A 70,510-nucleotide genomic window follows, 5' to 3' on the forward strand; every position below is an offset into this window, starting at 1 on the left:
AATAATAGAGGGTTTCTTGGGTTAGATCGCACTAATATATAAATGTGTCGTTAAACCCGCCGCCACCCGACACAGCCAACTAGTAAGGGTTGTCACGTAAACAGAACGCGCCAATTCGTCACTCGTACAGCACACCGGTGTGTTGGAGAGCCAAGCCACAACATTTACCACCTGAGTACGACATTTCGCCAGTAATTACAACTAGCGTCATCAGGCGACAGCCAGATGTCAGGTGGTGGCGGGTTTAACGACACATTTCTATATTTACGCGATATAACCCCAAAAAAACCTGTATTATGGATGATATTGGTCGCGACAGCCTGCGACGTGTTAAACCAATGCTAGAGTGTTCTGTTTTCTTGTTGTTGTGAGCGGCAGTCCTCCGCGGCGGTGTACGACGAGTTGCGGTGTTGCAGGTTGTGCTGGTGGGGGGGGGGGGTGCCCCCATAGACCAGGAGTGCAGTGTCTACGGGGCCAGGCACCACCGCTGCTTCATCTCAGACGGCCCCGTGTGGTGCGGCCACGTGAGGCCAACCGCTTTGAAGCGGATTGCGGTCGATACGTTTCCCTCACCGCGAGCATCTTGGCTGCAACTAATCGGTGACTAGAGGGGCATGTTTTCCGCCAGACAACAGCGACGCCGTTTCTAATTTTGGCACGGCTCAGTCACTCCTGGTACTGCAAGGGCCTCTTCAGTGACAGAAGTGACCCGAAGTGCGTGTCGATGTTGTGTGACCCTGCCAATGGCAAAGGAGCATTACACTCACCCCTGGCTCAGACAGATGGCTTCTGCCTCCTAACATCTGGACACGTGACAGCGGTCGTCATGCACTGCATCATTGCGTGGCTCCGTCAAGTTAGTTTCAACTCCCGGAAAAGGTGATTCCTTGTCCGCGAAGTGCAAGCACGCGTTTCGTGACTAACGTCTTTTGCTCTCGTGATGAAAGTGTTCAAGCGTGAATGTTTATGATGGCGACTGTCAGACCTGGGACTCGGGTCCTTGTTTCTCAACGCAGATTGTGGACTCGGTGTGAGGGACCGAGTGGGCGACTGGGTGTGTGTGTGAGTGGGTGGGTGAGTGGGTGGATATGTGGGTGGGTGAGTGAATGGATGAGTGGGTTGGTGGATGAGTGAGTTGGTGGGTGGGCGGGCGAGCAAGTGGGCGGTGCTTTGATAATTATCATTGAGGACGTTATCCGGAAACAATTCCACAGGGCCATACACAGGACGAATGGGTTGAGTTCGTGTGATAGTACTGGGCATGCGTGTGACCGGGAGGGCATGCGTGTCCGCGTTACCGGGAGGTGCGTGGCGACGCTGCGATTGCGCGTGGCTTCCCAGGGGAGCAATGTCCATCCGAGGAGGGCACCGCCCCTGCCCCGCAGAAGGCGCAACGGCACCTGCTGCCACGGCTGTCGATGCGATCGCCATAAACCGCACACGGCGCCCAGTATAACGCGGCGGCCACCCCCGCACCTCGTCGCGAAGAGGTGGAGGGGTCACAGGGCACACCGTTGCCAGCAGGTGTACGGCTCACACGTGGCTGCAGGTTGCAGTCAGGCGACTTTTGAATACCGCCCCCCCCCCAGCAAGGGTTATTGGAGTTCATATCATCGACGGCTCAAATCCAGTGGTCCGTGTAAATGATGGCAATGCGTGCGGGCCGGAAGCAAGCGCTGGCGATCTGGACAAGGCTGAGAGCGTGGTGCATGCAACGTGGTGGTCACATGACGTGCGTGCGAGGCATGGTGGGATTCTTCCGGCTGTTTGTGAACAGCACGGCTTCGTTCGCGTGATGGTGCCGTACAGCTGAGGGACGATCAGCTACGTTGGTGCTCCATGGTGGCTAGGAGATGTTAACTGCCTCGCCTGGTATACAGCAGGTCGTGCGTTCGATCCCAACCCTGACGCCTGTGTATTTGGACTCCCTGTGGTCGCCTGAATTTTTCTCTAGGTTTTCTGGTTTTTCCCTCCACATTTAGAATTTGGCCGTTATCATTTTGCACTTCATAAGCCCCTTCGTTGAGCTTTCATCTGTGGCCAGGTCGCTTCTGAAAAAGAACCCTATAGCTCAGTGGGTCTTACCTTGTAAAATAAAAGTCGTTTTTAAAGAGTTAGTTTGATGCGTTTACGTCGAGGTCGGCGGCTGAGCCATTGGCGGGCTTCAGGAGTGGCCTCGTGGTGATTATCTTAAGCGGGCTGTGGGGTTACGAGGTGGCCAACCTCTCCTCTCCCATGTCTGTGCATAGCCACGTGGGAGCATAGAAGTACGGCACAATGTACGTTGCCGCACTGGCGTCTGTTACCCACCACGGCGACGAGAAACATCCCAATCGGCAGAGGCCACCAGTTCCCTGAAACACCCGAAGCGGAATTCCCCTCTTGTATTCGTTTATTTTAAAGCAGAGCAAGGCGGAAAAAAACGAGAGATTTTCGGAACCAAGGATCGATTGCCTGCGGCTCAGAGAGCCAAATAAAAGCACCCATTGATAACAAGAAAAACATCTAAATATGGTGGTGTGGTGCGGATTGCAAATGTCATGGCCCAGCCACGTTAATTATTCATATTATCTTAGACATGCAGTGCTGTGTAGGAACCGGCTAGGATAAAAGTAATGTTAACAGGCAACTGACAGCCTGTTAAAGTGCTTTTGGAAAAAACGGACTTAACGATGAAAATCAACGGAGCATCGTGCCCAGATGATAAGAACCGGTTGAATCAATGGAGGCTATCGGCTATGACGAACACGGATATCAACGATGGGAACAGAAGATGAAAAGTGCGCAAAGAAGCATGGAGAGATGGGTGCTGAGAGACAGACACAGGATCACGTGGACTCGAGAACACACGCAACTTGGATATCATTTTTTGTTGTAAATGTATTGGGCTTGTGCAGGACACCTTGCACTCGAGGGGATTTCCTGGCTCGTGGTCAAGACTAACAAAGGAGTGGCAGCCGAAGGAGTGAACATACCCGACGGCATATCCATTACGGAGATGGAGCGATTAAGTATTCGGTCCTGGATGGATTATTGCATTGCGCGCCTGTTAAAGATGGCGACGGCTTGGGGGCAGGCATTCATCCAGCAGTGGACTGATCATGGCTGATCATGGTGATGGACCATTTACTGCAAGCAGTTACCGCACAGATCTACGGCTGCCTTCACAAACTCCTCTCGTCCACGTTCACGGAGCTGCCATGGCCCAGCTAAGCGAAGGTCGCTGCTCCCGATCCACCCCTCACCCCCGCGTCTCTCCCCGTGCCTCCGTGGTGACCTCACTAAAGCGGCACAACCCAGAGGCTCGTGGCCGCCTGGGATGGACGCTCGCGGCCACGGCCGCCGTCTTGAGAATTGGCATCCACGACGGGGGGAGGGAGGGTGAGGGGGGCGCTCGTGGGACAGCCTCCCGCGTAGAAATATTCAAAATTGCCGACGCCAAAGTGCGGTCAGCGGGTAATTGCGGAGCGCGCGATCCTCGTGGGGCACGCCCGGCTTGCGGCCAGGGGGTGGGGGGGGTGAAACCCGTCCGGGGATGGCACCGCGTGCTGTCGGGGAGCTTCGAGTCCCTAGGGGCTGCCAACGACCCCCTCCGAGGCTCAACAACAACAAGGCACGGGTAGAACATTTTCGTATCGAAATCCCAGAAGACTTGCAAGGCCATTTCCTTAAACGTTGCCCATTTTACATATCAGTGTGTATTTCCTTTTTAGGGCCACAGGGCTCCTGACGTTTTGTGGAGTTTTTTTGTTCTTCCTGCTTGTGCACCACTCACTGCCAACGCAGACTCGCAAAAACAGGTCTAACAATGACAAATGACGAGTTTATTAAAAAACAACAACGGGGGTGGTGGGTGGGGGTTTCTTTTAAAAGACTGAACTTTTTACCAAAACAAGGCTGGTCGGCCAAAACCTCAAGATTTTCAGAACTGCTGTTTGTGTTTAGTGTTCTTCCCCTCCGCACCTCCGATTAGCACGGGTTGGCTACGTACGGTGCGAAAGAAGTTCAACGCACGTACGTCGGTGCGTCTTTCTTTCCTCTCGATATTTTCGTGTGCAATAAAAAAAAAGCGCACGCAAAAAAAAGGTCCCCAGTGATTATTTTTAATGAACCCTCTGATGTTCTTTGAGTGGGAGACGGTTTGACGCTGCTGTTGTGACTTGCCGGGGCTCAAGGAGACGCGCTGCGGTTTCGCCGGACCCCGAGTTTTTTGCGAGCGCCCGTTTTGGTTTCCCCGCTCTGTGCTCGCTGCTCGCGAGAGACAGGAGAAGGGGCTCAAGGATGAGCGCCGCTCATCCTTGAGCCCCGCAGCGGTTCCGTGATGACTCGATCGACCCTCGGCGGAAGTTCAAGAAAGTGCCGTACATCCCGAGTTTGATTCCCAGCCATGGATAACACCAATACCAAGTGGTATTTAATCCTGTACTGTGCATCCCCTATATCGACTCAGCCTTAAATGGGTAGCTGGTGCGGCGTTCGGACATCGGCATTTGGGGAGGCAAAGGTCGTGGTGCTGACCACACCACTGCCTCGAACGCGACGCCATGCCTGCTTTAATAGGTGCTCGCTAACAGCACTTGCCCCTTGCAGCTTATGTAGCCCATATGGGGGATCTTTGCCTTTGTGTCGATGTACGTGAGCGAAGAATGCGTGTAGATATTGTATCTTACGGCGTGCCGAGTTCTTAACGAGCAAGGTTATTATTTAAGTCGCGAGGCTAAATGCCACTGGGCTATGAGTGTAATGACTAATTAGTGTACTTTTTGCTCAATCGTGAACATCATGAACGTGCGAGGAAATGTTAGCAGCGTTATCACCGATTATTATCTGCAGAATGGAAAATGCGAACGGTAGGTGAAAGTGTTCGCCTGCCGGGGCCCACAGGCCCACACGCTCCGGTGACTCCCACACTCCATTAAACTATCACCAGAAAGAAATTAGCTGAAATGTTCTGAAGACTGTGTTCCTAACGATACCGTCAGATCGTCCGCTGACTGCGTGGGAGTACCCCCATGCCGGGTTCGGGTCGTACCCCGCGTTGCGCAACACGGAGCGAAACGACGGACGTCGTGATGTACAACACGACGCGGTGGCACGACGAGAAAACTCCAGCGGAGAGCTTTTTAAACGATAGTCAGATCACCAGCATTGGTGTAAAGTGAGCCTCACTCACACTGCCGATGATTATTTAGATTATTTTGCTGCTATACATTTCCACATTGTAAGCCACTTTGTTGAGCTATCATTTGTGGCCAGGTCGCTTCTGAAGAATACGTTAATGGCTCAGTGGGCTTTACCTGGTAAGATAACAAAACATAGTTTTGTTTTATTTGTATATTTCTTTTAAGTCATCTGTTTACCTTTCATAAACTTTGCACTTCTATCGTGCGTTGCTACTCTTTGTTGTCGTGACGCTCTGACCCGCCCCTACTGGGCATCTGTAAAATAGAGCTTTATCGCTCATCGGATTCCTCCAGGATGGATATTTATTCATGTTCCGGGACGCCGAATGTCAAAAGCCGGCTGGCTCTCCAGGGGTTTGCCGAGTGCCACTGAGAGGATGAGCTCTCAGGAGGCCGTGCTCAGCCCATGGGAAGTGTAACAACAACAACAACACAAGACCCCACACTTTTTTGTTTAGTATCTTCCGAGACGCCTGTTGACGGGAGCTGTTATGTCTGCTCATTTAGCGTCGTTGCTCGCAGTCTCCACCCCGACTCTCGACGACGCCGACCACGTGCTCGTGCTTTGTTTCGCGTGGGGCGTCGGCCGGCCGAACCGCCCGTCGTGGTTGCCGCTTTGCGTTCGTTCCTGGCAGCTTCTGCATCGTAAACCGTGAGCACGGGCAGGCTCTAGATACAGTATAATATATAATGTTTAAAGAGCCCTTCCCGTTCTTCTTCTTGTAAATTGAACTTCCTTTTACGGCGCGAGGCTTTCTGTGAGAACGGATTCCAGAATAAACAAACACGGCAACAGCAATGATAATAATAATGACGGTGGTTTATTTGATTATTTTCTCGGGAAATCCAAGTTGGGTCGCAGCACTCCCTATTTAGGTGCGCGTGGCTGCGGTGCGAAGCTTCGGCGAATTCTACTCAAGGAATTTGCAGCTTTACAAACAACGACGACAACGACAACAACACGAGCAGCTGTTACCTACAAGCCACGGGCCACATGTTCGTCATGGGGGGCAAACCCCGGGGGGGAGGTCGCTCTTGCACAAGAGATCACGTCCTGGACTCTACAGTAGTCGGATGGCTACGCAAGTCAAAACCTGAACTTCGGTGATGCCAGAAAATAGTTCAGCATCGTTGCCCTCCATCATCATATCGCTGCAGCGGCGTTGTTGCTTCCTCTGCATTAACCTCAGATTATGTTATTTGGCTGCTGTAAAATGTCCACGTGACAAGCCGCTTCGTTGCGTAATCATTTGTGGCCAGGTCGCCTCTGTACAAGAGCTGTGTAATAGGTCAGTGGCCATACGAGATGGCTATGCTGGAGCAACTCGCAGTTACTTCAAAGTCATTTTACTAATACTCTCAGGTTTTTTCGGTAAAGTCACGTAGGTAAAAATAAAATAAATAAAATTAAAAGTTAATAAAAGTAATAGTAATGCCCATGCCAGCAGCACTACAGCCTCAGTGTTTATATTTACAATAGAAGGAGATCTTCATTGCGTGGGCTGCATCGTCCTTGACTGAATGTTTCTCACGGAGTGCCCGAAAACTCACCACGCACGAGCGGATATAACGCTCGAAGGATGTCCGTGAACCCACTTGCACTATTGCCTACTCCTTGCCACTCGGCAGCCCCTGGGGTATTGGGAGCTCATGTGATCCACCTACCCTTGCCTGGGAAGCGCCGGATCACAGGTGTAGGATGAAACTTGATTTGAAGCTTTCGTGACTGCAGGAATTAGAGAGAGAGACACACAACATAGACACACAGAGACCTGTGTCTCTCTCTGTGTGTCTCCGTGTGTCTCTGCTTGTGTATCTGTCTGTGTGTCTCCGTGTCTGTGTTTTGTCTCTCTCTCTCTCTCAATTTTAGTTCTACCTGATGATGGTTGCTTGTGTTGCAATCGAAACGTCGTACTCTATTACTTAATTTATTTTCTTTCTACGTGACTTTACCGAAAGAACCAAAGAGTAGGCGTAGGATGCTTCACCGCCACGGCCGGCGTTACGATCTGCTTCCGGCCACGTTTCGAGTTGACGGCAGATTTAATTGAACGAGGTGAGAGCTCAAGAGGCCGGGATAGAGTCTCATTTCCACCCTGGGTCACCTGACCAACGAGCAACAGGGATGGGAGGATGCCAGGCTGGACAGTCTGCGACAGCGAGCGAGGCGGCGTGCGAGAGCGGTGTCGGAAACGGACGCCGCGCCTCGTCCCCACAAGACCGCACTCTGGGGTGCCGGCCGAACGTAGTTTGTTGTTGGTGGGGGGATGGGGGGGAAATAGCGGTAGGTTTTGGGGGTTGGGGGGCGGGCACGGTATTGGTTCCCACACGGACTCCGTGGCAGCCTGGCTTGCTGAGATAAGCCACGGCAAGCCCAGGAGAGTCGCGAAAAAAATACTTTGTATTTCTTAAATGAAACTGTAACTGCGGTGGTGGTGGTGGTGGCGGGCGTGCCTGCCGTACAGCGCCGCTGAGATGGCAGCCGCGCCGCCGGGAGCTGCGCTCGATAAGTTGCCTCGTTTTGTGTCAATCAACTGCTGGATGTGTGACGCAAGCTCGCGTGACGGAAGGGACGGCGACATATGTTAACAGGAGAGGGCTGCAGTGCGGGAAGTAGCAATGGAAGATGCTTGAATTCAGTATTCAAAGCTCAGACGAGCATTGAGGAATTGGTGGCGCGTTTTCCTTTTTACAGCCCTCGGCCAGCGGTGGGATTCCACGTTCCTATGGCAGGGGTGAGTCTGTCCATGCGACAACCACTCTTCACTTCTCCACAAAGTGATGAGCTGAGTCAACCGCCACCCAGGCTTTTGATCTCGCAACCTTTCCAACTGCGAGCCGCTTGCTCGAGAGCATGGGTGGCCAACTTGTAACAAAGCAAAAGTCACAAAGTAGCCGTGTATATACAAGTGTGTGTGCTTCACACGTCACCTTGCTCTGACAGGTGGATTGCTTCACTATTCTGGCTGGTTTATGTAATTACCAGCGAAACGTCGTACTACTCAAATTGTAAATGCTGTGGATTTGCTCTCCAACACACCGCTGGGCTGAAGTAGTAACTGATTGGCGTTTTGTTTACGTGACAAACATGATTGGCTGTGTCGGGTGGTGGAGGGTTACGACACATTTATACTTACGCGATCTAACCCAAAAACCTATATTATGAACAAGTGTCTATATATTGACAGTTTTTGGCACAGCACAGGAGGCATTCGTTATTCTCCGCTACTGTGATAGCACGTTCTACGTTTCGCTCTTTGATAGAGCCGCGTGTGATGGATTGAAGAGTCGCATGCGGCTCGCGAGATGCCAGTCAGCCACCGCTGCTCTGTAGTGAGCCCCCCCCCAATCCTAGGCTGAGTAGAATGAAGGAGTTGAGCCGTAGCTAAACAAGGTGGCCGAGTCGGCAGTGGACGCGAGGGAGCTGCAGACAGAGGGGGCGGCTGGAAGGAACAATGAACCCAGCGCGTGCCTCGGTGCGGCCCTTGGCCAAACCACTGCTAGGCGAGCGCCTCCCCAAGCCCCCGACCCGCATGGCTCGTTTAGACCGTACGCCACCACGCTCGAGCGTGGACGTTGGTGCATCGTGCAGCCCGACCACTGATTTGTCCGCGCGGCCCTCCGCAATGCCACCGCGCACGCAGCAGCCTTCAACGCCTGTCATGCACCCGTCAAAGCGCCGTGCGGGCTCAGACCCGCTTAGCTTACGAGATCTGATGAGATCCGACGAGATTGGGCACGGATGGCTGGGCTAGTGGCCACACACGCACGGAGAAGTGCGCGACGATGCGAATAACTCCAACGCTGCGTGTGTCGCGTTAAAGGTCGGATCGCTGGCCGCACAGCTGTTGTTGTAGTCGCTATGTTGAGAATCTTTCCGATCGTTATCGGGGACTTTGTCTAAAAACCCCGAATCCGATTGTGGGAGACTGTACGGGCGGAAGTTGCCGGTCACGGGGGGTCCTAGTGTCCATTCCACAACAATTCACTCGCCCTGGCGAGAAGAGAGGAAGTGATGGTGTTGGGCCGAATTTTTCACATTGCTGCAGATGAGCACGTGTCACTCGACATAGACACGTGTTCATGCAAACCCTGCTCGACACTGCTACTGCCGTGTTTGTGTGTGTAAGTGAGGCTTGGGCAGAACACGTCGCGGCTAGGAGGAACGACGGCCGCTTGGCCGAGATTGGCAGCCCAAACGGGGCAACCGCCATGGAGAAGGAGCAACGAAACATGTCTCGTGTTGCAGCAGCGACAGGGATCGTTGCGTCGCGTGACCGCGACGGATGGTCGACGGCTTGAATCCGTTTTCATCCAGCGGCGGAGATGGGTCACGGCCGTCGGCGTGAGCGCGTTGCTGGGTGCGTCGTGCGATGCCGCGCGCTGTGTGCGTTGCTCAGTGTTTGCGTGCGCGCGCGACACGTGTGTCCCGCAGATGCGTGAGCAGCAGTGACCGCACTCGCCCATCCCGCCCGGATCATCGGGCGTCCTCACTACCCCTCCCCGCCCCCTCCGGATCTGCGCAGACTCAAGACACCAACGTGCAGGGTAAGACACGGGGGCACCTCCCTTGCTGATGATTGCTGCAGAGAGTGATGCTCGCTGGGTGGCTGGATGGCTGGGTGGTGACTGTGCGTGGCTCGGTGGGTGGCTAACTTGGTGGGTTGGTTGGTTGGTGAGTGGTTGGGTGGGTGGGTGGCTGCGTGGGTGGTTGGCTGGGAGGGTTTGTGGCTGGGTGGGTGGCTGGATGGGTGGCTGGGTGGGTGGGTTCAACAAAATAAATGTGCAACACACCGTCTGTAAAGAAGCAGTAAAGCGTGCTTTGGGCAGGACACGGGACGATGGCAGACGGTGTCATCGGTGGAGGGGGTGGGGGGCGCGCCTGAGATGGAGCAATGAGATCGGCTCATGCGTAAGAGCTCTATGGATCGCTGCCTCTCAGGATCACGGCTTCATGTGCCATGCGATTGTCATTTTTATTTTGTGTCTTTTCTGGGTGCTTTGGTGCCTTGTCGCTAAACTTCAAACACTTCTTTGGAAGGGAATCGATTCCAACATCTCAATGTGGCAGGGACTCGGTGACACTTTTCTGGGTAAATATATCCCGTGATGTCTGCACTGCAGGCTGGTAACAGATGCCAGAGGTGGTGCAGTTGCAGGGCCTGCACACTCGATAAAGCACCACCACCACCCACTACTCAGACCGAGCCAGCCCTGGCCACGCAGCCACCCACCAAGATGCTGATTGTCATGATGATCGGTTTCATTTGTTGAACCGGGTGAGAACTCAGTTCAAATCAAGTACTCTTGCGGTGTAATTTTTGACTTGGGCAAATTTCGACCCTGACGCTGACAACACAACGGCCCATTGTTGTGAATGACATCAGTGGATCTTCAGCGTTGGCTGGTTCACGGTTCGCTGGACGCAAACCGTGAACCTCTTCAACAACAACCGGCGAAGACAACGCTACCGCCAGGCCGTGTGACCGCCCGATGATGACGATGAAGATGCTGCCGATGAGTGCACCGCAGCCGAGCCTGTAGCTTCCTCTAACGCCGCCATGAGGAAGAGCGGCTCCCTGGGGAGATTATGAAACTTGCCGTATTTCACCACCACCACCGCACGGCCGATCCCGGTTCCTCTCCTGCTCTGCCAGCTCTCTGCCCATGAGGCCAACCACACACATTCTTGTCACCAGCCTATTTATCTATTTATTTCTGATTGCCCTAATTCATTCTACATTTTATGAAAATGAAATGAAACTGTAGACACGGGCTTGGTGGGGACACGCCGCTACAATAAGAATAATACATCACATTTGTATAAAGCACCTCTCTGCTGGTTAGTCGAGGCGCTGTATGGCACACACGAAACATGCCTCGTAGGCCAAGGGGGAGGAAAAACTGAGAAGGCGGAGATACGCTGATTCAGAGTCATGAGGTCCAATAACGGAGTGGCGGCCGAGGAGCGGATCTCGTCCGAGAGCCCGTCTGCCGAGGAGATGGAGCGATGGAATTGGCTCGTGTCCCGGCGCTAGAAGGTGGATGATTACATCGCTGGATTGTGAGAGGTGGCGGCAGTGGCGGCGTGGGAAGTCCTTCATCCAGCAGTTGAGCGACCATGGCTGCTGCTGCTGCTGATGATGATTCATTAAGAACCCCGAGTGGCTGCATCTGATCGACTGTTACTGTCAGGGCTTGGGGGCTCTCTTGGGGGGCTTTGCTCAAGGGGACTCCGAGGGGTTGGTGCCAGAGGGCGAGACACGTCCACAGACTCAGAGGCTGGGAGAGAAACAAAGAAACTTTGTTGGAACGGAGCAGCGATTCCTCATTGAGCCTCGATGCCTCGGCTCGCGAAGCATGCAACGTATCATTTGCGTAAGAGTTTACTATTTTTGAATATGTCGCGTGTGATCGGTTCCGGTGAACCCTATAGCCTCTGGAGGCCGATGTAAAAAAATAAGTAAATATTGTTTAGATTATAAACCATCTTGACGCGTTGCGGCGCGATGGTGACACGCCTCACGCCGGTGGGAGACGTTTGATAACGGCGCCGGCAGAAGCTGGAGACACGGCACGGAGTTGACGGGGGGAGAATACAACACGAGGTGCGAAATGTGACGAAATAAAGCAATTGTCTCTTCATTCACTCTCACGATCCTCCTACCTCTCCCCTCTCATCTCACTCTACTCCCCTCCACGCACTCTCCTACCTCTCCCCTCTCATCTCACTCTACTCCCCTCCACGCACTCTCCTACCTCTCCCTTCTCATCTCACTCTACTCCCCTCCACGCATTCTCCTACCTCTCCCCTCTCATCTCACTCTACTCCCCTCCACGCACTCTCCTACCTCTCCCCTCTCATCTCGCTCCCCTCCACGCACTCTCCTACCTCTCCCCTCTCATCTCACTCTACTCCCCTCCACGCACTCTCCTACCTCTCCCCTCTCATCTCACTCTACTCCCCTCCACGCACTCTCCTACCTCTCCCCTCTCATCTCGCTCCCCTCCACGCACTCTCCTACCTCTCCCCTCTCATCTCGCTCCCCTCCACGCACTCTCCTACCTCTCCCCTCTCATCTCACTCTACTCCCCCCCACGCACTCTCCTACCTCTCCCCTCTCATCTCGCTTCCCTCCACGCACTCTCCTACCTCTCCCCTCTCATCTCACTCTACTCCCCCCCACGCACTCTCCTACCTCTCCCTTCTCATCTCACCTTTAATCAGTGGTAGGTTGCTCATTCCTATGGATGTTGAACTTCTTTTGCACCGTATGTAGCCAACCGTGCTAAAATTTAGTTTTAATTTTCCTATTCTGCCCCCACAGTTTTAAACTCCCTTCCCCCAGCCATCCATGCACAGGGGAGGGAGGGGGAAGGGGGTACAACTCCAGCGGTGGCCCAAGCACAGGGAGGAGAAGGAGAGGGGGGGCTGAGTGGCCCTCCACACACCCAAAACCATTGCAAGATTTTATTTTTTACAAATTTACACGAAGCGATGGGGGGGGGGGGCACACTCGAGCCAACTACATATACAGCTGATTTCTCTTGACAGGCTTCTATACACTATGTGTGTGCACACGCTACACGTGTGTGCACACGCTACACGTGTGTGTACACTCTCTATAGACATCTCTCTGTTTTGTCAGTGACACACGTGCCCCTGTATGTAGATCCGCAAAAAGCGATGGCTGTTGTTCCGCGTGTCTCAGCGGGTTGGCATTCCGTCCCCTGGGTTCAAGAAAGGACGATTCGCTTCACAAACCCACGTGCTATTGAGTCTCGCCGGGCGGGAGTGACTCATCGCGCGCATCCGTGCCACCGCCGCCGTGGCTCTGGGAAGCCCCCCCCTCGCCCCCCCGGCCCCCCCAGCCCCCTCCAGCCCCCTCCAGCCCCCCCGGTCCGCGATCGCGAAGGAATTTGCAGGGCATTGGCGGCGGCGCGGCGGAGGAATGCGCTCGCTGCCTCCGCTGTGTCCCCCCCCCTTCCCCGCTACGCTCGCTCCGCTGCTGTGTGTCCCCCGCCCCCCCCCTTCCCTGCCGTGGGAGTGACGGCAGCGTCCGTGCCAAACTCTGCCCCCCCCTCTCCGTGAGTCCCGGTGTGCTGTATTGTCCTCTGGGTAGGAGGAGGAATGCGAGGGGGGGGGGACATGGGGGGCCAGGGCCACTGCGAGTAGCCCAGAGGCTTGGGGGGATGGGGAGGTGGGCGAGGAGGGCCGCTGAGATCCCCTCCCACGTGCGGCGGTCTCGGGCACGAAATTAAATGAGGGCAAGAGGCGAAGCGTGGTTGGCACGTGGCCCAGGTGCACGGGATGCGATGCCCCCCCCCCACCTTCCCGCCCACCCCGTCCAATCCCTCCTCCCCACCTCTTCTTCTTCTTCCACGTAGCCAAGCGCCGAGGCCCTCTCCGGCGCAGTTGCACCGCCCTCGCAACGCCGCCGCCGGCGAAGGCGGTACGAACGCCCGCTCCACAATCGCGCGACGATCGCTCGACGATCGCTCACGGCCACGGCTCTCAGATTCTATCTCGGCACCTGCTCAACGCGCTTCGCACGCGCTCACAACTCCCGCCGCAGCCGCCCAGCCGGATGCTGCACCTCGCGGTGGAGCCCCCGGTGGGAGTCCGGAGGGGCCGGCCCCTCCCCCCCCCCCCGCGCTGGCAATCCAGCGCGGGGGGGGGGGCCGCGCCCGCCGAGGAGACAGAGCGACGAGGTGGGATGGTTTGCGGGAGTTGGATAGATCGATCGCATCGCGCTCGTAGCACGGCGGTTGATTGGATTCGCTCGTACGGCAAGGGCAGCTTCACGTTCTGGATTGAGTCCAAGCTCATGACGAATACTACAAACAAGCCCCATCATCAGTGAAGCAAGTAATTTGCCTTAAGTTTTTTGTTTATATAATTCTAGTTGTAAATGCACGCTCCCGGTTATGAGTCCCGCATATCATCATCGGCCACGGTCTGTCCACTGCTGGATGAAGGCCTCTGCAAGCCGTTGCCATCTCTCACGGTTTTGTGATGCAAAAACAAAAGTCCACCTGCCTCGTGCACGCGAGCCGATTTCACCCGTTCCATGTCGACCGCACGTGTGCTCTTGGCGGTGCGTTCCCTCCGTTGGCTCACATCGATTCTGAACGATTGATTTTTTTTTGCTCGCGCAGATCTTGAGCGTAAGAACACTTTTCAATCAATTCGTGTAAGTTGCTGAGTCGACGCGTGCCCGACGGCCACTTCTACACGCGGGAAGGGAGGAGGGAGGAGCGAGGGGGGAGGGAGAACAGGATGTGGTTGGTGGTGGTGGTGGTGGTTTCTCGTGCTTGTGCCGTACTTGCCGAATGGCTGAGTTACGGATGTGCGCCGCACGGCATTCGCCGATCGGAGGTCGTGTAGGTACAACGTCGGCGTTGGCACGCAACCGCGATAAATATCAGAGCGGCATTATATTCGTGATCGTGCTGCGTGCAGCCTTGAAACTCTACTCGGGCACGCACACAGCTACCAGACACCGCTGACTCTTATTTTCCCCTCCCTCCTCTCCACCTCTCCCTTCCCACCCACCTACCTCCCCTTTCTGTGATCTCCCACTCTCTCCTCCCTTTACCCCCCCCCCTCCCCCATGAAGGGCAGCGGCCGGATCAGAGGTCATCCCCATGGCATCGGACGCCACGGAAACCAAACAGGAAGCGGAGATGGAGCCAACGGGCGAAGGTAGCTGGCGGGCGAGAGTGGCGGGTCCCACCCATCGCCATGGAAACACTTTCCAGCACCCTCTGGATTCCAGGGCCCTCTGGGATGGAATGCAAAATAAGATTTTAGTAATTATCTAGACATTTGCGCACGTGCAGTCCTTTTGTCAATCCACTGCCGGATTAGCACGGTTAGCCCACGTACGGTGCGAAGGGCACGGTTGGCCACGTACGGTGCGAAAGGGCAGGGGGCCGCTGCTTGCAGGGAGCCACTGTGCCTGCAACAAAAACGAGAGGCCACGATGCGGCATTTTGTTTAAGCGGCCACAGTTGCCACGCCCTGCCCATGAAATTCTGACAAGTCAAAACCTGCGCAGGGCATGCCTTGCCTAAACAAATATATATATTACACGTATTTTTTTAACATCGGAAAACTTTTGAGCCGTAAACCACGTGGACTAAACCATTATTTAGCTTTGGAGAGGAGGAAAGACACACCTGTGCTGTTTATTTGTGTAGCCCTTGAGCTGTCAGGGCAGGGCAAATATGGCCAGACGAAATAAACTTGTAGGAGTTACGGAATTCCTCGTATTTCAGCAACGAGCTTGTCAATGAGGTGGAGTTCTGCGCTTGATCGCTGCCCGAATCCAACGCGGGGACGTGCGTTTAGCGAGCTCCTCAGCTGTGAGCACGATCGCTGGGTTGCAAGTGAGAAGTAGGACATGTTACTCCACTTTGTGGAACTAAAAATATCCCTTTCTTATTCATTTGCAGCCCAAATTATATTTATTCGGGGGAGCGGCGGTGCAACGGTTAGCGCCCTGCGCCCCGTGGTTCATGTCGAGGGATGTCCACGGCCATCCCTCCACCAGCTCCCACAGAGCAGTTTGTTCAAACATGTCTCATGACCGACACGGCATAAGGAGGCTCTGTCGTGGATTATCAAATAGCTGTTATTTATTTCTCACGTATTGTACGTACGTTGAACTTCCTTCGCACCATACTTCACCAACCGTGCAAATCGGAGGCGCAGTGCGTCCTAGAACCGCTCCTTCTGGCCTCAACAAATGCTCGCGAGATGCATTTTTCTTTTCAAGAGGGTAGACATTTAAACGGAGTGTAATTCCAAAAACGTTTATTTACTGAACCTAACAGCGCCGAGAGAGACAAACCCGGAACCAAACCCTCGGCACGAATCGGCGACGCCACCTCCCGAACGGACGGCGGTTTGGCAGTCACCGACACGCCGACGAGCATTGTGGTGGGCTGCATGCGAGCCCCACGCCTCTCGTTTTGCCGGTGACGGCCGCCGCCCGTTGTTTGTTTGCCGTTGCCACTCTGTGGCTCGCGTTGCCGGGGGAAACGTTTAGATTTTTTTTTATCATTCAGAATGGGGGAAATGGGCGGTAGCCGGAGCCTTTGAGGCTCGTGTCACGGGGACGGAATGTTTCTGGGAACCGCACGCTTGTTTGTGATGGGTGCAGCAACCCCCATGCCCCCCCCCACACGTGACTCAAGGTAGCCACTTTAATTTCTCAAGCTCGTTAGCGCCACTCGGCCGTGGAGCTGAAGCCGCTGACGAGAGCGGCCGCCGAAAATCCCATAAGTGGAAATGTGGTTCGTGCGTAAGCTGTTGAACTTCTTGGTTTCGTGATCACGGCTCGTGGAGTTTCCACGCCGAGGTTTATCGCCACATTGGGTAGAGGGTGACAAGCGGTGGCGTTGCCGTCAGTCCGCGACGGCACGACGCGTCGCAAACGACACGAGGGCCACGGCATTCGCGGGGTCGTCGTCGTCGTCCCACTGCGTAGGCCCTCCCCGTTGGGTTGCGTCACCGCACAACCCGAAAACACAGCGGGAGAGCTGTCTCGTGTCGGCGGCCATTCAGCAACATATCATTGATACATTTCTCTTCTTGGTTCTTTCGGTAAAGTCACGTAGAAGGGAAATAATAAAATAATAAAAATAAAACATAATAAAATAATTATCACGACGTTTCGGCCACAACGCAAGCAGCCGTCCTCAGGTGAAGAAACAGGTCTGTCGGGAAGACAGTCTGAATGGAAAAAAAAATTTGATACATTTATTGTTTTAAACTCCTCATATCCAGACAGAATTTTTTTTTACACTGTTGCTGAGCACAGACTAAAATTGGCCCTGAACGCCCAGGGGCCAGCAACAAACAGTCCTCTCACGGTCGTAATGGATGACTGTGAGAGCGTTCCTCGAGTTGAGGAATGGTGACAGGAGTTTGGGAAGAGAGGCGATGGGAAGGAGGTCCCAAAGTCGTTTCGTGAGATGTGTTTTTGAACAAACAAAATAAATTTTAAGTTATATATTAATCGCTGTATCATCCAGTAAACGCGATGGCTTTCCCGCATCGCAACCTAAGATAAGCCGCCTAGACCGTTGTAAGTGTTCATTTAACGATTTCGTTCTTGTGCGACTGCGTGTTATAGGCGTTGTAGATTTTCAATGATTCGACTCACGGCGGAGTCGTGTCGAGTGAACCTCAGTTGAAGGTCGTTGAAGTAAACATTTACTGGGACTCAAAGTCAAGCAGCTCGGTAAACACAAAGACGTTGGTCCAACATCGCTTGTTTGCTGGGAAAGCGCAAAAATGAATAAAAATGCTAAATATAATTACAAGGTTATGGGCATCTGATGTTGACATAATCATCGTACCGTGAAAATTGACATCACGGCCAGGGTGGTGGAGTGTGTGCGCGCTGAGGCCTAAGGCCTTGCTGTCGCCACGTTTGATCGTCAAGAGCCTAGATCTTTCTCACAAACCCGTATGGATTTATCTGTCATTCACGACAATTGAGTACGTTTGCTCTTGGCGATATTGTTCTTCGAGGGCAGGGCGATCGTCACGAAGGAAGGCGCGCTGTTGTGTTTCACAGACACAGCCTGCGGTAGTTTCAAGGTAGGGAGCGATGTTAAGCCGTGACATCCCAATTGAGTAAATTTCAGTGTAGTTTTTCAAATTTGGCATGAATTGGATTGTGAAGCCTGTACACAAAGGCCGATTTTTCTCTCTCCAAAAAACCTCACGGGATCTTTAACATCCAGACGGAGCTTATTATTGTGCGGTTGGTACGCCCGCAGTGTTAACCAGGGCAGCCTGCTGGGTTTGAACCACGAACCTCTGCAACAAGGGTCCTATGCGCTACCAATGTGCGACATGATCTATCCACTGCCGGATTCAATTTTCCCCAAGCGTCCATCTTCCCTATGGCATCAGCTGTCCCTTTAAGCAGGCTTCTCCAAACCTACCACAGGCCGCGTTCAATGTTTACCAATCTTCGTCGTTGGAATGCAGAGAAGGTTACTGCGTGCTGCACACACCTGATGATTGCTAAACTGGTTCAACGTGATGTAGACATCGCTCATGTAAAATAATGGTACGTTAATTTGAATAGGCCCACCCTACAGTACGTGAGATGTACACAAACTGTTGTATAAAGGCACACAGACTGTTAGACCAAGTGCTGTTAGCAAGCACCTTTGAGAGGCTGGCATTGCACACGCGGGCGGGGAGTCTAGCACCACACACAGCCACCTTTGTCTCCCCAGTGCCAATCCATGTTTACGCACTACACCAGGTACTCATTTAAGGCTGAGTCAACCTCGGAGAGGCCCAGGATCGGCTTAGATATTTTGTCACCGATGTTGGCCGCGATTAGGATGTAATCTCGGCTCGCCGGTTACGTGGTGTAGTGGCTAACCACTGCGCCACCACTCCCTGCAAGTGAACAAACAGACGCACACACCGGTCCACTATCTTCATTTGAATCGTCGTCACTCTCTCTTCTCATTACATGTGAAATGTGTTTGTCAATCAGCGAGGCACCCGTGCGGCTCATTGCAACTTAATTTGTATTTGAACGGAGGAGAATGGCAAACAAAAAGAGTTGTTCTGCAGTCGGTAATGAGCACTTCGAGTTTGGGCAAATCCAACCACCAACTCATAAAGCAAACAGCGGCTCTTGTAGAAAATATCCACCTCGGCCGTGTGTTCCTGGGCTGCATGGACGTGAATTTAACCCTTTGTTTGTAAACAACAGCCTAGGTGGATGGCTCCAGTGATGTCCCATAAGGTGTCACTTGGTCATTATTGGAAGATAACGGTCACTGCAGGGACATCGCTGGAGGGCCCGTGTCCCTTTGAAGTCTTTAATTCTCTGTAATGACGCTTAGGTTTCTGGCCAGAAAGCCACGTGATTAAGGTCTTGAGAGTAACTTCATTGTTCACTTGGTCTCGCCTGATCAGTTTCTGGTCCTTTACAAGGGGCTTCCCCCCCCCCCCCACCGGCATTTAGCTCTCGCGATCGTATCTGGATTAAAATGAAGGGACGCCCGCTTAGCCGCGATGGCGGCGGTCATTGTGTTCACGGTGACGTGAGGACCTACAACAGGCGGAGCCGGCGCGAGAAGGCGATCGTCCATCCCGGCCGCTCCCAACTCGTGTGGGACCGCCCGGGATGGAACGGCCCCGCCGTGCAGCTACCGGGGAAGAGCTGTCGTGTTATCGGACGTCCGGGTCCCGCCACGACCGTCTCGATCCACGCCGTGCGTTCTCTGTCGGCCTCGTGTTCCTGCCGCCGTGGAGAGAGAGACGCGACGACTCCACGCGCGTTGTGATGTTTGGTGCCAAATGTTAAGGTTATTCGAATTTCGGCACAAACCGACGAGATGCGTTCCTGCCGTTTCATTGGGGGCTTTGGAAGCTGGGCCACCGGCTGACCGCCGTTTCCTCCCACCGGTCTGTGGTTCCTCTCACCCGAGTCGTTCTCTCCGTCTACGAGGGCGAGCAAATGCTGCGCGCGTTACAACTCGATTGTATCGTGCCCTATTCTAAAAGAATCGGATAGCCCAGCTACAAATGCTGACGCTGCCACCTTGCTTCATGTGCTGCCCCTTTTCGGCTTTCCCAGAAGCCCCATCGAGTGGGAAGCGCCGCTTCCACTTCCGCCAACAGCTGAGGAGGCTCTTCATGAGGGCCAAGAAGAAACCCAACACGCATAGCGGCTCCGTGACGCTGCTCAACGTCCCTGGCGCTGATGACAACGCTGACGACCGGTCAGCAGCTCCACAGCGCGGATAAGACACGCGCGAGGGGACACGCACGTGGACGGACACACGCTCACACGTGCACGGACTCACGCGCGCACATGCACGCACAGACACACACGCGTGGCGCTGATGGTTACACCCCACGCGACGTATGCATTAAAGCCTAGGCCAATCTAGGGAAGGCCCCCAGGGCAAGTTCAGTTACCACTTGACCCTCGTGTTGGTTGTTACGTCTGAACAGTTAGCCATGGACGGGAATCGAACTTGGGTGGCCGGGTTCTTAGCACGGTGCTAACCACCGCATCGTAGTCATTCACACGCAGATGCATGCGCACACACAACAACACCTGCCACCACGGTGCCTGTGCCAGGCCAGGTACACACACACGGTTACAGTCACACGTCTCTCAGCAGCAGCTGCAGCCGCCGTCCTCCGTGAGCGTGTGTGCGCCGTGTCTCTCCCACCGCCTCCTCGTCTCTGTGTGACGTCTCTGTGTGACGTCTCTGTGTGATGTCTCTCATCTCTGTGTGACGTCTCTGTGTGACATCTCTGTGCGACGTCTCTGGTCTCTGTGTGACGTCTCTGTGTGACGTCTCCGTGTGACGTCTCTCATCTCTGTGTGACGTCTCTGTGTGATGTCTTTGGGTGACATCTCTGGTCTCTGTGTGACGTCTCTCATCTCTGTGTGATGTCTCTCGTCTCCCCGCTGTGGGCAGGCTGGGTGCGCGCGCCATGTCCCTGGACAGCGTCTTCCAGCCGGACGCGGCGTCCGCCGATCCTGAGCGGCCGTCCCGCGTGCTGTCCCAGGACAACCTCGCCGGCCGCGTCAGCGCCTTCAAGGTGACTCCGGCGGCGCCACCACCGAGTCGCGAGTGGGGGGCACTGTGCCCCCCCCCCACAGACCTCCCCGTCCACGAGCCGCAGCTCTGTTGGCAGGGTTGGTGGATCATGCAGAGATTATCGCGTGTTTTGGTGCGAGACTCCCAAACCGTGCACGGCGTCCAAAGATGACGCCCAAATTTGGACTCATTCATCGTCGTCGTCGTTATCACCGTCGTCAGCTATGGTCAATCCACTGCTAGGTGAAGGTTTCCCTGAGCCGCGACTGCCTCTTATCGACTGAGCAAATGCCGCACGAAAGTGACTTCATCGCTCCATCTCCTGCTCATGGAGCTCCTCGTTGTTGCCGTCGTTGTTGTCGTCGTCGTTGTCGTCATTGTTGTTGTCGTCGTTGTTGTTGTCGTTGTCCTTGTTGTTGTTGTTGTCGTTGGCGCTAGGCCCCTGTTGCTTCTTCCCGGGCTGTGCCGTAGCCCTGCTCTCTCTCTCGTCCAGAGAAAAAGGTCTCAGGATTCAGCGAGGCTTTCCCCTAGAGATGACACGTGTGACGTCACTGTTGTCACGACCGCAGTGGGGATCGCCCGACACTCCCCGTCTCCGCCCCCCTTCCTCTCGCGCAGAATCAGCTGCTGCGGACGCTGCGGATCGCCTCCCCGTCGCGACTCATCCCCAAGCGGCGAGCGACACCAGAGGGAACGGCGGCGGCGTCGACATCCCCCGCGGTTCGCACGGTGCCCCCCCCCCCCTCCTGACTTGCCGCTCGACACCTTTGGCACCGAGAGGAGGCCGTCCTCTCCCCGAGTGCAACTCCGGATAACGCGGAGCTCGCCACGGGGGGGTAACGAACACCGGGCGGATTCGTTACCGCGCCCTGACTGATGGCCCCACGCGAGTTATTTACACGCGCGGTAATCGCGTCCCTCAACAAACTCCATTATTTATTGGCTGTAACGCTGTAAACAAATCCTCGCCACTGTGCGGCGTCCTCGCATTAGCGCCGTTGCGTTGCGAGCGTGTGCCTCGTTGTGCTTCAGGGCGCACCCATGGGTTCACCCGGCTCTGCCGTGCAGCCCTCTTCCGAAGAGTTTTCGGCCTCCGTTGCCCACGCGGCACCGATGTCCGATGTTTTCCCTCTTGACGCGCGCCTAAAACCACGTCGAGGGCCGTGCTACGGCACGGCCGCGGCAAAAAGCTGCGGCGTCCGTCTCGCTTGGCTTATTCATTCGCTTGCGCTGGTCGCACCACGCCTTACGTCCGTGTCCGCTCGTGCCTTGCTTTGTGTTGTTCCGTGTCCGTCCGTAGCGGTGGTCGCAGGGCTCCTTGAGAACAAATGGGACGCAGTCCTTGCCGAGGGAGCAGGCGCTGGTACCTGAACTGGTGCTGGCGCCTGACCGGCCCCTGACTCCTGAACAGGTGCCCATCCCTGCTGCTGCTGGCTTACGCGGTGTTGCTTTGCCACTGTTTTTTTTTTTTGCACGTCATCGAAAAAAACCCAACGCATTGACAGAGGGTTCGACTCCCGCAACCACTGCCACGATCACAACCGCGATCGCCACCAGAATCGCCTCCCCCTCCCCCTCGATGCTGGAAGCAGCGAGCGGCAAGTCAATTGTTCATGTAAAGACCTATATAACTCAGAGGGCCTTAACTGGTCAAATGAAAATGGTTTAGTTGAGTAAAATTATTTGTACGTGGGTGTGGAGCTGGGTGGGGAGGGGGGCAGTTGGGTGGGTCAGAGGTCAGCAACGCCGAGACCGGTGCCACTGAGATTCTCCGATCCGCACGATCCGACACGAACGACACTTCAGTGTCAAGGTTGCACCACGAGTCGGCGCTCATCCCGGGTGAGACGTTGGCCAGTTTGATGGAATCTTCCGGAGCTCAAAGGACGACCTTTGGGCAACTTGCAAAACGCGAGTTGCCGTGACAGCTGCCTCCCGTCGTCTCGCCTGTCCCGCGGGGTGTCACAGTTTGGTTTGTTGACAAAATGAGCGGCAAGGATAACAAAACACAAGAGCTATTTTAATTCGTGTGGCTCCTACATTTCTGTTTTGTTTAATCACAAACCAGCCAAGGGATGATTGTAACGGAGCAGGCCAGGTTGTGTGCTGCCTGTGGGTCGCGCTTTGTGCACGTTGACGCGGTTGCGATCGTCTTTGTGGCGGTGGTCGTGGTTGTGATTTGCGGTTGTCGTTGCATCGCCGTCGTGGGAGTGGTTGTGGTTGCGGATGTGTTATTGGTCGCGATCGAGTTGCGGTCGCGAATCCGGTTGCGCCCATCCCGGTTGTTTTGATTGCGGTTGTGGCGGTGCGGTTGTGGCGTTGCGGGCGGTGCAGGGAGGCAGCAGCTGGTGCGCGCCGCTCAGCCTGGACGAGCGGCCCACGTTCACGGCGACGCTCGACAACACGGCCGCCAAGCACCGCATGGCCGTGCGGCCCCGCAACCAGCGCACGGGCGCAAGGCCACGCCGCACGGCCGTGAGCAGCGCCACCGCCACGACACCGCCCTCACCCCCCCACCACCCACACCCCCACCCACTCCCCTCCACCACCCACACCCCCCCACCACCCACACCCCCACCCACTCCCCCCCACCACCCACACCCCCCACCACCCACACCCCCACCCACTCCCCCCCACCACCCACACCCCCCGACCACCCACACCCACACCCCCACCCACTCCCCCCCACCACCCACACCCCCCCACCACCCACACCCCCACCCACTCCCCTCCACCACCCACACCCCCCCACCACCCACACCCCCACCCACTCCCCCCCACCACCCACACCACCCACACCCCCACCCACTCCCCCCCACCACCCACACCCCCCGACCACCCACACCCACACCCCCACCCACTCCCCCCCACCACCCACACCCCCCGACCACCCACACCCCCACCCACTCCCCCCCACCACCCACACCCCCCCACCACCCACACCCCCACCCACTCCCCCCTACCACCCACACCCCCCGACCACCCACACCCCCACCCACTCCCCCCCACCACCCACACCCCCCCCCCCACCAGCCCCAGCTCTTGCCTCTCGTCACAGCCTCTCCTCCTCTCTTCATGCCGTCACGTGCAGGACGCGAGTGACGGCGACGGCGCTCTGTCTCCAGCGTCCTCCTTTGGGGAGAGCCCCTCCCTCGCCGGCCCCGGTGAGTCTCCGCCGGACCCTCGCCCCCGCCGCTCGCCGGCTCGCTCGCACTCCGGCAGAGCGAGCGGCGAGCGGTCAGGAAGTTAACATCCTGGTCGGAGGTTGATTTAGCCCATCATCCCGCTGAGGTGTATAAAATTGGTACCACCCTATGAAAAGTGGTTGTCCTGTGGACATACTTACCCCTGCCATAGGAATGTGGAATTTCCAACACTGTCTTAGGGCCGTAAACGGAGGTTGAACACCACCTCGATGCTCATTTGAGCAGGAATTCACGTAGGAACATGACTCCGAGTCATAGCCCGAGTAAGAGGGATACTGGATGTGGTGTGCTGGAAGTATTTTCCACGTCGCCGACTCGGACCGACGCAGGGTAAAACTCGGCCTTCGCCAAGTCCAGCCTTCCCCTCGCTGTGGAGCGCGCGGCGGTCGCGGGGGATGACAGGGGAGCGGGTGGCGGTGTCGCGGTCTAATCGTACCGTGGTGCGCGCGTGAACCAGGAGGCTGGGGCCAATCGCCGAGCGAGAAGCAGCAACCCAAGCGGCCGGCGCTGGTCCCTCCCGGCGCCAAGAGAGCACCGCGCCCGCAGCGCGAGCCGGCACTGCGGGAAGAACCCGACGAGACGGCGAGCGCGGCTCGATCCCCGGAGCCCCCCGAGTCTCCGGCGAACGACGGCGGCGTTGCCGTCGTCGCGGCCCTGGAGTCTGGGCAGAGCTTCCGCCTCCCGCGCGTGCGGGTGAAGCCGGCGCCGGGCGCTTCCTCGCCCTCTTCCGCCGCCGCCGCCTCCTCGTCCGACGACTCCGAAGCGGAGGTGGCGACCGACGAGCCGGCGACCTACGACCCCATACGGCTGCCGCGCCCCACGCTGCGGAGCCCCAGCGACGCGGCGCCGGCGGGCGCCGACGACGGCGCCGCGGCGGCGGACTGCCGCGGGAAGCTCCCGCACAGGAGCTCGTCGGAGATCGGCTGCCGCTTGCCCTTTGCGACGGCGCGCAGCAAGTCGCTGCCCAGGGGATCGGACCACCTCCTCGCGCCGGCGGCGCGGGCCGTCGCTTGCGACGCCGTGGACGCCGGCGAGGTCGAGGGGCGGGGAGGCACGCGGCAGGGGAGCGGCGGCGGCGGCGTTTCCCAGAAAGTGGCGAAGCGCGGACGCGCGAGGACTCAGCGCCCCGTTTCGGCCGTGGAGCCGATGATCCGTGCCGCCTCCATGCTCTCGGAGGCGCCGTCAGGCTGGCCGGAGCTCGCCGCGGACGGCGGGGACGGCACGCGCCCGTTCGGGGTCAAGCTGCGCCGCACGCCGCAGTCGCAGTCCTTCTGCCGGCAGCAGCAGCAGCAACAGCAGCAGCAGCTGCAGGACGGTGGCCGTCTCCGCGCGAGCAGCGATGGCATCAAGAGCCTCGGCACGGTGGCCGCCGTGAGGGAGGGCAGCGAGGCCGAGGAGGCGGCCGGCGACTCGGCGCGGTGCGCTGGAGGGAGCAGGACTCCGGGCGCCGCCGATGTCAGGTCCAATCCCGGTGAGCAGCATCCGTGTGCGTGCGCTGCGCTACAATTCACGCTCGCGGCCACCAACACCGGCGACGATTATCTGAACCGGTCTTGGACCTCCGCTAGGTCGACTCAGCCCAAATTGAGTACCTGGTACGGTGTCTAATCATCGCCACTCGGGAGAGCCGGCCATGGTGCTGGCCACCCACCCTTGCCGTACCGGCCTTCATAGGTGCTCGCTAACAGTGGGGATGTTTGTCATTGTGCGTTTAATTTCCAGGCGGTGGGAGGGGGTTGGGGGTGAGGATTGTAAATCCTCAACCTCAGTTGACTTAAAACTGCCGCTCTACGTGGCCGTATGTATGTATGTCGAACTTCTTTCGCACCGTACGTAGCCAAACGCGGCAATCGGAGGCGCGTCCTCTGCGCTCTGTACGAAGCGGCCGCCTTTCCTCGCGAGCCGCCTCCTGCTTGCTCCGGCCCGGCAATTGTTTACGGAAAACGTCGACGGCCTAATCCCCTCGGTCGTAACCGGAGCGCTTTGTTCACGCGCGCGGCGCAACAATAGCTTCGCCCGTGCCTGGCGAAGCTTCCCCTGCGGCGATGCCGTCCGGCTCGGCGGCGGAACTTGGCTCCGTCGCTCCTCTCCCCCGTCCAATCGAAACGAAAAATAACCCCCCCGGGGGAGCGGGGCCACTCTTAATCACGTGCTAATGTGATGGTACTATAACAATAGGGTTTACCCTTATTGGCAATCATCCTGTCCGCATTAACCACACGTGTTTGTGGTGAACATGCAAACAAAAACACGCTCTGGTAATCGATGCGTCGTCTTTGAAACTGATTGGACCACAACAGAGACAGCTTTCTTGAGAGCCTCGTCTCAATCGGTGTTAGACCAGAGGTCGCCGAACAGCACACAGACAATGCCACTATCAGGGCATTTCTAGCTCAGGGTGAGAAGCTACAATATGGGAAAGGTCCCATATTGTTACTACCCTCTTGTCTACCCACTGCGGTGATGATGGCCTGCCCGATGCTGTGTTGATAGGTGGGGGTTGGTGTAGTGACCATACTTCACCACACTGGTCAGTATGGGTTTAAAAAAGACTGATAGGGCAAGTGACTGTTTTCAGTTTTTTTTTAAGTTTCATTTATTAGGTATAGCCCTGTGAACCATTCGGCTCTTGAATCGGGTGCAACCGCAACAAACAAAAAACAAAAACATGAACAAGAAAACATCTTAAAGTGACTATGTGACTGAGTGCAAACAGAAAATCCAAGAAAAGACGGCAAAATATTGCAGAAAAAGCACCGTACACCAACGCTGTGTGCAAAAATCCTAGTGGGATGCAAGTCAAACAACAACAACCACAAAACAACTTAGATTAAAGCCATCAGTCTAACTCCGTATGACAACAAACAAACATGGCCAAACCAAAACACGTTTTCGAAATCACCAAAATAAAGCCATAAAAGCAATGTAACAGTGATCATAGGAACTGTGACCGAAATTTCACAATAAACGACATTAACAACATGTACCACCAGACCCTGCAGCCATAGCTGGCTGCATGAGTCACTCCACAACAGCAGGAGCATCAGTCGGAGTATCAAACATTTTCAGTGCACCTGTTAAGGCCGGCACGGCACCTGGAGGGGATGGTGTGGCCAGCACTACAGCCGGTACTGTTTACAAAATGTACGAGGTACTCATTTGTCGGCTGGGTTCTGCCTTGGTGAGAACCGGAATGGGTTCAGATTACACTCACCACTGATGTAAGACGTGAGAGGGAATCGAACTCGGACCCCACCAGTGCTTCTCATTCAGGGCCAGTGCGCTAACCGCTGTGCCGCCATTCCCCCCCGCCGTTTGCATTCCTCTACATTTCACGTCGCGTGTCGATGATCAGTTGTTTGCTCCGAGCGATAAGTGGCGTGCGCTGGGGCGCGAGGTTCCCTGTTGGATTTGAAATGCACGTCACGCGCATGGACATCCTGCGTGACAGCCCTGCACGATACGCCGCACGACAGCCTGCGCGGCAGCTGGATACACTCGAGCATCCTGCACGGGACCGGGGTTCACCCCAGGCTGCCCTCTGACCCCTGGGCGCAGTGGTAACTCCGTCCGCGTGTTTTGGTTTGAGTAGTCCGAGTCGACGACAAGCTGTGGAATTTGAGTCAAGTGTAAGTTGCCGCCGCGTCCAGGGTTCATTTAAGCAGCAGGTTGTTGTCGTCGTCGAGGCGAAGATGGCACGGAATTAAAGGTCGTGGCTGGAGGTCGCCGCGTCCTGCTGGAGGGGACGCGATGCCGACCGTGGTCTCGCTCCCGCCACATTGGACAAAGTCACCCACCTCACTCGCTCACTCGCTCGCCCGCCCGCTCTCACCAGACGGGATTGCTCCACATGAAATTCACAGGACTGAAATGACCCGGACGTGGGCTTGGCCGACTGTTTTCCAGATGGCTTCGACCAGCAGTGGCTGATCGCCGGTGGTTGGCCGGCCCGTTGAACTGCTTGTCAGTGGGGGGCATCGTGAGTCGGCTGGCAACGATTCTCCCAGCGGTTCCACGTGATTTTCACGTTGCCATTCAAGAATCGATTCCTTTTTTGTCTCGATTTTACCCTCTCGTTTGTATTGTTTTGTTTGACTCCATTGAATGTACCGTCAGGATATCACACACACCTAATTTGCACGTTATAACAACGGCTTGACGCGTGGGCCGCGAGCATGGCCGTGGATGCAAACCGACTATCGGCAAATCGGAAAACAGGCAACCGGGGGAACGAATCGGAAACAAGCAGGTCAGCAGCGACTCTCCGTCGACGAGCCGCTGAGCCACTCCGAAGCCATTAAACTTTCAAGGGCGCCAGTCGACACGGCGCTGAAACGAAATCTGCACGGGCCTTGCCACGCGGTAGCCGCAGACGCACCGCCATCACCACGCGGGGGGCAGGGGGGCGGGGGGGGCGGGGGGGGGGGCACCTCCACTCACGCCGCGACCGAGCGCTCGCGTTACGCCGTGCCCCGCTTCGTCCGCTGGGATCGATGATGGAAGCACCAGCAGCCCCCGGTGCAGGCAGCGTGGACAGGTCGATGGCGACAGGCACGCCGCTCGTGCGCTGTCAGCGCTGTCTTTAGGGTTGCCGTGAATTCCGGCTGTGTGCGTGGGCCCGTGTGATGCATCGCCACAGCCTGGTACAAGCTGACTTATTTTTATGATTATTGTTAGAATCCACAGCCTCGGGGCTGCAAGTGGGAAATTCAGCCTCACCTGGGCCCCTCGGAGCTCTTACATATCTTTATTTACACCTGACGCACGCGTGCGTGTATGTGAGTGTGTGTCTGTGCGTGCCTAATCCTGACGGTGGCATCACAGCTTTCCGCGCAACGTGCTACGAACCCAAACCCAGCGCCTAGGTTCGATTCCAGTTCACGTATAGCAGTAATGGTGCGGTATTTCAAACTCTCCTGGTTCTTCCCGAGGTCAGCTCTGCCTTCAACGAGTGCCTGGCCTAGACATGAAGGTATCTAGACGCGGTTTTGGCCACGCAGCGGCCTAGCTGTCGACTGTGCAGGCGGTGCAACTGCTCAATGGCCTATGTGTCAGAGGGCCCCCCCCCCCCCCCCCACTTCATTTCTTGCACCAGGGGCCGTGCCGACCACGCCGCGCCACTGCGTCCACCCTCATTCGCCGTCGTGCGCCGCGCGCTCCGTGGACGCTCGCTGACCGCGGCCTCTCTCGTGTTTTCTGTGTGTCCGCGCGAACCACCGGAAGACGGGAGCAGCGACCCGTCCGGCTCGGACGACCACAGCCCCACGGACGGCTCCCCGCCGTGGCGCTCGCTGGCCGAGAGCAAGGCCCGCACGTGGTCCGACCTGGAGCAGCAGGAGACGATCGCCATCCTGTGACGACGTGGAGAAGAAGCGGCGAAGGTGGCGGCGGTGCGGCGGAACGAGGCTCATGGGAGTTGACGTCGGCCAGCTTTTGTTGTTGTTGCCCCCACCCCTCCCCCCGACAGTCGCTCTGCTTGCGACCGACGGACAGACGGACGGACGGTGCTCGATGTGGGACCCACGTAGCCACCGCCAGCCCCGCGCCGGAGTCCCATTGAACGTCCGTGAGCTTTTTAGGCCCCTACGGCGATGCCGCGCGTCTGTCCGCACCGCAGATTCCCGTCGCGAAACTTCGGTCGGAATGGATCGCCGTATCTGGCGTCGCGGGAATCTCCCGGCACCACCGGAGTTTCCCCGCTCCGGCCGCCGAGCCGGGGATGCCCGGCAACTTGAGGCCCGTCGGCCACAACGGTCTCTGCCCCCCTCCCCCGACCCGAGTCGTTTACGCTCTCAGTTTCATTTTATTTTTCACTGGCCGGAGCAATTACCCGCCTTGTTAACTGGGAAATAAGAAAAGTCAACAGCAGGAAAGGCAAACAGTGACGGGTGTTTGCTCGGCATGCAGGTGGGCCGCGTGCATGCGGCCCTCGTGCGCTATTTTAAGACGTCGCGGGCGGTTTCCTTTGCTCGAGTCCGTCGCTCGACTGCTTAAAGATTTATCGAGCCCCCCCCCGCACGCCACCCCCCCCCCCCCGCACCCCACCGCGTTTTTGAACGGCCCCCGGGGCTACGCAGTCGCCCGCATCCCTCCGCACGAATGCTTTTGCATTTTTAATTCTTGTTGTTTCTGCCGCTGCTGTTGCGCTCATTTTATTGTTTTTTTAAACGAATACGCGCGGACGATGTCGAAGTTGGTGAAGTAAATAGCCTCGGGGGCGGGGGGGGGCGACTGTAGACGCTCCGTCACCTTGCTCAAGCCTGCCGAAGAGACCTGGCAAGGGGCCGAGGGATCTCGATGCCTCGAGGGTCATTCGGAAACGGCCAATTTGGTGTCTTGGCGATGATGACGAGACCACTGCCGCGTCTGATGCCCCCTGCCGTCCGGAGTCCCCTTCCTCTGGGCGTCCACGCGGCAGGGCTCATGAGACCACGGCTCAAGACTCGTCTCTTCTGCCGACGACTTAACTCGGCACGCCCAGTGTCTCTCTCGCTACGGCTGTGGCGACTACTTAGTCGCGTGCCACTCACCGGTCTACCGGCGACCCACGAAATGTTCACTGAATAATCAAGCCCCGACCGTCTCTCTCCCTCCCTCTGTGTGACGTCTGCTCGTTCACACTTCAACCGTAACATCGTCTCAACGCTCCCTCTCCCTTCTCTCCTCTCGCTCTCTCTCCCTGCCGCCTGCAAAGTTACCATAGACGCTTCACTGTCGCCGCATCGTGAACGGGCCCCCCCCCCCCCCCCCGGCGCTGATAACGACGAGGGTGGCTCGGTGGGGGGCGACCGGTGGAGTTTGGCGGAGTTCCGCTCGCCGCACGGGTGAAGCAAGTGCCTTTGTACAGAAACCGCGTCTCTCCCACGTGGCGCGGCGGGTTCGCTCGCGGCCACGCTTTGCGCGCGTCCGTACGTGTGCGTAGGTGCCCGTGTACATAACACGTGAGACGATGAACGGTCAAAAAGTTTTGAGAACGGTGTGTGTATATATATTTTTTTACAATTTTTACAGTCGCGCTTTTGATTGCACTTGTTTTTCTATGATGGCGTCACTATGGTTACGATTGCATTGAGGGAAAAAATATATATATGTGTACACTTTGGCTTGAACCGTAAACGCTACCGTCGGATCGCTTTGACTTTTTCGCGAAACTTTTTGGCTGTCCGTCTACTTTTAGTTTTTTTTTGCCCGCGGTTCGTTTTGAACCAATGAATGTCGCTGTCGCTCACAACCGGCGGTCGGTCGGTCCGCCAATTGCTCAGTCGGTCCGTCAATTGCTCGGTCGATCGGTCAATTGCTCAGTCGGTTCGTCAATTGCTCGGTCGGTCGGTCCGTCAATTGCTCGTTCGGTCCCACCACTGGATGTAGCTTTGCACAACGCGGCTCCAACCCGCTCGCTCAACCTGTGTACGCACGCCGCCGTAGCCGCGGCCGTTACCGCGGCTGCCCCTGTCGGGCCGTCCGAGTTGGGATCCCCCTCGTCGTGTTCCCGTCCCTGCTTCATGTGCCTTACCTGGCGGCGAGACAAACCACACCTGCTGTCGAATAAAAATAATCGTGGAGCGCACGACGTGCGTGGCGGCACCTACGAGGGTGGTGTCATCTTCCCGCACGCCTCCCCCGTCCCGCTCGCTTGCACTTCCACTTCCGTAAGGCAGCGTGGAAACGCACCGGCGTTGAATCGCGTTTGAACTTTTTTTTTTCAACCGATCCGAGGGGGCAGCAGCAGCAACATCAGCAACAACATCATCAGCAACATCATCATCAGCATCATCATCAGCAGCAGCAAGCAGCAGCTGTCGCCCAGTGGCTGGCGTCGTCGGCGTCGGCGATGCCGTTCATTGGTTTGGACTGGGAATCGCAGTTTTGGCGACTCTTTGATCTTCCATTCATTGAAGGCGCACGCGCAACTCCCACGCCGCGTGCGAGCGCTTGCCTCCCCTCACACGGTGCCTGCCAGCATCCTGCACTCCGGCGTACCCACGTAGCCGTGGACCCGTCTGTGCGCACGTGAACCTGCACCCCGAACTCGCCGTTGGAGCCGTTGTTATTTCTGCGCTTGTTTACCCAGGGAAGCCTCGCTGAGTCTCGTGAATCTTTATCATGAGGGTCCTGTCAAGTCTTTTGTCAGTAGGGGTGCGATGGTTGCTCTCACGCGAGTAATTTGTGGGTAATTTGACAAATCTGGACCATGAAGCCGGCACGCAATGGCCTCCTCTTGCGAATGACGTCACTGTGAAGCTGACGGCGCGTGGGAGCTGCAAGCTAAATCCGCCCCGCGGTGAGAACCGGGGCAACCGCTGGATCCGAACCGCGAACGTCGTGACCGCTAGGCCACGCCGCCGCCAGTACACCGCCCCATCTGCATTTTGCATTTGTCTAACCCTCCTGGACCTACCTGTACTCACCTGTACTCACCTGTACTCACCTGGACCCACCTGGACCCATTAAACCACTCGCCCGTACCCGGCCGCACCATGGGTGCTCCTTGCCGATGTTCCCAGCTCCGCTGCCACCCGCCAGCCCCCGTACCCGTGGCGAGCGCGTTGCACGCGCGCTTACCTGCACGCCTACCTGCGCGCCTACCTGCGCGCCTCACTGTGCTTGCCGCCCGCACTCATTTCACGCGGTGGACCCGTACGTATTTACCTGTATCGAGTTGAACCGAAATCGCCACTATTTTATGCAAACGTCATAAACGTGTTCGTTCCTCGCCAGAGTTTCCACGCGCGTCGTTTCTGTCCCACGGGTGCGTGCGTGAAACATTGACAGCGCAAGGCTTTTGTTGTTGTTGTTGCTTACCCCATGTGTTTCATTTTCTATTGAGGCGGGATTTGTGTAACCCAATTTAGAGATCGTCACGTTGAAACTTCAGACAACAACAAAATACCTGGGCTACGTACAGTGCGAAAGAAGTTCTACATACACACAAACGGCCAGGACATCTCGTTTGCAAGAGTGACCGAAGGAAACACGTGATGACGACGACGATGGCCATGGCTGGTGGCCGAGACTAATGACTGAGTAGCAGTCAAAGCAGCGAAACGCGCCGGCCGGGAGGACGTCTGCTTGCGGAGATGGAGCGACGAAACGAGCTTGTGTGCAGGAGTGAGTTGGGATCGTTGCATGGTGGAGCACTGGGGGGGTGGCGATGGCGTGTGCAGGCCTTAATCCAGCAGTGGATTAAACATTCTAGAATAAATGCATTTAGGAAACAGTGAAAAGTTGTGTTTTTTATTCAGATTTAAAGCGGAGTAACTGATCATGTTCCGATAGTAACGCAGTGTGCGAGTATAAAACCCTTTTACATTGGCACGAAATGTATTTTACACAAGTGATCAATATGTACATACAGCATCATTTCATTACAACCACATTTACAGTGCAATTTACATTTGTATAACAGCGTCTAAACGCCACCGCATCTCCAGACACTGCACAGGAAAAATAAAGACACGTGATAGATATGGCACGTGACAACAAATGGGGGTCTTAAGTGGTCTTGACTTGAATCAAGAGGGCGACAGAATCCCAACCGCTCGCCGATCAAGAGGGAGGGGATGCCAGGCGATGGTGGAAGACGAACACAAGCCGAGGGATGACATCAAGGGACGATCGGTGACTTTGTCGAAGCACAGCTGTCAACCCATCACGGTCTACCCCGTATTCTTGTTCAGGGAAATTGAGTTTTCATGCCCATACCGCGTACAGCCGTTTCAATACTGGCAAACAAACAGGTGTATTTGGTTGTGTTTCTCCCTTGTGATGGGACTTTGTAGGGTGAACGTTGAGGTTTTTAAGGGCACGGGGTGACCAATAAAAAAAAATACACAATTTTAAATTCATTCTGTTACAGAAGATTACGTACATTTCATCCCGTGGATAAATTCGCATCGCACCTCGCATTCTCGACGACGGGGGGTTCGCGTGGAGGGTGCTCAAAACGGCCACGACAGCGGCGTTGTCGAGGCTGCTGCGGGGCCACGCCGTGAGCCCAGGGAGGGCTCGCGACGTGGTGGACTTCTGCCGATGCTCCCTGCGTCCCCGCACCACCGACCAGCGTGGTCAAGTATGGTCAAATAGCCCCACGGCCCTCAAGTGCAGCTGTGGATTGAACCAAAGTGCTCGCACACTGTCCATGTGTGTAGACACTGACAACGAGCAACGCGGATTTAATGTCGGAACATAACTCGTTAATTGCACACAGTGATGCGACGGCTTTAACTTGGTAAATGACAGAATCGGGCGTTTCGTTGCCAAATTACCCATCGTGCATCTCGCTCTCTGAGTGACTCACTATTGCGTTTCAAGTGTGCTCCTGGCAGCCCTTGAATGGAACTCGCGTACCAGAGGACGTGCGCCAAAGAGATGGAGTTATGAAATCAGCTCCACGTGCCGGTGGTAGGTGGATGATTAGCACTATTATTAGCAATTAACATCGCCGTATCGTGAGAGGTAGCTGCGGCGGCTTGGGAAGAATTTGATCCAGCAGTGAATTGAGCATGGCCGCTGCTGATATATTAAGTGATTTCGTTTTGATATATTTTTAAGAGGCCCCTCAAAACCTGAGGCCATGGGCGTGTAGCTCCGAAAACCCCTGCGCCACCACTGCCCTGCCCATCACGCGTGTCTCTCGCTCTCTGGGTGACTCGGTAGGTCATGTAATTCTGGTCACTCGTGTTTGCCAACATAATTAGGGGCAACATGCCCTGTCCCGGGCAGTCATAAGAGCGGGACTCTCAAGTTACGGAGCTCGCCTGGGCCGTGCAAGTTGGGGGTTCAGGGATGGGTGGTGCAGTGGTTAGCGCACTTTGCTAGGAACCCCCAGCCATCTGAGATTAGTACGGTTGGGCTACGTACGGTGCGAAAGAAGGTCAACATCCATGCATCTCCGTTTCATTCCCGACCACGGCTCACTTAACATGAGTGGCGAATGATATTTAAATGCCATCCTTGGCCTTAACATAGGAGTACCTGGTGTGTGGACATGTGCACTGGGAGAGCCAAAGGCGACTGGGCATGATATTGGCCACAAGTTCCCCCCCACCCCACCCCTATCGCGTGCCATTCTGGCACCTTAACAGTATCTCGCTAACAGCTCGTAACCCCAACGACCTATAAGGATATAACGGGGGTTTATATGATGGGTGCAGGACACTCTGTCTATAAGCGGAGCGAACACGGGGAGCAGCAGTCCCACGTGGGCGTGCGTGTGGCTCATCAGACGCTCATCAATTCTAGAAAGTTTTACAATCGGCCAAGAGCCGTCTAAAGGTACTGTAATGAGTTTCATGGAGTTTGCTCATCACTCCGTTCACACGTTTCTAGCGCAAAGTCCGCTGCCCGGTCCCGCGTTCTTCCACGAAGCGGTTACTTTTCAATTTGTGACAGTTAATGAATTATTCAATTAAAAACACAACCGAGCAGAAATTCAGACCGATTTACAGTCCAAGGTTGTGATTACCCACAGCCCCCCCCCCCTCCAGCTGTGCCGCCCAGGGTCGCGATGTAGCGGCCACAATGAACCGTTCATTGATAGATAACACCTTCATATACAGAGGCCCGCAGAGCTTGAGCAACTGTTGTCTCCGACTAACAGCGTGGCTGCTGCCTCGAAAACTAATTTATTGGAAAGATAATTTCTTTAGAACTGCTTTTTGCCGTGTTTAGCACGATTGGCTACGTACGTTGCGATAGAGGTTCAACGTGCACACAGGCAGATGGTAGGGGCCTCAAAAGAGCAGGCTGGCAGACTGCTAGAGCCGGATGCGCGTGTTCAACAGCAGGCAGAGTGCCAGGGGACACACACACACAGGTGACACACACACACACGGGACACACAAACACGCAGGACACACACACAGGGGACACACACACAGGGGACACACACACAGGGGACACACACACACAAGTCACACACACAGAACACACACACACAGGGCACACACAGAATACACACACACAGGATACACACACACAGGGTACACACACAGGGGACACACACACACAGGACACACACACAGGGGACACACACACAGGACACACACACACAGGATACACACACACAGGTGACACACACACAGGTGACACACACACAGGTGACACACACACACAGGTGACACACACACACACAGGTGACACACACACACAGGTGAGAGCCACCATCCACGCTCTGACCACCGGAGCCCGGCCCGCGGCTCCCTCGAGGCCCGGGTGAGGATGTCCCGCGGGGGCCTCCCTCGTGATTCGTTGGAGACATACAAACAACAGCTCCGTTGTGGGGGGCCTTCCCCTCCTTTCATGTGAGCCCAGGTCGGGGCAACGTTGTCAGCTTCGCCCACCCGGCCTCCCTCCCTCCCTCCGGGCGGCTCTGCCGTCCAACCTTCCACCAACCTTCCACCAATCCCATACAATCCCATCCAATACCATACAATCCCATCCAATCCACCCAGCTACCTGCACCCCCCTCCCCCCCGGCCCCGCCGAGAGGGTCACAGCCCCGCCCCCTGGCCCATGCCGCGGATGGCGCGCAGGCTGAGCTCGTAGGCGAGGAAGGCGGCGGCGCTCATTGGAAACCCGCGGACCAGGTTCACGGTGAGACCGCGGAAAAACACCTGGGGGTGGGGAGCAAAGGGGAGGGGGGGGGGGAGCAAAGGGGGGGGGAGCAAAGGGGAGGGGGGGAGCAAAGGGGAGGGGGGGGGAGCAAAGGGGAGGGGGGGAGCAAAGGGGGGGGGGGGGAGGTGGAATGGGAGAGGTGGGAGGTGGAATCCACATTCAGCGTAATCGCTCTGCACGGGTGTTGCTTCCTGGTGTTAATTCTAGATTTGAAGCTTTCGTGACTGCAAGGATTCATATTCTTAGGTTTTTTCGGTAAAGTCACGTAGGTAAAACATTAAAATTAATGAAAGTAAAATAAAATAAAGTTGTGATTTTTATTTTATTTTACTTTCATTAATTTTAATGTTTTACCTACGTGACTTTACCGAAAAAACCTAAGAATATGCTTCCTGGTGTGTATGTGTGTGTTGGTAGTGTGTGGGAGTGTGTCGGTATGTATGCATATGGGAGTGTAATGATGAGTGTATGGATGTGTGTAACCAGTGCGTGTGTATATCTGAGTGTCCAAGGTTGTGTGTATGAATGTGAGCACGTGTGTCTGTGCGTACACAATGCGTGTGGGTGTTGGTGTGTATGAGTGTGCACGAGTGTGGCAGGCTGTGTGTATGTGGGTTCGCCTGTACGGGTGTGCACGTGTGTGCACGTGTGTACGGCTGTGCACGTGTGTTCACGTGTGTGTGGAGGACTGTGTGTGGGTGTGAACATATTGGCAGTGGGGAGACAAACGCGGCCGGCCTTCACAAAGGGGCTCGTTTACAGCCCTTACCCCAACAATCTGTGCATGGCTACACGGGGGTCTTTGGGGCCGTCCATAAATGACGTCACGCGATTTTGGACGATTTTTGACACCCCCCCCTCGTCACACGGCGTCACAAAAAGTCAGACCCCCCCTCAAATATGACGTCACAAAGCTCTGCCCCCCCCCAAAAAAAATATGTAAAACATGCTTCAAATCGCTTTAAACTATGTCATTGTAGTGCGTATTTAATGTGGCGCTGCACTCTGATGTTGTAGGAGAAAACATTTATAAAAAAGTGTATTCAATTAAGTAGAACGTGTTGTCTATATTTAATTAAAGTTGCGCATTTTGATGTGACGTCACATTTCTCAACCCCCCCCCACCCCTCGTCACACATCGTCACAAATGTCTGACCCCCCCCCCCTCCCTAGGCGCGTGACGTCATTTATGGCCGGCCCCTTCGTCTTCGTGTGGCTGCGAGCACTGACCCCGGGCCCCTCTGCGCGGTAGCTGTGCAGGGCGCAGTGCCAGGCCCCCGAGTACTTGGTCTCCACAACCCCGTCCGCCTGCAGGCGACTCTTCACCACGTCGAAGGGGGTCGCGAGACCCCAGGACAAGGATCCTGACCCCCCCCCCACACACACACACAGCGTGGCGTTAATTAAACAGCGATCTGTACCACAACACAACGATCTATTCACACGGTGATTATACAACCCTGACGATGATGATGATGTTTCGATTTAAAGCTTTTGTGACTGCAGGGATTCATCTTCTTGGTTCTTTCGGTAAAGTCACGTAGAAGGGAAATAATACAAATAAGACATAATAAAATAAAATTCTCACGACGTTTCGGCCACAACGCAAGCAGCCGCTGTATTATTTCCCTTCTACGTGACTTGACCGAAAGAACCAAGAAGATGATGATGTTGTTTAAAATCCGCACGTGGTTCGCAATAAGTCACAAACACCTCCTCGTGAAAGACTCGGAGCAGAAAATTCGCCGACTTCGTTCTTCCACGAAGCTACTGGGGCCACAACCCTGAACCGCATCCACTGCACAAAGCATGGCAACCCAGGCCGTGTGGTTGAAGGGGATGTGTAAATAATAATAAGAATTGAGTTGTGTACGTGGAGGGGGCAGGTCTGTGTAAAACACTTCACTTCCACTGCTGTCCGCTAGCCAAGTCACCCTTGAAACAGAGCTCCACTTCGCAATCATCTTCTGAATATCTGCCTTATCTAGGGCGCCACGGTGGCGAGAAGTTAACTATCTCGCCTGGTATACGGAAGGTCGTGGGTTCTATGATAGGCCGCTTCGTTGAGCTATCATTTGTGATAGCCACGTCGCTTCTGAAAAAAGAGCTATAGAGCTCAGCGGGCCTCACCTGGTAAAAAAGAAAAGAAAACAAACGTGAAATTAATTCTCTTGTTGTTTACCTGCCAGTCCTCCTGCCATCCAAACCGCGCCCATGGAGGGCTCGGGCTGCCCGCTGGGGGTGAAGGACTGGCACAGCAGCACGTAGGGCACGAAGTACGTGCAGTAGCCCGGGACATCCCTCAGCAGCATCGCGCCGGCGCCTCTGTAGAGCCCCCGCAGCCCCCCGCGAGACACCGTGAGCCACACGCAGTGGATGGGGCCCCGGTACAGCGAGCACGGCTGCAGGCCTGGGGGAGCAACGTGGAGAGCACGAGGGGCACGAGGGAGAGGCGTGGAGTGTAAGAACAACACCGTTGGAGCTGATGATGATATCCACATTTTGCTCTCAATAATACGTAATAATAAAACAGAATCATGATTCGTTTGTAAATGAGTGCCACTTTATGCCGGGGCGTCTCGGAGCGCTTTATAAAGGGGCACCCCCGGCGGCAGCTTCCTCTGTGTGGCACCGGGTGACTCAGCGGCTGGCCTGCAATCTGGCATTAGTCTGCTGCCAGTCGTGGGGGTGTTTGCTGCTGTGTGTGCAAGCCCAAATGAGTAATTTGCGGATAATTTGGTAAAATCCGGACCTTGAATTAAGGTCCACACACGGTGAGAAGTTGATTCAGAAACCAGAGCACCGGGACAACACCCACGCGTGCGAGGGGGGAACACTATATCCTATCCAGATGGGAAACAGGTGGAATCCACATGCTTGCCGTGCCGCCTTCTCCTTGCGAGCAGGGCTACGGTACCTCCTCGTACCCCCATCCACGGGAAGGGGAGTTTCACAAAATGTATGCGGTGATCCTCCAAACCCTCGCTGCCCCCAATTTTCTGGATTACAGGCCACGCGCGTAGCCATCACCGCCCAGGTCAATGAACGTGTCGCTGAACGCACTACCCCCCCCGCCCCCCGTGCCCAAGACTCGCCACTCACCGATCCCCAGATTCTGGGTCTGCATCTGCAGTCGAATCTTGACCAGGTCCACGGGCGCCCCCACGGTGACGGACACGGCGCCCGTGAGTGCGCTCGCCAGCAACAGCTCGGACACGGGGGTGCGCGACGGCGCGGCGGCGGCGTCGGCGGCGGCGGCGGCGGCGTGCTGGTGAGACCCCGGGACGCCGGGGCCCACGGGGGGTCTCAGCGACTCCAGCACTCGCCGCGATGTGCTGAACACCCCGAACACGAGCGAGTTGTAGGCGGCGATGCTCGCCAGAGGGAAGGACATGCCCTTGAAGAAGGACAGCGCCTGTCACGTGCCGCACGCGCGCACGATCAGGATGGGAGGGGTGAATCATCAGTGATTCTGCACTTGCTCTATGACTATAGTACTATGCCGCCTTCAACTTTTATGAACGACTGGGTGTTTAAGGTGAGCGATTTTTCGTTTTATCTGGTTGTATAGCAAATTAAAAAATCCAATTACTTTACTTAGCAAGTAAAAGAATTGTGTTTTAATATTTGTGTTTTTCAAAATTTAGGGCCCCTTTATAATATATGCTACAGGCCCCGTACTAGCTTAATGCGGCACTGGGTCAATCCACTGCTGGATGAAGGCCTACCCACCGAGCCGATGTAATAATCCACCTAGCAGGTACTGCACCACGAGCTGATGTCGTCGTTCCATCATCTACTCCATTCCTTGGCTGCCACTCCGCAAATGTTTGTTGACGAACACCGTCATTATCCCTTCCCGAATGCCGTGGCGCGTTTTTCCCAAGCCCACACTTAAACGTTTTCCTAACAGTTTGACAGATGTGAGTATCCGTTAACCTACGTAGGTCCTCTAATTCGTGTGTTCCTCTGTTGTTCAGTGTACGGCCATTCCAAGGGTGAAGTCGAGGGGAGCGTGGGTGGAGGGCCTCGTGTCAGCCGGAGCTGTCTTTGAGCTGAGTTCCCTCCACCAACCGGCACTGCGCAGCGCGCTGAAGTATGGTTTCCCCAACGCGGCGTTGGGGAAGCCTTCATCCAAGTAGTGCATTATTATTATTCTGAACTAGATCGTGGTTGGGGTGTCATCGCTCAATGTACCATCTGCGTTCAACCAGCAGGTGGCGAGAGCACACAAGGGATGATCATTATGCAGAGGGACGGTGAAGTATGGGTTGGCACCCGTTTCTTGTTGGTCCGTACACAATACCTGTCAACGCATAAAGTTTACCCGTATGCTTGTACGGGGAAATGGAGTTTCCAGGTCCATATGGCGTACAGCCGTTTCAATACGCGCACATTTTTTGGGTCTATTTGTGTTTTTCCGTTGTGATGGGACTTTGTAGGATGAACGTCGAGATTTATAAGGGCACGGGGTGACCAATAAGGTCTGACTTGGTGTGTAATGAGGTAGGGCACTTCCCGACTCCCCCGTGTCTCATTGACGTCCAGACTCAAGGCCTTCCTCTCCTCCTGCGCGTCTGAGTGACCACGAGGAGCCTCTTCACCATCACGGTCACCACGCTGGCGTCTCTGTCGCCCCCTGTACCCTGCAGACTCCTATTCTTCACCCCCCTCCCCCATCTCTTCTTAATAACGTCACTCCTCTGCTACCCCCCCCCCCCCCCCTATAGTCTGGAGCTGCGTTGTTAGCCACCCTTGCTTCACAAACACGGATTATTCCCACTCGTGTAGGAACGGCCCTTGGGGCACGGCCTAGGTGTGTGGCGACAGGAGAAGGGCCGGATCGTGACTCGGGTCGTGGTCTCGCTTTAAAGGGGCGCGTGTTTTTCTTTGGCGCGCGCAGGCTGCGGCATGGCTACTGTGCAGGAGAAATTTCGGCTCTGAGCGGGGAACGTCGGTGACAGGTTGCGTCGACAACACACACTGACACACAACGCGAAACAAATGGCTCACTCACACCGCATCGACGAGAGGCGTGGACACGTGGCGTCTCTCTGTAATGTGACCTTAGTAACCTTGGCGGGGGGCTGGTGGGGGGAGGGGGGTCTTGATTGGGGAGGCGCAGGGGGCACTAAATACTGCTTTAAGACTTTAATTCAATCCACGTCGCTCGTGCTGGCTCACGAGGAGCGAACCGATGGTGTCCCACGTGCGGGTGTTTCATGATGTATTATTATTGTTGTTGTTGTTGTTTTGAGCGTGATTCGCGCTGCTCCGAGGGGGATGTTGGTGTGGGTCGCTATTGCGCTGATCGCTCATGATCAGTGCTTTCTCGTGCATAGATGCATGTCTATGAGAGATTCTCGGAATATCCTCAGCCCCCTCCCTTCACACTATAGGGTCAGATGTTAACTACCTCGCCTGGTAGGCAGGAGGTCGTGGTTCGATCCGCCTGCTCTATATTTGGAGTTTGCGTGTCTTTCTCCCCGTGGTCGCGTGGATTTTTATCCGAGTCCTCCGGGTTTCCCCTCCACATTTAAAGTGAACATCACGCGTCTAGAGTATTTGGCTGTGATACATTTCCACGTCATAAGCCACTTTGTTGAGCTATCATGTGGTCAGATCGCTTCTGAAAAAGAGCTACATAGCTCAGTGAGCCTGACCTGGTAAAACTAAATGTCGTTGAACTATTTGGTTTCGTGGTCTAAAACAAGGCTAAATAAATCAATACAAGTCCACGCGTTCGTCAATAACACTGTGTGTGGTCTTAAAAGAAACAAGTATATAATAGACACGACGCTTCGGGCAATGGCCCTTCTTTTGAGCACATAAATGGCCTCGTGTGCAAGGCACGGCCACGTGCCTTCAAAGCGCCCGTAGACGCGGCGATGTCACGCGGACACGCAGGGCGTGATGGGAGCGCCGATCGACCCCCTCACGGTCAAATTCGTTAATTTTTTTTGTTTTCTACCGGCGAAGCAATCTCGTCGCGCAGAGTTCTGTGGCTCCGTTTCAGACTGCACGCACCACGTGAGCATGTGTCTCACCAGGCGCTCACACTTTACAGAAATATGTTAGAATTGGCCAAGAGTCGTTTAAAGGTACTGTCATGAGTCTCATGGAGTTTGCTCATCACTCCGTTCACACGTTTTTAGCACAAAGTCCGCTGCATGGTCCCGCGTTCTTCCACGAAGCGGTTTCTTTTAAATGTGATAGTTAATGAATTATTAAATGAAAAACACAATCTGGCAGAAATCCAGACCGATTTGCAGTCCAAGGTTGTGATGACGATTGCCCCCAGCTCTTCCGCCGCCCCCCCTCTCCCTCCAGCTGTGCTGCCCAGGATCGCGATGTAGCGGCCACAATGAATCATTCATTTACAGGAAACACCTTCATATACAGAGGACCGCAGAGCTTCGGGAATTGCTGGCGCCGGTTTACGGCGTGGCTGCTGCTGCCTTCCCGCCCGTACGTGGTTCTTCCTCGCGCCTCTGAGTCATTGTGTGTGTCTCTCTCTCGACGCGAGTCGGCGAATACGATGTGGCGGTGCGTTACAGGTCGAAACGCGCATTGCAATTGTGTACGACTGTGCGTGTTTCTACGTGCGTCATGTGTTTGATGTTGTGTTTGTGGGTGTGTATGGACAATTGTGTAGCTGTAAGAAGGCAGACAGAAATCAAGAAGACGAAATGGAGAGGTGAACTTGAGCCGGGTGCGGGGTTGCCAGTGAAGAGTTGGACTTGATCGTGAGAACGAACCGTGACATTGTGGCCGAGCTAAGTTTGCGTGAAATCGGTGCACGTCGGTGATTGACGAAAAACATGGAAGGAAAAACTGAAAAGGGCCGCGGAGAAGCGCGGAGAGACGCACGCTTGGGCATGCCACTGAGAGACAGAGAGAGAGAGGAACGCGTGCATGAGAAGACCACACGCAGGTCAACGATGACATCGTCCAAACTATAAAAAACCGAAGTGGCTTTGAACAGGAAGCGCTGTGGCTAACAAGGGGTGATGGATGCAGGTCGAGGAGATGGCAGCGACGACATCAGCTGGCGTGCAGGCGACGAATGGATCGTTGTATCGCAGGATCGTGAGAGCCTTGGGGATGCCTCCATCCAGCAGTGGATTGATCATGCCTGATGACGATGTGTATACATCTGTGTGTGTGTGTGGATAAGGTGAGTGGAGACGCACCGATTCCTTCCTGTAGATCGAGGTTATGCAGTGGAACATGTTTCGGTACCCAGAGGCGGCCTGCAGTCGAGTCTGTCCACAGACAAAGACAAAGATCCCCCATGTAGCCTCTCACACATTTTTTTTGGGGGGGGCGATGGGGGGGGGCGTATTCACAAGCATCTGTTATGACGCACGAAGCTACTCATGTCAGGCTGTGTCCATCTTGGGAAGGGGCCCAGGACCGGTTCACATGTTCGCCACTGTTATTGATCGTGAGCGGGAATCGAACTCAGGTGGGCCGGGTTCGTATCGCATGGCGCTATTGCCGCTGTGCCACCGCTCCCCACTACCCCACGCGCAGGCGCACGGACACGTGCGCGCGTGACGCGTGTCCAAGGAGACCAGGTGACTACAGGACACGGGTACGATCGAGGCCGCGTTCCTGGCGCTCGCCCCGAGCGGCCGCATTTGGGATTTTACATCGGCGGTGGTGGTGGTGGTGGTGGGGGTGGTGGTGGCGGTGGTGGTGGCGGTGGTGGTGGGGGTGGTGGTGGTGGTGGGGGTGGTGGGGGTGGTGGTGGTGGGGGTGGTGGGGGTGGTGGTGGTGGTGGGGGTGGTGGTGGCGGTGGCGGTGGCGGTGGTGGGGGTGGTGGTGGTGGTGGTGGGGGTGGTGGTGGTGGTGGTGGCGGTGGTGGTGGTGGGGGGGACGCTCGTCACCTGCCACGTTAATCATTCACACCGGGGGGCGGGGGGGGCTTTGTGTTTCATTACTCGGCATTCATATTTGTCAGTGGGGGGGGGGGGGGGTTCAAAAGTCGCGCGCACATGGTGCGGTGTGAACTTGCTGAACGCGTTGTGCACCGCACTGAGAAACGATTGTTTCAAAGGCCGCTCTATAAATGTTAATTATATTATAATTACTCTTTTATTATTAATGTGCGTATGTGGCGCTGCAAGCGTGGGGGGGGGGGAACAAGGGTGCTGCTGCAAGGCCTCGTGCTGTACAGTGTTCGCGATGCAAGCGGAGAGTTGAGATGCAACGGTAGGGGGATGACGGTCGTGCTGCAAGTGATGCAAGGGCGGCGCTAAGGGGTTGAGGGTGGACGCAGTGAGACGCAAGGGTTGAGGTGCAAGGGTAGGGGCGATGACAGTCGTGCTGCAAGAGTGGTGCTGCATGTGCGGTGCTGCAACAACAGCGATGCAGGGGGCCGTGCTGCATTCGTGCTGTCCCAATGGTGTAGGGAATGCAAGGGTCGGAATTTAACAATGGGGTTACAAGGGTAGGGATTTAACAATGGGGTTACAAGGGTAGGGATTTAACAATGGGGTTACAAGGGTCGAAATTTAACAATGGGGTTACAAGGGTAGGGATTTAACAATGGGGTTACAAGGGTAGGGATTTAACAATGGGGTTACAAGGGTAGGGATTTAACAATGGGGTTACAAGGGTCGGAATTTAACAATGGGGTTACAAGGGTAGGGATTTAACAATGGGGCTACAAGGGTAGGGATTTAACAATGGGGTTACAATGGTAGGGATTTAACAATGGGGTTACAATGGTAGGGCTTTAACAATGGGGTCACAAGGGTCGGGATTTAACAATGGGGTTACAATGGTAGGGATTTAACAATGGGGTTACAATGGTAGGGATTTAACAATGGGGTTACAATGGTAGGGATTTAACAATGGGGTTACAATGGTAGGGATTTAACAATGGGGTTACAAGGGTAGGAACCTAACAATGGGGTTACAATGGTAGGGATTTAACAATGGGGTTACAATGGTAGGGATTTAACAATGGGGTTACAATGGTAGGGCTTTAACAATGGGGTCACAAGGGTCGGGATTTAACAATGGGGTTACAATGGTAGGGATTTAACAATGGGGTTACAATGGTAGGGATTTAACAATGGGGTTACAATGGTAGGGATTTAACAATGGGGTTACAATGGTAGGGATTTAACAATGGGGTTACAAGGGTAGGAACCTAACAATGGGGTTACAATGGTAGGGATTTAACAATGGGGTTACAATGGTAGGGATTTAACAATGGGGTTACAAGGGTCGGCATGCAAACGTCGTGCTCGCATGTGTGGCACTGCACAACAAGTTCCGGGTGGTGCGCGCACCTTCACTGTGTCCATGGGATGCCCCACCACGACGCTGGAGGCTCCTGGTGGCGCACGCAGACACACACACAGACACAGACACACAGACACACACACAGACACACACACAGACACACACACAGACACAGGGATACAGACACACAGACATACACCCAGGGATACAGACACACAGGGATACACACACACACCCGAGAACACACAGACACACACACCCGAGAACACACAGACACACACACACCCGATAACACAGACACACACACGGATACCCACACAGACACAGGGATACAGACACACAGACATACACCCAGGGATACAGACACACAGGGATACACACACACCCGAGAACACACAGACACACACACCCGAGAACACACAGACACACACACACCCGATAACACAGACACACACACGAGAACACACAGACACACACACCCGAGAACACACAGACACACACACACCCGATAACACAGACACACACACGAGAACACACAGACACACACACCCGAGAACACACAGACACACAGACACACACAGACACACACGAGAACACACAGACACACACACACGAGAACACACAGACACACACACACCCGAGAACACACAGACACACACACCCGAGAACACACAGACACACACACACGAGAACACACAGACACACACACACCCGATAACACAGACACACACACACACACGAGAACACACAGACATACACAGACACACACACACACACACAGACACACACACACGAGAACACACAGACACACACACACGAGAACACACAGACATACACAGACACACACACACACAGACACACCCGAGAACACACAGACACACAGACACCCGATAACACAGACACACACACACGAGAACACACAGACACACACACCCGAGAACACACAGACACACACACACCCGATAACACAGACACACACACACCCGAGAACACACAGACACACACACACACAGACACACAGACACCCGATAACACAGACACACACACACGAGAACACACAGACACACACACCCGAGAACACACAGACACACACACACCCGATAACACAGACACACACACACGAGAACACACAGACATACACAGACACACACACAGACATACACAGACACACACACACACAGACACACACACCCGAGAACACACAGACACACACCCGGGGACACGCAGGTGTGAGACGCATCGCGATGCCCATCTCTGAACATCGCCGCTGCTGCTGCTGCTTGAGTAGTGACTTGTGCCAGTGACTTGTGTCAGTGATTTGTGTGTGCGCGGTAGTGGAGCGGTCATCGCACTGTGCGACAAAACCGGCGACCCGAGTTCGATTACCGCTCACGGCCAAAACCAGTGACGATTACTTAAACCGGTTCTGGGCCTCCCCTAGGTCTACAGAGCCTCAAATGAGTACGTAGTGCGATGTGTAAACATCGCCACATCCCTGTGTGCCGTGTCGGCGGCTTTCGTGGGTGCTCGCTAACAATTCTCTCCCCAACAGTCTGCTATGTGAATGCGCGAGGTATGTGTCGTTGTTTTCTTACGTCCCACTATCATGCTGTCCTCCGGCACTTCCAATTAGCACGGCTGGCTACGTACGGTGCGAAAGAAGTTCTACATACATCTGACGAAATCTCTCGCATGAATTCAGTGACACAGTGCCGTGGTTGGCATGGGCCCTGGTACATGGAATTAAATGGGCACCTCCCTGTCCAATTTCACCTCTTCATAGCCTTGCACTTGACCCCCCCTCCCCCCCTCTGTCTTGTGGGTGCCGGTGCAGTTGGACCGCCTGCACACTCGATAGGATCGGACGGTCACGTCCAATGGACGTGCGGGCAGCTTGTATATTTATATATAAATTGGCCAAACGTCCCAAAACCGCAAGACGCTTGTGAAAAGGTGTCTTGAGACTCAGCGAGGTTGTTGCGGATAAATAGATAAAACTTTTTTTGTACAATTCTTTTCATTTTATTTCACCACTTAAGGCTCACTGAGCTATGTAGCTCTATTTCCGAAGCGACCTGGCCACAAATGATAGCTCAACGAAGTGGCTTATCAAGTAGACATTTATAGCAGACAAATGCTCGAAACGCATGTTTCTAAACCCGGAGAAAAATCCAAACGACTGCGTCTAGAACACGCAAACTCCAAATATACAGCAGGCGTCAGGGTCGGGATCGAATCAACACCCTCTTGTCTACCAGGCGAGGTTGTTAGCATCTCGCCACCGTGGCGCCCATTACATCAACAACAGCCACTTTATCTCGCAAAGCCCCCATTTTCATCACAATACGCAATTGGATTTGGAATCGGACGATGCCTCGTGACACGAGGACTTTTGATCAAGCTGCAAACATTTAACCACACGCCGTGCACAAGCAGGTAACACCCACCCCCCACCTCTCGTTGCCCTCCCCCACGAACCCCCTCCCCTCGCCTACTCACAACTCACCTCCAATCCACCCGGCCACGAAGTCATCCACTCTAAAGTTGCCCATGCTTCAGTCGATGACAGAAGTCGTCTCCGAGATTGATTGCGCTCGAAAAGACGTGGCCAGCAGGTCTGCCACGGCGATCACCTCCAGGGGCACTGAGACCCCGCGGGGACTGGGACCCCTCCCTCGGGGTGCTGGGAGCCGCTGGGTTTCAGGGGTGGTCCTGGGTGTTGCTGTTTGAGTCACGATCACTCCTGCCAGTGCACCACGCTATATGCGCCCACTGCCTTATCAGCCAGTGCCCTCTACCCTCCCACCTCGCTCTCTCCTCCCTCTCGCCATCCCTCCTCCCTCCATATCTCTCCGTCCATTCCTCTTCCTTCATCCCTCCCTCCATTCCACTATCCCTCAACCTCCTCTCTTCCTATTTCCCTCCGTGCATTCCATCTCCCTCCCGACCTCCCTCTATGTCGGCCCTGCCGCCACCACGCTTCGTGAATCATAATTAACAACCCGTTCATGAGATGCAGGATCAAAGTTCATTTGCGAAGGATTTTTTTCCGAACCGCACATTGGGAATACGTCCAAGAGGCTCCGATGCTCAAACGAGCCCCGAGCAGCGATCACCTCTGTCCGTTGGGAGGTGCCGAGCCCTTGGTGGAAATTCCACATTCCTATGACGCTGACGCCTATCGCAAAATCATCCGGGGAGCCGCCCTATCTCGTCGGATGTCGGAAGCGAAGCAAGGTTTCAGCCTCGACACAGCTCGGACGGTGGCATGCGCCAGGCTCGCCCGGGGTTGTAGGCGCGGGGCCGTGACGCGTGTCTCGGCGGTGCTGTCCCTGGTGAGAGGTGGTGGTGGGGTGTCTCCGGGTTTCTTCCCACGTGGAGACTCTCATCAGTGGGATTTTACAGTCGAAAGTTCAACTCATGCCAACGCCGAGACCACCCTTGTGGACAAAACGAAAATTTCTGCTTTACAATCACCAAATCCCATGGTGGGGGAGGGGGGGGCATTCTTTAGCCGTGCGGCGGCCCAGGGCTGACGTGGTCGTCACCGCGAGCGAACAGCGGGGGACGCAGGCGGCGACTCTCGGTTGTTATCGCCAAGGCGATTGCGAACGCGTCAATAATTCATTTTCGTTGAGCAAATGAGCGGGCCGCGACTGAGGGGCTACTGCCAGCGTGATGGGCGCCGTGTCGGCGTGACATTGTAGCACGCACGGAGACGATTACGACAAAAGTAGAATTCGCCCCATGAAATCCCGCGAGCTGACGACACTCGGATATTGTTCGTTAACGTTGAGAGCGCGGCACGAATTCAACCTTCAAACAAAGACATCGGCAGAGGCGCGGGAGAATTCATTCAATAATAAGTGTGGGCCCCGGTGCCACCTGGGATACTCAGCGCCCCCTGGGGTGCCCAGTGCCGGATGAAGCGAGTGCGGGGCCTGTAACATGTGATGTTGTAAACGGGCCCTAAATAAAAAAAACCCTAATATAAAAAAATAACATTTTTACTTGCATAGTAAATTGTATTTTTTTTTGCTATACAGCCAGATAATACGACAAATCACTAACCTTAAACACCCAGTCGTTCATAAAAGTTACAGGGCAGTATAGTACTATAGTAGTAAAGCAAGTGCGGAATCACTGAACCGAGATTGATAGCTTGAAAACATTTAGCGCGGAGCCCTTGAAAGTGCGGGGCCCGTAGCATATGTAGTTACTACATGTGTTTTGAGACCCCCCCCCCACTCCGCCCCACTCCACCAACACGCGAGGCGCTTTCCCCGTGCCGACCCGGTCAACGCCGTCATTCTCCGACCGGAGTGGGCCTCCGTCACGAAGAACACGAACGGCCCCGTACCTCCAGGCGGTGTTTATTGTGGGAAACGTTCACCACGCACGCACTGCCGTCCCTGGGGGGCCGCGGAGACTCTGGGCGACCGCCCCGGGCCCCGCGCTTTGGCGTCAAGGTGCCAGAAGCGATCACCTCCCGTTTGCTTTGAAGGCGTCCGGGGGCGCACGCTGCGTGATTTGCCAAGGGCGCCGCACCCCCTCCACCCCCCCCCCCTATGGACAGCCCCGCGTGCATGCGTCAGAAACCGCGAATACAGAACGAGTGTTGTTTTTCTTCTTCTACTGTGCTGCATATTTGTTTTTAAAGGAGGGACGTTCGAGCGACGGCCTTGACAAAGAGGCCACTCGAGGCAGATCCGGAGGTCGCGAGACCGATAACCGGATGAGTGGCTGTTCTAGGAACGATTCACTTGGTCCTGCCATATGACTGTGGAATTGTCACCACTGGTTCACAGCACCACTAGAGGTGAGCCCCATCTGTCGGATTTAATTACGCTGCAGTGAAAGCGATATACGTTTCTGTATATTTACATTTAAAATTAAACGACTTTTACCATAACCTGCTGCCAAGCTTGTGGTCAGACATACGAAGAGCGATTGACACATTTGTGGATACAGCGATAAATGGATCGATTAATAGATCAATGGTTTGTCAGACAAACTAAGATGGACAGATGAATAGATGGATAGATGGAGAGACGTGTTGGTGACAAAGTGATACATCGTCAGGCGAGTGAGAAGACGTTTCACTTAATAAAAAGGGGCAGGCGAGCTCCTGTCGAGGGCAGGCCGACGGGCCAAACTTTCTCAAACTCCGGCAACGTTCTTGACGCTTTCCCCACCTTAAAAAACAAACCCCACCGATACATGAAAGAGCCTTAAACACGCGCTGCCCCGTTCCCCTCCCAACCTCCGGCAGCAGCAGCAAACACGCGGCTTGCTCTGCCAGAGATAAGAGGTTGTGTTGCACAAATGGAACACTAGGTTATCTTTCGGTTTTCGAACACGTGGCACACACGTGGGCACACAGACTTTTGTTCGCCGCCCATTTGTTTTCTTGTTTGTCGGTCATCCCAGAATGCACCGACAGGGCGAGCGGGAATCCCCCAACTCGAGAAGAGGTTGTGAAAGACAACTTGGCCCAGTGACGGCCAGGGTGATGTTTCGTTCCGTGACAGCTGCACCTGTGGAACCTGTGGCACGTGACTCCTGCAGCACCTGGACAAAATGTGGACGACGCCGCCGGCACGCAGTCACCTCCTCTTCGATCTCGAATGACATCACGGGATCTTTAATGTCCGCTGAAAAGCAGACCGGCGATAATTTACCGGTCACACCCGCATTTACCGGGGCGGCTGACCGGATTCGAACCACGATTCCCGTGTAACAAGCGGTAAAACGCGCAACCGCCGAGCCACTTCACCGGCCCAACACTCGTAGCAGCTCCCGCCATCTTGACCACCGCTTCTCCTGTGCGATGTCCGCAGCGCTCGGGATTTCACGATCTCTACCTCCGACGCTTTGAATCGGCACCACCCACGCGCGTGAACCACACGCGGGCTGTTGGCAGGACTCGCAATAAAATAATGTAACATCTTTTTTATTCAAATTGACCAAAAAACAAAACCGTCATCACAAAATTAACTTTGTTTAAAAACACATTCGCAACAACAAGACACAAAACCCGTCGTCGCGCATTCCGAGCAACGACGAGAAATCAACTTGATGGCGGCAAAGGCAGGCGACGGCAACTCGTCTCGGGCAACATTATCTGGGCTCTAGAGTTGCACCGCCGCCACATTCACCGTTTGGTGCCACACGCCACCAGTGGTTTGCTACAATTTACGTAAACAAGGCCTCAATGACGCGCGATGCCTCTTTGAGATGAAGTACAAAGATCAACAGTGCAAGTTTTTGTTTCGCTTGCAATAACGTTGCTAGCAACAAATGCTGTTGCCGTGTGCTTTTTGTCCGTGTCATCGAGTTTAGTTTTTTAAGAAAAGGATGCAACACCGGGGAAAATAAAAGTTGCAATTAGGTCCGCAACTCGAAGCAACTGTCATTCTAGCATTTTGTCTTTTTGCACGAACGATATTGCGCTGATTGATTTGAATGGGCCACGTGGTAATTGTATTAACCTGGACCAACATGGCTGCATTTCTTGCCGTTGCATGAGATGCCTCGATGTTTGTGAACACTGCATTAACATGTAATCATGGTTTAAAGCGCACCTTTTTTCCTTTAAAATGTCTCAAAAATTCCTGAAGAGTTGTTTTGTTTGTGTATAGGTTATGAAGCTGCCTTTACTTTCCTAGATTCACAGCCAGGCTTCCTGTGGCCGGGCTGCACAGAGGGGAGTGGGGTGGGCTGGTGTCAAGGCCTACGCCTCAATTAAACACAAACATGGCCCAACATTAAGTTCAAAGCAGGACAACAATTGAATGATGCAACAAAGTTACGTTCAGGATAGTTTCACCGTTTAGCTTCGACAGAGGGCTGCAAAGGGCAGTCTGTGAGTTCCTGCGCCATCCCTACCGCCAGTTGCATTTTTGTTTGGCACTAAATTACAAAAATAACAACAAAACTTAGTGTCACATTCGGGGGGAGTGACAGCGACTAGGCAGCAAGCAACCAGCTGGGCTTCTGTATCTCGAGTGGCATCGACGCCTCTCCCACTACTCGGGGAACGGGACACCGTGCTGCGTCTCTCCGTCACATCGTCCATCGCTTGCGGGGGTGGGGGTCAGGCCTCCACAGCTCCAAGGGCTTCTCTGCCACGTGGCCGCTGCCCTCCCCCGCCAGCCTACTACGGCCGCACGCTCGCGACGACTTCAGGAGCGTCGCTAGCATCGCGGCGCAACCGGGGCGCCAACGCGGCGGCGGCGGTCACCACTCGAGCTCCACGGGGTAGCTCCCCGTCAGGCAGGCGGTGCAGTGACCGGAGCCTGCCGAGCCGTTGGCCACTTCGCGACCGTCGTGGTCGCGATCGTCGTCGGGTTCCAGCTGCACGGCCGTTGCCGGGACGTTGCCCCCGTGCTTGATGCCCTTCTGCACAGCCCACTGCAGCCCTGCCACAGACAGGTACTCCACACTGTTGGCATCTGCGTGCAGTTGTGGGAGAGAAGGATTGGTAGTAGTAGGGGGGTGGGTGGGGAGGGGGGGGAGACAGAAATGGGTCGGCGTAGGGCAGAGGTGGCGAGCGCACGCGGCCCACAATTTCACGTCGCGCGTCACGCGGCTAAAACGAGCGGCAAAGAGTCACCGCAAGCTTCTCGGCAGCGCTAATCTGGCACGACGATGGAGACCTAAGGCCAGGATGGTGGTGGTGGTGGTGGTGATGAGACTGATAAGAGAGATCCTTGAATGCTGTGCGGCGTAACAAAGAGCGGACCGTTGGGGGTCAACTCGGCCGTCCCACAGAAACACGGAAGCGATGTGGAGGTCCCCAGCGGCGCTCGCCTTGAACCTGTTGACCTTTACTTTAGATTATTTATAAACACGAGGCCTTACGCAGTGGTGTGTTGTGACAGCGATGACTCGCGATGGTCCTTGAGGTCGGGGATCACGACCCGCGATAGCGGTCAAGCCCGCGTCGTTGTTTTCTCGGTCCGTGTTCCCATTACAAAAATCGCCGCCCTCTTCCCTGCCTCCCCGTGCAAGGCATGTGCCGTGACGAGCGTGGCGTGGTTTGTTGGGTCGCGATGTGGCAGAATTCAGCGTGGGGTTGCGTGGATCGGTGTTGTGCGGCGTTGTGACGTTGCGTGCTTTGTGCTTTAATTGTCGGGCGGTGGTGGCTACGGACGTGGCCTACGACCCGACGCTGTAGAACCAGCGAGGGTTGGTGGATCGCCGCACCGATGTTGTGAAACTTCCTTCTCGTAGGCGTCGAGGCTGTGCCATTCCCTGACTTGCCACACTGTAAAGTGCCTACCAATATCTGCCCTTTCTGCACGGGAAAAAGTGTTGTCCCCTCGCTCGCGTGAGTTTTCCCCGACAGCTCTGGTTTCCTTCGCAATGTACAAACAGTCATTAATGATCTCAAAACATCTTACTATATGGAACACAGCAGAGCTTGGGCAATTGCTAGTAGCAGCGGCTCATCGCGTGGCTGATGTCTTTCCCCGCTTGTCTGAGGTTCCCTGCACCTTTGAGTCGTTCGCTCTCCGCGAGTGAATACTGTGCGGCCGTGCCGCAAGTTCAAGATATTACTATAGTTCTGCGTGGCATTGTGCAGCGCGCTACGATTCGGTGCGGCGTAACAATTCGGTGCCAAGCGGTTCAACGTGGCCCGACGCACTGCAGCCCAGCGCGGCGCAGCGCGTGCGGCACGATCGTTGTGCGGCACGATCGTGGTGCGGTTCGGTGTGACGCGGGGCGTGGCCGCGGTCCGGCGCGGCCTCACCGAGGTGGCTGGCGAGGGAGTTGAACTGGGGTTTGTTGGCGATGAGCTCCTCACGCGTCGGGATGTTGATGCCCATGTAGCACGGGTGTCGCACGGGCGGCGAGGCGACGCGCACGTGGACCTGCGGCGGTGGCGGAGCGGCACGGCGCGGTCAGGCCCGGCACGCACGTCCCACACACACGACACCCCCCGCACCCCCCCCCCTCCCCCACATTCAGCACCATGGACAAGTCCCGGGGCACTCTCTTGGCGTGAGACAGATTCATATTTAGGTCGATAAGCAAGATGACAGATCAATCGACAGGTGGAGAGAGATCGATAGAGAACCTTCATGAGCTGTGTAGAGCCGACAGAGACCAGTCTCTTGTGCAGACCTACACAGAGACTCAATAGTGAGAAGGAGATCGCGCAGACTTACACAAAGACCTGTAGACTCACACAGATAATAAAATGGACTTTACATAAAACCCACGAGCTTACATAGGAACGTCATAGGATAACACAGAGACACAGACTTAAACGTACAATAGCTAGAAGCCACGAAGCCCAGAATCTAAAAAAAAACATACAACAAATCCCGACGTGTAAACAAAACCATCGCGGCAAACGCTGCGTGAAATGTAACCAAATAACGATGACTAAAAGCAACAAACTCGCTATTTGGAGCGGTAAAAGTTATAAATTGTTGGCGCGTCCGCCTGCATGAATGAAGCGGAGTGGCGCGCCCGCCACCCGGAGGTCGTCATCCCCGCCGCGGTCACCACGACACGTGGCACCTACGGAGGTCCCCAGACCTTCAACAACTTCACTGCGAGCGGGGCGAGCGGCCGGGAGATGGGGTGGGGGGGGCGGGAGATGCGGTACGAAGACCACCGAGGCGCGGCTCTTCTGACCTCTGACCTTGGCTGCGGAGCACGGGTCGGGGGGCGGATCGCCGCCCTCTACAAACAGCGCGGCTCGCCGGGCGGTGGCGAGCGAGCAAAATCGCAACGTCGCCGTTTACCTCCCGTGGGCCGCGTCGAACCGCGGGCGCAGGATCGCGGCAGCGATGTAGCGCGGCGAGCGTGGGCCCCGGTGCGACGAATTCGTTCTGCGATCCGAGCGGGAGGTCGCTCTCCGGGACCCGACCCTGTCCGCGCTCCCGGCGCCGCGCGCGCTCCCCCCTCGTGCCCTCACCTCGCTGGCGCCGCCCTCTCGCAGCAGCTTGATGATGGGCGCGATGGTGTTGCCGCGCACGATGGAGTCGTCGATGAGCACCACGCGCTTGCCCGCGAAGTTCTCGGCGAGCACGCCGAACTTCTTGGCGACGCCGAGCTGGCGCAGGCGCGTGTTGGGCTGGATGAAGGTGCGGCCCACGTAGCGGTTCTTGCACAGCACCTCCACGTACGGCAGCCCCGACTGCGGCCACGCACGGACGGGCACCGGGGGGCTCGCGTGTAACGTGCGCTCGTGCGCGTGCGTGCGTGCGTGAGCGCAGCGATAAGCGCCCTGCGCTACGAACCCGACGACTCGAGTTCGATTCCCGCTTATGGCCAACACCAGTGATGATTATCTGAACCGGTCCTGGGCCTCCCCTAGGTCGACTAAGCCTCAAATGAGTACCTGGTGCGGTGTGTAAACGTTGCCACTGGGGAGACAAAATCGGTCGGGCGAAGTGCTGGCCACCCAAATTACTCAATTTGGATTAAACATCGAAGCGGTCACCAAGATTCCCTCGACTGTGCAAGCCTAGCAGGACCCTCCTGAGAAGTCTTGTGACTCGGCGAGGCTTTAGTTTTCCTAGGTAAACAGGCGCAATAATAATAATATTGACGATAACGCACGACTCCTGCGTACGTGCGTGCGCGTGTCCACCCACCTCCTGGGCGTATCCCAGCGCGGCAGGCGTCGCCGATTCCGGCACGGCGCTCACCAGGTCGGCGGCGACCGGAGCCTCCGTGGCCAGGCGCTGTCCGCAGCGGTGCCGCACCGTGTACACCATCTGGCCTGCCGGGTGGGGGGTGGGGGGAATGGGCGCAGGCGGAGTCACCCCGAGGAACTGGACGGCGGCTTGCGCATGCGTGCGTCTGAGCTTGTTTAACAGTCGTGCAGAGATTAGCGCGCTGCGCTACGGACCCGGAGAATTGAACTATCCTAGGTCGACTCGGCCTAAAATGAGTCCCCGGCGCGGAGAGTAAACATCAGCGCGGGGGAGACAAAGGCGGCGAATTCCTCCAGGCAGCGTGGACGAGGGGGAGGGAACGAGGGGTCAGGGCCAACAGCGCTGGCTCGCGAACGTCAACAATAACAGACGACGGTGGCACTCGGCTAAGAGGTCACGGGGTCAGAGCCGGACAAACACGGCCGCCCTCTCCACCTGCGGGGTCAACAGCATCACGGCAACGCCACCAAGCGAACGTCAACAACGGCGCTCAAGGGAGCGGGTGAGCGAGTTAGCGGCCGACATCTCCGGGCCGGCAGCCACAATATTTGCATTCCATGGCGAACGTAAACAAACACGTTCGATTTTAACCTGTGTAGCTATTATTTATTTTTTTAAATAAACGACGCAAACGTTTCCTTCGTCCTGCGGTGCGCCACCTACCCTCGAAGACCGAGTCAGGCCGGGCGAAGTAGACGTACTCGAAGATGCAGAACGCCGGCGGGTCGGCGTGCGGCCGCGGAACCACGCCCAGCGAGCGCACCCCGCCCCGGCTGATCGCCACCATCTCGCCGGGACGCACCTCCTGGTAAAACCTGCGCGGCACGAGCGTTGTTAAAGCGGCGCGCGCGCGAGAACACTTACGACGCCGCGACCCGCGCCACCAAATTCTTGACCCCTGACCTCTGACCTGGCCCCGATCGACTGGAAGCTGCAGGACTCGGAGGAGACGACCCAGCCCTCAGTGTCACCCTCCACGTTGGTACCTGGCGAGCAAAAAGAAAGAAAGAGAGAAAAATGACGCATGAGCATTAATTCTGTAACGATTTTCATCCTCGGAAGTGTTTGATTCGCGATGAAAACGTTACAAACCAACGAGACCAGGTCACGCGGCACATGACGCGCAACTTCTCGAGAGGACGTCGCGCGCACCATGACGTCATCGCAAAGCGAGGGGAGCCGCCGCACACCTTGGTTGCCAAGACAGGTCCCCCTTTCACCGCTGGTGTTTTGTCGACAAGTTCTGGCTGCTCTCACGATCAATGTGTCCGTAATAGCAACGCAAATTGGCCCAAAAGTTTTGTTCGTAGTGCGTCTCAAATCGCTGTCCTCCCGTGTTACGGAAGGTTTTCAACCCACGTGCGAAAGCGCTAAATAAACATGGGTCTAGTGTTGCGATAGCCGAGCGGTGATGGTAGCTACGTACGTGGCCTGTAATCCTGCGCTGTTGAGTGGCAGCGACGGTTGGTGGATCACCGCACAAATGTACCCTGGCTCACCAGGAGATGGCAGCATAGCAGAGCGTGGCGTGCAGGGGTGGGGAACGTCTGGCCCGCGGGCCTTAATCATTTGGTCTGTTCCAGGGGCGAGTTAATGAAATGTTTGACCAAAATAACAAGCAAATTTTTCAGTTGATAATTTTGTATGGCCCACGAATGATGTTATAAATATCCAAATGGCCTTTGGCAGAAAAAAGGTTCCCCACGGATATCGTGTTTCCTCCTCGCATGCAAGGGGGCTTTCTTGATGTACTCTGGTTTCCTCCAGCACGTATCAACACTCATCAATTGGCTGAAAACATCCAAATACAAAGAGAAGCGCAGAGTTTGTGAAATTGCTGTTGGCGTCGGCTCAGCGTCTGGCTGCTGCCGATGACTTCCAGCTGGGCGATTGTGAGACGTGATTTGTATAAACGACGACACCGACGCGATAGAAATTTAACCCGTAACATTATTATGAAAAACAGAAATGTACATTTGTTGAACCTCTCTTGCACTGTACGTAGCCAATCGTGCTCACCGGAGGTGCGGGAAGAGTGGTGGTTGGGCGCAACAGCACGGTGAGCTGCCAGTCAGCCGATCGCGAACAAGTTAAGCTCGCGACCGTAATTAAAATGACTTTTTGAAGCCTGCGAAAGCAATTCACTTTTCGCACTGGGATTAAATTGAACCGCCTATTGCCAATCGCTACCCTACTTACAACGGAGACGGACAGATGCCTCAACCAAGCGAGAACCCGGTAAGACTAGAAATCAATTTTTTGCAAGGGATGCGTTTTTTTTTTATTGCTCTGGCCTAACAGCACGAGTCAAGTAACGTGAGCGTGGGTGAGAAAGGGCACTCGTTTAGAGTGGGAGCATGGGTGGGGGGGCGGGGCAGAGCCTGGGCGAGCGTGTGGAGTAAGGGTGCGCATGATGTATGTATGTTGAACGTCATTCTCCATGACCTTTGGAGACAGGTTTGTAATGGTGGGTGGTCGTGGGTGGTCGTGGGTGGTCGTGGGCGATCTTGTACGATAAAAGATGGGCGGACGCACGCACCGGGGGAGGACATGCACGAGGGGGGCACGAGTTGGCCCAGGCAGAGCGGCCGGAGCCCGTAGGGGTCGCGCACCGCGTAGATCACGTCGTCGTGCATCACGAGCAGCGAGTAGGCGGCGCGCGTCTCCTCCATCAGGTTACGGATCCTGCCAGGGTGGCCGCAGAGACGCCATGGGTGAGGTGGGCGGGGTCGAGCATCGGGTAAGCGGGGTCAAGGGTGGGCTAGGCAGGGTCAAGGGTGGGCTGGGCGAGGTCAAGGGTGAGGTGGGGGTCAGGCACGTTTTAGGACCCCGGTGCCATACGCAAGCATTCGTTTATTAAACATTGACGATTATGTCATTGTGGGCGAGCGAGATGTGTTGAGCGAGCGAGATGTGTTGAGCGAGCGAGTGAGCGGGCGAGCGGGTGGGTAAGCGAGCAAGTGAGCGATGGCGAGCGATTGTGCAAGCAAGCAGGTGGGCGAGCACGTGACGGCCAGGCAACGAGCGTGTGGGGGGAGCGAGTGAGCAATGGAGAGTGATTGAGCGAGCCAGCTAGTGTGAGGGTGAGCGAGTGATAGTGACTGGGCGAGCGAGCAGGAGGGCGATTGAGGGTGAGTAAGTAGGTGACTGAGCAAACGAGTAGAATGAGTGAGCGATCGAGCGAGTGGGTGAGTGAGCGAGTGGGTGAGTGAGCGAGTGGGTGAGTGAGCGAGTGGGTGAGTGAGCGAGTGGGTGAGTGAGCGAGTGGGTGAGTGAGCGAGTGGGCGAGTGAGCGAGTGGGCGAGTGAGCGAGTGGGCGAGTGAGCGAGTGGGTGAGTGAGCGAGTGGGTGAGTGGGTGAGTGGGTGAGTGAGCGAGTGGGTGAGTAAGCGATCGAGCGAGTCGGTGAGTGAGCGAATGCGAGCGATTGAGCTCTGGACAGCGAGCGAACATTCGACATTGGGCGAGCGATTTGGTGAGCGAGCGAGTGAACGAGCGGGCGAGCGCGCGAGTGAACGAGTGATGACGAGCAATTGAACGAGGCGAGCGATGGGCAGCGAGGGAGCGAGCGAGCCGGCGAGTGGGGCCCACCGCGCCACCCAGTCGGGCCCGTGTGGCTCCTCTCCGGGCGGGGTCAGCGCCAGCAGCTGAGTGATGAGTTCGCTGTCCGAGGTGCTGGACAACCCCACGCCGTGACGCAGAACCTGAGCTCACAGAGGGTGGGAGGGCACGGGGCAGTGGGGTGTGGGGGGCGGTGGGGGGATGTGGGGGGGGTAAGGAGTGGTGGGAGGTAGCGTAATATGAGATTTAATACACATAATCCGGCTCAGAATCTGAATATTTATTGATACTGGAGGAATCCGATAAGCTATAAAGCTCTTTTTCACAGTCACCCCCCTCCACGATTCCACGCAAGTCTAAGGGGCGTCTATACATTCTGTAGGCCTCTATGTAGGTCGATGGATCGGTAGGTTAAGTCATTGGGTCGCTGTGCTAGTCTACTGAATTGTCTGGAATCTCATCCGGTTAATAAAGGATACTGTATAGGTCTTTGGGTGTCTATGGAAGTGTTTGGATCTCCCTGCGTAAGTCTATGTTATTATATGCCTATAGTTTGAAACAATGCAAGCTAAAACCACCGACGATTTCTTTCATCTGCGTTGAATATAATAGCGCCCCTAGTGGCTGTAGGGGTCACGTGAAACAATTGCCCGCACACAGGGCAACGTCGGGAATTGTCAACAAACAACCCTTAAATGTTCACCAGGTCGACTCACCGAGCGGCGCTGTGATTAAGTCATCTGAAGACCACAGCAGATTTTACTTTTTTTCTAAATCGAACGACGGATTCTGTTCTCCGTACAATACCAGCCAAGTTACAATGACTACGCTGTACACGCGGCCGATTGATTGGCTGCGACCCCCAAAACCGTCTGTCGTCACCCACATATTGACTCTCTTGTATTGGGGATTAAAGTCTTAAAGTATTTTGTTCACTCCCCCTACCACCACCACGGCCACCACCATGGCCACCACCAGTCGATGCGAGTGAGCGAGTGGGGTTGGCGGAGACGCCGCACGGCAAGAATGCGGTCGCGCACAACGGCGAGATGGTCAACGCCGCCAAGCTACGCCGCAAGGTGCCCCCCTCCCCGGAGGAACTGGGGGGAAATAATGGACAATGAAAAATAATAGTTACAATCGCCCCCCCCCCCCCCCCGCCAAACAAGGCGGCGTTTGAGATGGCCCCCCGCGTTTGCTTCGTGGTGCTCAGCATATTTTTTTAATGCGGGAATAGGCGGCGATGCGCATCCACGCCCATTCGGTCGCGACCGCGTTCGCCAACAACGGCACCGATTCACGATTAGAAACATTCCGGCGACGCCTGCGGTTACAGTTAAGAGTTGGCGCAAAGCTCGGGGTTACGGCTGGGCTATGGATTAAGGCCGCAGCTCTGGTACAGCGGGGGGGGGGGGTGGGGGGGGGGAGTTGGGATCAGTGGGGAGGGGTGGGGGGCAATGGGGATTCGGTTCTAGATCCGGTCCTTTATCGCGGTCACCGACGCGGTACCACCGCCGGTACTGCATCAACCGTCGGGGCCCGGCTAACCATCGCCGCCGTTAGGGTTTGATCTCGATCGGCGGCGGCGGTTTCATCGCGGGCCCCCCCACCGCCCCACTGGCGCGCGTCGTCCAAGCGCATTTTTTGGCGCACGTCGAGGCCGGGCCCGAGCCCAACTCCGCCCCCGTCTCTCTCTCCCCACGCTCCCCGACGCGCCGGGAGACCGGCAGCCAGGCACCGCGTCTAAAAGGGGCGCTTGTAAGATTTCGGTCGACGGGGCCAAGCGACGCGCGTTCGCTAGGATGGGGGGGGGGGGGGTGGCCAGCGCCAGATTAGCGGGCCAGTAGCGCGCCAACGATCCCTGGGTTCCAGACCCAGAGCCAGACGCACGCAGCCCTGGAGTCCATCCCAGCCGCGCGAGCAACGCCGCCTCGTGAGGAGGTCTCAATCACGGCAAACTGCTGACGGCTCAAGAAACTTAAAACGCGCCCATTGCGGAAAATCTGACGAATCGGGGTAAAATTCGGTCCAAGCCCAGAATAAGAGGGGACACCGTTTCGCCAGCAAGCGAGCCAACGGCTTCGCGTCCGCACAGCGCGGCACCGGCTGCAAGATAGACCCTCGCGAGGAGAGATTTTCTTAACCAACATTTGCCGAGGCCCCGGGCACAACAGCCGAAAATTCAGAGTGGCCGGCAAACAACGGCACCGGGCTGTTGGTGGCTCAAGTCGGAGAAACGGGACCCGGCCGCCGAACGCGGCAAAGCTTTGCTCGGATTCACCGATGCCAAAAGCGGCGCGAAAACAACGGCAGGAAGACCGCGGTGGCAGGGGGTGGGGGCCGCGGTGCTGGGGGGCTTCAAGGGTGCAGCAAAGCGGGGAGAGGGGTGCTTATACATTTACATATAATCCATACAAGTTCATAGCTCAGTGGGATTTACCTGGGAAGATAGAACGCTTTATTCGTAGAAAATATTTTTTTTGGTGATTTGCTTCCCTTTCCTCTACTTTGCACTCCTATCGTATTTTTTCGTGTCTCTTGTTGATCATTCTGACCCCGTGTCCTGACCGGACATCTGTGAAAAAGAGCTTTATAGCTCATCGGATTCCCCCTGCAGTACAAGTATTCCGATGCTTCTGAGATCTCTGGGAGGTGGAGGTGGGGGCAGGCACCTTGCGGCGCAGCTTGGCGGCGTTGACCAGCTCGCCGTTGTGTGCGACCGCGATCTTGCCGTGCAGCGTCTCCACCACGAACGGCTGGCAGTTGAGCAGCTCCGAGTGACCCGCGGTGGAGTAGCGCGTGTGGCCGATGCCCAGATTGCCCTGCCGCAGCTGGACCAGGTCCTCCTCCCGCACCACGCTGCTCACCAGGCCCATGCCCTGCCGGCCACGGTGTCGCGGCCGCAACCAGGGGGTGCACGCACCGCAGACGGCAATGAGAGCGAGCGTCGACCGGTGTTGCAGCAGGGGGAGGGGAGAGGTAGCATGCGTGTGGGGGGGGGAAGGGGTGAACCGAGCCAGGAGACCGAGAGATAGAGCAGATAGAGAGAGTGGAGGGGAGGGAGGGAGCAGAGGGATGGAGGGACGGAGAGAGGGAGGGAGGGGTGGGAAGCAAGGGGGGGGAGCGGAGGGGAGAGAGTGAGGGAGGGAGGTAGCGGAGTGGAGGGAGTGCAGGGGAGGGAGGGAGCGGAGGGGATGGAGGGAGGCGATAACGGCGGTGGCGGTGCTGGTAATGGTGGTTGTTGAGGCAGTGGTGGTTATGGTGGTGGTGGTAGTAACAGCAGCAGTGGTGGTGCTGGTGGTGATGACAGGCTTGCATGCTTGAAGCAGTGTTTGTGGTAGTTGTTGGCGGTTGTGGTGCATGGCAGCAATAGTGGTGGCAGTTGTGGTCATAGCAGTGACACGCGCACTTGCGAGCAAACACACAACATAAAGACAAAGTTCGCCTGCTGGGGCTAATGCTGTTAGAGAGCACCTATTAAGGCTGGCACGGCGGCATCCGAGGGGGTGGGTGGCCAACACCACGCCCGGCGGCCCTTGTATTCCCAGCGCTGATGTTTACACACCGCACCAGGTACTCGTTTAACGAGGAACTTGAGTCGCCGGGTTCAAAATGCAGTGCAAACCACTGCGCCACCGCTTTGCACACAATCACGCACGCACACGCACGCACGCACGTAAAGACACACAGAGTCTGAAACCCCGCTCACATGAAAGGGGAAAAGTCTGCAGATAATTAAGCGGTAATGACACCGCCGCCGCTTACTTTGGCTTGTTCTGAGATTTTTTTTTAACTCTCTCTCTCTCTCGCTCTTTCATATTCGGCGAGCGTTCGCGTGAGCCGCTCGGATCGCGGCACGCGGGGGGAGGCTGCGACCCGCGCCGGCGCCGCCGCCGCCGGGCGTTCCGCAAGCGGCCACCTTGTGCGTTGTGAATCGTGGCTGGGTCGCCCCGTTGCTCGTGACGATGCCGGCGCTCTCCTGGCCCCTGCAAGGCAGCACGGGGGAACGCGCGATGCAGTCACAACCCCCGCCAACGGCAGGAGAGGGGGGGGGAATAAATAAATATAGAAACGTATACACGCGCAAACACCAACTATAAAACGGTTGTAGTTTCCAGCTCCGCGATTGCTTATTCAACGCTGCCGCTGCCAGGAAGGATCTCTTGACTTTAATAATAATGATAATCATTTACACGTTCATCCAGGGAGAGCCACACAGGGTCCTTGCTGCTACCGCCGCCGCTGCTACGTCCGGCGTTTACCGTTAAGATGCTTTCAACCGCAAGTTTTCAGGAATCTCCGCGTGATCCACCAAGCCCCGCCTACAAAAATGTACCGTATCATCGCCGCCGTGCACCACAGAAACGAAGGCGACGTCCGTTCCCACGCCTTGCGCGAGGAGGCAACGCTCTATCCCCGTACAGATGGAAACAGACGGCGATCGGTCACGCTTGCCGTGCCGCCTTCTCCTGGCAACCTCCTGGACACCCCCGAGGAAGGGAACTCGAGAACCAGCGTCACCCTTCGTCTCTGTGGTGCACGGCGGCGATGATACGGTACATTTCTTTAGGCGGGGGGTTGGCGGATCACGCGGAGATTCGCGGAAACTCCAAAACCCGCTGGGGGCTGCTGCAAGGTGGCCGGGAGACGGGAGCACGGCGAGTAGGATTTGTAAATCCATCTGTGCGTGACGCATCTGCTTCCCAGACTAGGACTTTATCTCTGTTGGTGAGGCTTCATTGAGCTTCGCAGCTCTGGTACAAGTTGGCAGTTACAGCACATTGCAGTTATCAAGAGTTACACAGAGACCCGTAGAGTTACAGACACACACAGAGACATGTACACAGAGACACGGAGAGATACACAGAGACACGGAGAGATACACAGAGACACGGAGAGATACACAGAGACCCGTAGAGTTACACAAAGACACGGAGAGATACATAGAGACACGTAGAGATACAGAGACCCATTGAGGTACAAAGACACCTGTAGAGTTACATACAGATCCAGAGTTGCATAGAGACATGCAGAGTTACATATGTTTACGCGATCTAAACCAAAAAAACTCTATTATGGCTGTTGGTCGCGGAAGCCTACGTGTTAAACTACATCGAGTAACTCTACGGGTCTCTGTGTAAGTGCAGAGTGATACAGAGACTCAGACCCCAGCCCAAGACAGCGGTGGGAGCTACAGAACATCGCATGGTGAGAATGTGCAAACCAACCAAAGCAAAAAAAATTACACACGAAGCCACGTCAGAACTCCCTTCAAACACGACAAACAACCGCTGCCTTCTAACACACAAATCAACAACGGTGCGCATCAGAGAATCCCGGCGCAGATGTCCATGTAAATAAACCGTGTACACAGCCTCAGACGCAGCACGGCTTGCTTACAGCATTCATATCCAGATTGGTAGGAACGGACGAGAGCCACTGCGTTCGAACAAACAACCGAGTGGATAACAAACCTAAGATTACATCATTAATCTGCTGCTATGAATCCATACGAAAGCAGACGTAGATTCCGACTGGTTGGGAGGACAGTGCAGAATTTGCCTGCCCCACAAGAGAAGGCCCCGGAGCCGGTCGGCTTCCCTGGCCGCCCTCGAGGGCTTTCTGTGGCAACTGCGGTCTCCTCCCTCGGGAAATCAAAACGCTCCCGGGAATGAGGAGGAGCCTTGAGACTCAGCGAAGGGTTCCCGGGTACATGAGCACCATCGCTGTTAGCGCCACACCATTGGGCGTGTGGAGGCTTTGGTGGACATTCCACATTCCTATGGCAGGGACTAGTACGCGTAGGACGGTCTACGTTGCAACCAAAGTGGGTAGTCTCAATTTATCGACCTCACGGAAATGACGACACTCTGATCGCGAGCCGAGTGCTGCGGCATGGTGATATCCGTGGCCACACAAACATTGTCGATTCACTCCATTTGGGCGTTCGTGTGCGTGTCTGACCGTGCGTGCGTGTGCATCCCTCCGCATTTAGCAACATGCTTTTAGATTATGTAGATTATTTGGCTGTGATGAATCTCCACATAAGCCACTTCGTTGAGCTATCATTTGTAACCACGTTCCCTCTGAAGATGAAGAAGCTATATAGCTCGGTGGGCTTTACCTGGTAAAATAAAATCGTACTTTTTTGTGCGATCCATTTACCTTTCCTCGACTTTGAACTCCATTCGTGTTTTGGTACCGTTTGTTGTTGTAACGTTCGGACCAAACCCGACTGGACAGCTGTGAAAAAGAGCTTCATAGCTCATCAGATTCATCCAGAATAAATAAATATTCTGATGCCGAGTGTGTGCGTCCTACGCATTTGCCTATGTTTGGGCGCGTGTTTGTGCGGGTGCGTACGTGTGTGTTTTGGTGCTTGTGTGTTGTGTGTGCAAGTTTGTGTCCGTGTCGGCGTGCATGTGTGCGTCCGCGTGTGCACATGTGTGATTGTTTCAGTGTGCATGTGCACGCATTCATGCGTGCGCGTATTTGCGCGCGTGCACGTTTGTATTTGCACATGCGTTGGCGCAGTGGAAATAGACAAATTCGCTCGCTAGAGACCCCCACATTCAATTCCCAGCAATGGCAACGCCACAATTCAAACCTCACGACACCGTACCTTAGAGGTCAGCGGGGGTCACGACCTGTGTGGACCTGGGGCCCGGTCGCTGGGTGAATCCACTAATATCATCGCGCGGCCCAACCCCAAAAATGTACGTGGGCACGTCGCACCGGCTATCAAAACGTTTGAAAATAACATGCCGAGTTCCGTGAAGTTTTTTAAAACAAATTGTAGCATCTGCAACGCTTCCCCTCTGCTTGCGGAGCAGCAGTGGTCGGTGGACTGCAGCTTGGCATTCACTTCCCCTAGGTCTACTCAGCCAAAAAACGCACCCCCGATGAGCACGGTTGGCTACGTATGGTGCAAAAAAAGTTCAACACATACGTATACATACAAAACACGTGCTCATTCCCACGAGCCAAACGACACTGCCGGTCGTAACCGGAGGCGGCAGTGGCACCTGCCTACCGAATAGGCACTCTCTGACCGCCGCCGTCGCAGCTGCTTGCCGACGGTGAAAGCCGCCTTTGTGTCCCTCGACTCTTTGCTTTGTTCTCACGGACGGGCGGCCAACGCGCGTCTCGGCGCTCTCCGTAGCGGCCGGCACGCCGCCACCGTGAAGTTCACCGGGTAAATGTTACTCATAAGGAGAGGGAGGCTCGTGGTGGCTGCGGTGGTGGGAGGGCGGCGGGCGGGGTGGGGGGGGTGCTGCTGGGGGGAGCGCGCTGGCTCCTTACGAGCGTTTCACATCGCGGCTCGCGCACAACGGACACCGTTTCACCGTTTCACCGTTCGTGTCCGAGCAGGGGGGGCGGCCGTGGGGGAACGCCGAGCCGCGGCGCATGAGCGCGTCGGCGTCGTCGCGAGCGAGCGGACGTGGCCAGCTGGTGGGCGAGTGGCGGAGTGAGCGATCGGGTGGCGGTGAGAGAGAGAGAGGGAGGATGCGGTGGTGGCGGTACGGTGGGGAGATGGGGGGGTTGACGGTGATGTGGTGAGCGAGTGAGTGGATGGGGTGGGTGACGCGCGCAGCGAGTCCGTGGGCATCTTGGTGCCGCTCGCTCGCCTGTTCCCGCTCAAATTTAACGACCGACGCGGACAATTTGGTGAATTGCCATCATTTGATTATTTAGCCATTTGACTGAAGGATCAATAAATACAACATTTTTACGCAGTTCAAAGAGCAGACGTGAATACATTGCAATAGATAGCAATCAACAAACACCATCAACGGGCACAACCGCCAGCGGTCCGATCCACCCAGACATGTAACGCTGCTCCCTCCTCCAAACGCCCACTCAACGTCCGCTATTTAACCGAGCGCCAGTCGAGGACCCTCCTCTATTGTACGAGCCAGACCTCTGCTCAGCGCAGGTTACATAAGCGCAGCAGTAATTATTAATCTCCACTATTTAGTTGCCAGTTTGCGTCCAAATTTGACATTTGGGCTGTGACACAGTTAAATTGAGCTCCACCATTTGCAAATGCTACCCATCCGCCCCCTCCTGCCCTAATCCTCTTTTTTTTGCGAAGTAAATTAATAAGTACATTTAAATGCACAACAGAGAGCGGGGCGTGCGGAGAAGTCCAAGCCCTGCACGACGTTTGTCGAGCCGCTCCGCGCGGATGTGAACTAAGCGCAGCTCGGGTAGGAGTCCGAGTCAGGGAGTGGGTGACCAAAAAATAAAAAATATACAAAGTTCCGCAGTGCAGAAAATGCAAGACACCGCGCAGCGTGAGCGGCGCCATGGCGGGAGGGATTACGAGCGGGAAAAGCGCACGGAGCCCCGGGTCGCGGCGGCCGGCGACACGAACGTTATTTTGTTTTACTGATTCAATGTTTTATCATTGTTATATATGCCACCTAAAAACAGGCGGGAAGGATACGTCGAGATAGAGGCTTCCACGTGCGTGCAAAATGCAACATGTAAAGAGTGCCGACGAGCAGGAGAATTATGAATGCATAAATAGGCGGAGGGAATAAAAAAAAACGGAGGGCAAGTTTCCAGAATATTTTATTTCTTTCTGATATATAAATCCGTGCTGGTGCAGGATTGCATAACAAGCCCCCAAGACGGATTACATCATCGCGTTGTGTAACAAGCCACCGGTGTAGCCTATTTCTGATTTGGCTTGCAGAAATTGGGGAAACGAACATTTTCCCCGCCTCAGGATTTCTCGCCGACTGCGACAAACGCCCCGCAGAGGCCGCCCTCGCTCTACACCGCGCGTACCACCGGGCACCGCCGCCAGCGCGAACCACTACCAAAACTCCCGGCACCGAACCGTCGATTTAAAAAAAATTCTTTCGGGGGGAGATATCCGCGAGCGCGGGTTGAACGCGGAGGAAGACGAAAGGGCCGCGCGTGTGCACGCCACGATAAACACGCGCGCGGGTATGTTCGGATTAATTTGGCATCACCGGCGTCGGCGGTGGCGCCGCCGATTTTTGGAGACGCACGCTCGCTCGCTGCCACTTGGCGCGTGCCACCCATCAGCTGCCATAACGTACGCGCAAATTGCCGTTGTGTAACTCGGCGACTGCATTGTTACGTAAGCGCCGAGATGTGTGGCGGCAGAGGGTGTGCGCCTGGGGAAGAGGACGATCGTGGCAGCGCCGAGCGCCGTGCCGGCGGGCAACACGCCCCGCGCGCACGTACACACGTACACACACACACACGCACGTACACACGTACACACACACACACGTACACACGCCCCACGCGCACGCACGTACGCATGCACACACGCACACACGCACTCAAGCACGCACGCACGTACGCACGCGCACCTACAGCCAAGACGCACAACGCTCCCCTCGCGCGACCCAACACAAACACGTGTTACACAACGGCCACGTTACACAACCGAACACACAACAGGCGGGTGGCCCGGGTGAGGTGGCGGTGGGGGAGGGGGGTAAGGGTAGGGTGGGGGCACGCAGGGTCCCCCCCCGCCGGTCACGGAGGGGACGCGTGCGATCGTCCGTGCGTCCGCTTGACCGTTCTTTCCTGGGGCGGCCGTTGGCCGCAGCGGACGACGGGAAGCGGGAGCCGTTGTGGCGCCGGTATCACCGGCCGTCGCCCGGTAAACCCCCCACCATTCCCCTTCCACTCCCACCCCTTCCCGATGGGTGCTGCGATCGAGGGACGGTGGCACCGAGCAGCCGGGGACACGCTCGCAGCCGACCAGAGCGGCGGCAAAATTGTCTAAATAAATTTATAAAGTGACGAGGCTGTTATGCAACCCGTTAAGCAGGCAGGGCAGCTGCGGCCAGGCCGTTATATAACGGGGCGCGGTCGTGGGAGATGGCCAACTCCTCGCTCGGCCCACTTTAGCTATTGATACTACCCTGAGATGAAGAGCGGCGGGCGGTGGGGGGGGGCGGTGGGTGGGCGGTGGGGGGGGGCGGTGGGTGGGTGCTGGGGGGGGCATCAGGCCGACGGGGGCACACGAGATCGGAGCGGGGGAGAGGAGGGTTGGACGGGAAATGGGCACAGCGGTCAGAGGACTCTTGCCCAGGGTTCAGCATCGTGATCGTGAATAACCGGCGTCTTGTTCTGCCCGGAGGAAGAGCGCCAGTTTCTATTTGAGCTCAGAAGGGGGGGGGGAGATGCGGGGGGGGGGGCATTGCAATGCCACCGAGTGCTCTAAAGCTGTCGCCGCATGGCGCAGAGGCGGTGTTCGGTTTTCCCCCGAACCAATTCCACAAACGTGGTTATTTGGGCCACATGCTAATTTACCCGGACTGCGAGTCGCCCAAGCTCAGGGTGACATGCCTCGCGACGCCAAATGCAAGTTCGAATTGACTTTGGTAACTAGCCGGTCCACGTGTGCCCATTTTATC

At 55.7% G+C, this 70,510-nt stretch overlaps 3 protein-coding genes across 6 annotated transcripts in view; 1 reads left to right on the forward strand and 2 right to left on the reverse strand.

The window, feature by feature from the left end:
* The first annotated feature begins 9,640 nt into the window (after positions 1-9,640).
* CRACDL (CRACD like) lies at positions 9,641-33,715 on the forward strand. Its single transcript, XM_078863335.1, has 10 exons — positions 9,641-9,731; positions 14,804-14,889; positions 19,808-19,952; positions 20,664-20,787; positions 21,405-21,506; positions 22,087-22,197; positions 23,121-23,261; positions 23,878-23,950; positions 24,450-25,463; positions 29,216-33,715. Exons 2-10 carry the CDS (start codon positions 14,832-14,834, stop codon positions 29,347-29,349), a joined length of 1,902 nt encoding a protein of 633 aa, XP_078719461.1. The 5' UTR covers positions 9,641-9,731; positions 14,804-14,831; the 3' UTR covers positions 29,350-33,715.
* A 2,768-nt stretch (positions 33,716-36,483) lies between these two features.
* On the reverse strand, positions 36,484-48,629 carry SLC25A48 (solute carrier family 25 member 48). The gene is made up of 7 exons (XM_078862885.1): positions 48,372-48,629; positions 45,913-45,956; positions 43,801-43,872; positions 39,710-40,022; positions 38,790-39,017; positions 37,838-37,971; positions 36,484-36,606 (listed from the first exon to the last, which is right to left on the reverse strand). Exons 1-7 carry the CDS (start codon positions 48,415-48,417, stop codon positions 36,484-36,486), a joined length of 960 nt encoding a protein of 319 aa, XP_078719011.1. The 5' UTR covers positions 48,418-48,629.
* A 3,173-nt stretch (positions 48,630-51,802) lies between these two features.
* Positions 51,803-70,510, reverse strand: part of PPAT (phosphoribosyl pyrophosphate amidotransferase) — a 37,269-nt gene continuing 18,561 nt past the window's right edge. For all 4 annotated transcript variants that reach the window (XM_078863336.1, XM_078863338.1, XM_078863337.1 and 1 more), the window contains 10 exons: positions 64,021-64,087; positions 62,774-62,980; positions 60,132-60,244; positions 59,081-59,226; positions 57,452-57,527; positions 57,205-57,356; positions 56,479-56,606; positions 55,797-56,018; positions 54,621-54,741; positions 51,803-53,319 (listed from right to left, as the gene is read on the reverse strand). In XM_078863336.1, the coding sequence (XP_078719462.1) occupies positions 53,105-53,319; positions 54,621-54,741; positions 55,797-56,018; positions 56,479-56,606; positions 57,205-57,356; positions 57,452-57,527; positions 59,081-59,226; positions 60,132-60,244; positions 62,774-62,980; positions 64,021-64,087 (1,447 nt within the window). In that variant the 3' untranslated portion in view covers positions 51,803-53,104. The remainder of the gene's footprint in view (positions 53,320-54,620; positions 54,742-55,796; positions 56,019-56,478; positions 56,607-57,204; positions 57,357-57,451; positions 57,528-59,080; positions 59,227-60,131; positions 60,245-62,773; positions 62,981-64,020; positions 64,088-70,510) is intronic.

The sequence above is a fragment of the Lampetra fluviatilis genome, chromosome 15 (genome assembly GCF_964198595.1).
Source record: "Lampetra fluviatilis chromosome 15, kcLamFluv1.1, whole genome shotgun sequence".
Lineage (NCBI taxonomy): Eukaryota > Metazoa > Chordata > Hyperoartia > Petromyzontiformes > Petromyzontidae > Lampetra > Lampetra fluviatilis.

Excerpts from the sequence above, each read along its gene's own strand:
- CRACDL (XM_078863335.1), top strand. The coding sequence starts at position 14,832 with ATGGCATCGGACGCCACGGAAACCAAACAGGAAGCGGAGATGGAGCCA. Across the intron at positions 20,788-21,404 it reads GCCGCGTCAGCGCCTTCAAG|AATCAGCTGCTGCGGACGCT; the intron begins GTGACTCCGGCG and ends CCTCTCGCGCAG. Across the intron at positions 23,951-24,449 it reads CCCCTCCCTCGCCGGCCCCG|GAGGCTGGGGCCAATCGCCG; the intron begins GTGAGTCTCCGC and ends CGCGTGAACCAG.
- SLC25A48 (XM_078862885.1), bottom strand. The coding sequence starts at position 48,417 with ATGGGCAACTTTAGAGTGGATGACTTCGTGGCCGGGTGGATTGGAG. Across the intron at positions 40,023-43,800 it reads CGATCTACAGGAAGGAATCG|GCGCTGTCCTTCTTCAAGGG; the intron begins GTGCGTCTCCAC and ends GGCACGTGACAG. Across the intron at positions 39,018-39,709 it reads GACCCAGAATCTGGGGATCG|GCCTGCAGCCGTGCTCGCTG; the intron begins GTGAGTGGCGAG and ends TTGCTCCCCCAG.